Source organism: Ziziphus jujuba, chromosome 9 (assembly GCF_031755915.1).
Source record: "Ziziphus jujuba cultivar Dongzao chromosome 9, ASM3175591v1".
NCBI lineage: Eukaryota > Viridiplantae > Streptophyta > Magnoliopsida > Rosales > Rhamnaceae > Ziziphus > Ziziphus jujuba.
The window spans coordinates 27,088,890-27,143,967 of record NC_083387.1 but is presented as its reverse complement, the minus strand read 5'-3'; the positions used below and the strand labels follow the sequence as shown (position 1 = coordinate 27,143,967).

General features: G+C 31.1%; 6 protein-coding genes and 1 long non-coding RNA gene across 10 annotated transcripts in view; 1 reads left to right on the top strand and 6 right to left on the bottom strand.

The window, feature by feature from the left end:
* Window positions 1–1,335: 1,335 nt before the first annotated feature.
* On the bottom strand, window positions 1,336–5,076 carry LOC107427811 (lysine-specific demethylase JMJ32). Of its 3 annotated transcripts, none has more exons than XM_016038205.4 (5): window positions 4,885–5,076; window positions 3,021–3,792; window positions 2,771–2,946; window positions 1,869–1,939; window positions 1,336–1,691 (listed from the first exon to the last, which is right to left on the bottom strand). In XM_016038205.4, the coding sequence occupies exons 1-5, from the start codon at window positions 4,941–4,943 to the stop codon at window positions 1,555–1,557; spliced, it is 1,215 nt and encodes a 404-aa protein (XP_015893691.2). In that variant the 5' UTR covers window positions 4,944–5,076; the 3' UTR covers window positions 1,336–1,554. The 3 variants fall into 3 exon arrangements, with proteins under 3 accessions (XP_015893691.2, XP_015893693.2, XP_015893692.2); XM_016038207.4 differs by having other exon boundaries at window positions 1,336–1,641; XM_016038206.4 differs by having other exon boundaries at window positions 3,021–3,787; window positions 4,885–5,030.
* Window positions 5,077–16,373: 11,297 nt separating this feature from the next.
* Window positions 16,374–21,875, bottom strand: LOC107427802 (U4/U6 small nuclear ribonucleoprotein PRP4-like protein). Of its 2 annotated transcripts, none has more exons than XM_048481346.2 (7): window positions 21,718–21,875; window positions 19,802–20,702; window positions 18,430–18,883; window positions 18,132–18,329; window positions 17,872–17,953; window positions 16,870–17,010; window positions 16,374–16,546 (listed from the first exon to the last, which is right to left on the bottom strand). In XM_048481346.2, exons 2-6 carry the CDS (start codon window positions 20,695–20,697, stop codon window positions 16,916–16,918), a joined length of 1,725 nt encoding a protein of 574 aa, XP_048337303.2. In that variant the 5' UTR covers window positions 20,698–20,702; window positions 21,718–21,875; the 3' UTR covers window positions 16,374–16,546; window positions 16,870–16,915. The 2 variants fall into 2 exon arrangements, with proteins under 2 accessions (XP_048337303.2, XP_048337304.2); XM_048481347.2 differs by having other exon boundaries at window positions 16,374–16,483.
* Window positions 21,876–23,342: 1,467 nt separating this feature from the next.
* On the bottom strand, window positions 23,343–27,006 carry LOC107427813 (cocosin 1-like). The gene is made up of 3 exons (XM_016038209.4): window positions 26,556–27,006; window positions 23,938–24,667; window positions 23,343–23,737 (listed from the first exon to the last, which is right to left on the bottom strand). The coding sequence occupies exons 1-3, from the start codon at window positions 26,752–26,754 to the stop codon at window positions 23,584–23,586; spliced, it is 1,083 nt and encodes a 360-aa protein (XP_015893695.1). The 5' UTR covers window positions 26,755–27,006; the 3' UTR covers window positions 23,343–23,583.
* A 6,370-nt stretch (window positions 27,007–33,376) lies between these two features.
* LOC125424305 (cocosin 1) lies at window positions 33,377–36,707 on the bottom strand. Its single transcript, XM_048481313.2, has 3 exons — window positions 36,306–36,707; window positions 33,960–34,689; window positions 33,377–33,772 (listed from the first exon to the last, which is right to left on the bottom strand). Exons 1-3 carry the CDS (start codon window positions 36,505–36,507, stop codon window positions 33,619–33,621), a joined length of 1,086 nt encoding a protein of 361 aa, XP_048337270.2. The 5' UTR covers window positions 36,508–36,707; the 3' UTR covers window positions 33,377–33,618.
* A 4,449-nt stretch (window positions 36,708–41,156) lies between these two features.
* On the top strand, window positions 41,157–42,580 carry LOC125424369 (uncharacterized). The gene is made up of 2 exons (XR_009634230.1): window positions 41,157–41,793; window positions 42,187–42,580. It is a non-coding gene; the product is annotated as an uncharacterized LOC125424369 (long non-coding RNA).
* Window positions 42,581–53,745: 11,165 nt separating this feature from the next.
* Window positions 53,746–54,753, bottom strand: LOC125424240 (uncharacterized). The gene has a single exon (XM_060811499.1). The coding sequence runs from the start codon at window positions 54,515–54,517 to the stop codon at window positions 53,927–53,929; it is 591 nt and encodes a 196-aa protein (XP_060667482.1). The 5' UTR covers window positions 54,518–54,753; the 3' UTR covers window positions 53,746–53,926.
* Window positions 54,754–55,057: 304 nt separating this feature from the next.
* LOC107427814 (glutelin type-D 1) overlaps window positions 55,058–55,078 on the bottom strand; it is a 2,885-nt gene continuing 2,864 nt past the window's right edge. The window contains exon 4 of the mRNA XM_016038210.4: window positions 55,058–55,078. This exon is cut by the window's right edge and continues 408 nt beyond it. The gene's annotated coding sequence lies outside the window, so the exon portion shown is untranslated.

The following is a 55,078-nucleotide window of genomic DNA, read 5'->3' as shown; positions in this document are numbered from 1 at the left end:
AGAATGAAGATTACTCCCACTATCTGAAGCAAATGCTATTTGATGAACATTTCTACATACATGTTCAACTTTCGAAATCATCTCAACATATAATGGAGGCCGCATCATTGTCATCCCTCCATTACTCACTTCTTAAAGAAAGCATTTCACATCCCTATCACATCGTATTTCTGTAGGAGTCAACTTTTCTGCACGTCGTCCATATATCCATTTTAGCTTTAGCAAATATTCATTTCGATCTATTTCAATAGAATTGAAAATCTCATCCTCTAAGTCTGATTTTGTGCATCTTTTGCCGACGGAAATCATTATATTTTTACCATTTCGATATTCCCAATTACCACCATCATTTTGTACCAATGTTCCATTGTATAAAACCGCAATTACAATATCATCATCTTCCATTTTACTACAAAATTAAATGAATAACATTAAACTAAATCAATAAATATATAAAATTTTTAATAATACTAAATAAACATATTAACTGTATTAAAAAAGTTAATTCTGTTTTTCTTTTTTTTCCGTCAAATATAATTTTTTCCTACTGGAGGAAAATTGGCGGAAAATTGGCGAAAATTTGACGAAAAATTGGCGAAAAATTAGCGGAGAACTTACGAAAACTGACAAACTGGAGGAAAATGGCGGAAGTTCATCTTTTTCGCCTAATTTCCTCTGTTTTTACTGTTTTTCGTAATTTTTCAGTTTTACACAAAATTTCTCCCATTTTCAAACCATGCGCCACCTAAGTATCTTTGAAATCACATATAACAGCTCATAAATTAATTTCTTGCATACCCATATTAAATAAAAAACTTAAAAATTCCAAAACTAACAAAAAATACAAGAAAAAAGAGAAAGAGAAAAAAAAAAAAAAACACATATTTCCTTAGTTTCATCTAATAAGAAAAAAGATAAAAATTTTACCTGAGTTTAGTTTCAGATGTGAGAAAATACAAAAAAATGAGAATGAGAGGCGATGAGATGCAAAAAATGGTCTTAAAAAATCCCTTACACGAACGGCTATGTAGAGGAAGAAGGAAAGGGTAAAAAAAACTTTTTGCGTAATTTTCAATTTTATCAAGGGTATTTTTGTCCCAATGTGGCTATTTTAAAAAAAAAATTGCTATTTTTCAAAAATGGAGTTGTAAGATGGCTATTTTTCGAAATAACCCATTAAAACAATAAGTCATGATGACATGAACAAAAAATGGGATCCACATTAATTTATTTGTTTTACAATATCACATAGAAATTTTAATATCTTTGTAATTCTTTTAACATGCCAAATTCTCCTATCACTGCTTCGTTGTTCCTTCAACAAGTCCCCAGAAATGAAGTTCCCATTTCAGAATACGTGTTATGTCATTTTCTTATATAAATTAACAGAAACGATCTCTTACATAGAATCGCTAAGCTTATATATGTAGGACAACCAAAAAAAAAAAAGAAATGGAAGAAATATTATTTAACAAATCATACCAGGCAATAGTTGCACAAAGCAAGTTTTCACTCTCAAAAAGTGCTAAAATTGTGAGCAGCCAAATAATTTCATCAACTACATGAAAAGTCATCAGATTCTGAATCCTCATTCTCTAACTTGGTCAGTTTGCCATTTTCAATTGATGGGTGATGAATAGACTGCAAGAAGTTGAAGTAAGCATACTTGATGTCAAACTGCATATCATACCCTGTACCATAATATTACCAACTGTTTAGCAGGGAAATATCACCAACACCCCCGAGGTTTGACAAAGATGCAATAAGAACCCTAAGGTTGAAAAATAATCACATAGACCCCAAAAAGTTAAAAAATCATAACTTAGATCATGATGAAACCTAAATTTAAGGCATAGCTTTATCCTTACAATAGTTTAAGGCAATGGTGCGGCCTTGGCAATCTGGACTTTGTCTAACATGATGAAACCACATGCTTGGCCTGCATGCATCAGCATCAACACAAACATACTAAGCCTTATCATTGTACGTTTACAATTACAGTACAAGGAGTGACTATAATAGCTGCTTCAAAATAAAACAAAAACAAATGACAATTAACCAATTTTTAATGAGACGTCAAAAGGAATTTATTGTGGTTGGTCCTCATTTTAATGCTTTTTAAGCTGTAAAATTTGTTAAACTCTCAGTATATTACAAAAAGACAAGATCCAAAATAAAATATCTAGTTTGTGAATAAACGAAAGCAGGAAACTGACTTGATTTTGCCCCAAAAAAAAAAAAAAGGGACAAAAAATTGGAAGTAACTAGTTCATCTCTCATCCAAAGGCAATGTCCAGTGAAAAGACAAACAGACAGAATGACATATGGATAAAAGAAAAACATATTGCAACATGTCTAAGAAAAGTGAAACAACCCAATTCTCAGAGACATCTCTCAACTGAACACTCTTGTCTCAGAAGTTTCTACATTTCAAAGTAAGAAAATTCCATGGAAATCAAACGACTACACTCCTATGTTTGAGATGAGTATCATGGTTACAAAGTGAGAGCAATCCACCAGCTCTGACAGATATCCAATTCTAATGTCCATGCTTAAGGCAGGCAGGCATTAATTAAAGTGTAACTTTGTTCTTGTCTTTAATTATTGCCACACTAACAGTTTATGAATGAAAAGTTCAACTTGATGTTCCAAATACTTAAGACAAAGGTTGTTATATGGATCAGAAGGTGCAGGTATGTGTTTTGTGTATTAAAACCTTTCAATTTACAAGTTCATAAATTCACACAGAAAATCAGCAAAACTGACTTACAAGTAAAGAATCTCTCCAGGATAGACAGTACATTCGAATGGCTTTGGGCCATTAAAATACAAAGGAAATTTGGACATCTGCCCATCTTTGGTTTCTAGAGAAGGGTAAGGATCCACACTGCACCAAGGCACATATCTCAGGGGTTTCTCCAATTCCAATCTGAATTGTTCAGTTTCCTGCAATTGCAAAGTAAGGAAAAAGATGAAAAATTAAAAATCAAGAGAAACACAAGATATGGAACCAAGTGCACCTGAAAATAGGAATATTGGGCTGCAGGATATTCACGGATGTACATACGATGGACATCAGTAGGAGGAAGAAGCAGGAAGTGCTTGCGGCCAGTGACAACAGCATAGAGATTCTCATAGTGGTCCTTGTGGAAAGAAGTCTCTGAAAGATGGTTGCCAATCCAGAGGTTGACAGCCTCAGGAAGGCAGCCAAGAGCTTCCGTGGCCCAGTGGATGTGGGGGTCACAGTCTGGGGCCAGGGCCGAGTACTCAGACCTAAAGCAATCATTCTGCTGCTGAGCATAAGCCACGACTTTGGAATGTATTTGTTTGCTGTTACCGCCAGAGCTGATGAGGCTGAGAGCTTCATGGATTGGCATGCGCTGAACATGAGCTGAGGCAAAGCAGAGGGAATCAGAGCATGTGGATGATGATGAGGCATCTTTGGATTTATCATTTTCTTTGAGGGGAACAAGGGCATCTGCTCGGCCATTAGGGGTGAGGTGGACGGAGATCAGTTGGTCAGAAGAAAAAGAGGACATAGCTTGAACAAGGTAGGAATCACAAGACCAGTTAGAGAGGGCAGGCCAGTGGTGGATGGCATTGGAAATGATGCAAGGCTTGTTTTGGGAAACAAAGTCCCTTAGGAATTGAAGGGGGCTCGGGGGTGATTCCAAGCGCTCTACTTTTCCCGAGTTCCCAAGGCTCAGCTCTCTCACTTCCTCCCACAATGCCTCTATCTCCATTTTTTGGCCTTCAACTCTGATGGGGAGGAATAAACTGAACCAACCTGCACTAAAACAAATTTTTAGCTTAACAACATTTCAAAAATGTCATTACAAAGGCTTTTCAACGACAACCTTCACAAGAATCACAAATACTAATGTAATTAAAAAGTATCAATTACATTTTAGATTGTCATTAAACTATGTCACTTAAACAGTATTCATGACACAAAATGTCTAGAAAATATATTAATGGCATTTGGAAGTGTTACCAGACTATGCTAGTAAGAGCATCCCCAAAGGAAACTTTAAGGTAAAAAAGTATATTCTCTATAATAAAGGACATCTTTTAAAATAACTAGTAAGATTTGAAAATGCTCTCCAATAAAACTCTCTATTTAAGTTCTTTATTTTTATTTTGTCTATAAACATTTATTGTTTTACTTGTAAAACCTTTATTTTATATAAGCTACATAACTCTTAAATATTATAATATTGATATAGAAAAATATACTACATTCAATTAAATTATATAATATTAAAATAAAAAGTGATTTTGAAACTTTTCATATTAAAAAGTCAAAATAAAAAATCCATTCTTTTTTAAATACTCTAAGTAAACCATATTTGCAATTTTAAGTGTTACAATTCCATGTTTCGAAGACAAAAATACACTTCACTATTTTATTTTGTAATGCCATTTAAAACACATATAATGATATTTCAAACTGTTAATAGTATATCACATTTTCATAAATTCGGGTTTTTGAAATTATAGCTTCGTGCGGCTAGACCCAAAAATAAAATGCATATTCCAGCTCTGAAGCAAAAACATTTACTCAGCTCACTCTATGCATTTAGAAATTCTTGCTTTATATCTGAAACTGGGATTACGATCAACGAAGCAGCACTAAGTTTAGACAAAACAGAAAAATAGAGAATTTCCTTATTTAGAAGAACTCAAAACAGAGGACTGAAATATTTTGAATCAAAATTTCCCAAATACTGGGTGGTTTGCAAGGCCAAAAAACAAAAAAAGGTAAATCAAATTCTCAAAACTTTGAGATTTTAAAAAAGAACCCATTAAGAATATACTGACAATTTTCCAACCACGACCAGGATTAATTAGATGGTGAACTAGTAGTGGGCATTTGAAACTCACCTGGTCAACGACGACAACAACCCACCACCGATTACGAGAGGCCGAGAGACGAAACCCATTTGATTATTGCTTGCTTCATTGGAATACCAGAAAGCAATAAAAGAAGAAGAAGAAGAAGAAGAAGAAGAAGGTGACTAGAAAGTTAGGGCACAAAATCAGGAATTGATATTGGCGCCTTTTACTTCAATTAAAATATATACATATACATATATATATATATATATATAGTTTTTTTTTTAAGAAAAAAATGTATATATACATTTTCAACTGATGTGCAACTTAAAACTTTTTTTTTTTTTTTTCACGACAGGAATTTTATAAGATTTGTGGAAAGAAAAATTACATTAACTTTTACTTATGAATTCAAGATACAAGGCCTTGGTTAAGAATTTACCAAAAAGGAGTTTTTTTTTTTCCACAAATAATTTCATAAGCTGACAAATTTTCCTAATTATTTGTATTACATTAATTGTTAACTAGAGTAAATTGGAAAAAAAAAAAGGGCTTTTTTTTTTTCATAAAAAAACACCTAATGATTGTCATAAATTTTTTTATTTAAAAAAAAAAACATATATATATATATATATATATATATATATATATATATATGTTTGGCTATAAGTTAATAAGTATCAATTGGTCAATAAACGTTTTTTTTAAACCAAAATTGAAAAGCTAAAATTTTAGATTTTTTCAAAAAATTTATACTTTAAGCTTACATGGAAATATTAAAAAAGCACCGAACGATATTTTCTAAATATCTATTAGCTTTTCAATAATAGAAAAAAATATACAGTCAAAAGCTATTTTTACATAAATTTTACCATTTGGATCTCAATCCTATTTAATAAGATTTTTAGGAAGCCAAAGCATCTTTTAGTATTTGAGTAATTTTTAAAAAATGATTTTAACTTTCAAAAGTATTTATAACCGAAATCAATAAATATTTCTAGAAAAACAAAAATAAAAATAAAAGCAAAAGCTTAAAAAAAAACCCAAATAGGATCAATGATAAAATAATAAATGCATTAAGTGAAAGAGTTATTGACCATCAAAGATAACTAAAGGCTTCTTTTACTTTTATTTTACACAACTTTGCTTGTTTACTTGGTTTTCAATTTAAAATTGATGGTGAGAAGAGAGTTAAAAAATAAAAGATGAAAAGACAAAATAACTTTTCAATTGTTTATGTAACACCCCGTCCCGAACCATGTCGGAATTTTTGCACGTTGACCGAGATTGACTGTTGACCGTTGACCGAAGGGGTCAAAAGTTGACTTTTTGACCCGATTGGAATTCTAGGTTGACTGAGGTACCGTTACGGAGTACACATTGGCACGAGTTTGTGGACTAGTAGCACGTCGAAAACGGAGCTACGGTTTGAAAGTTATGAGCAAAACAAGTTGAGGTCCAAACTGTCCAAGGGGTGCCGGAGTTGACTTTTTATTCATGCAAGGTTGAGCGTTGACTCATGCATGGTTGTGAAGTGCTCATCGATACGAGTCCGTAGACTAGCGGCACGTCCGATTTGGACATGTGGTTTGAAAGTTATGAACCTGTAGAATTTTTCAAATACTGTATTATTTTAATATTATTTTTGAACGTATAACGATGTGCCACGTGTGACTTACTGAAGGTGACCATGTGTCACCATGGTGAAATGCCACATGTCAACCATGTGTAAAATCAAATTATTTTTATTATTATTTTAAATAATAATATTTTTATTTATTATTTAATTATTAAATTATTTTTATTTTATTTCTTTTTCTTTTTCTTTTCCCCACGTGGGAAAACACCTCCCTTTTCTTTTCTTTTTCTTTTTTTTTCTTTTTTTTCCTTCTTCTTCCCCGAACCATCAAAAACCCAGCAAAGGCTTTTTCTCTCTCTTTCTCTCTCCTTTGACTCTCTCACCCTCTCTATTTGACCACCGTCTGGCCGGATTGCAGTCCCCGGAATGCCACATGCGCCGGCCACCGGTGTAGCCCGTCCCGCCGCGACCTCAGCCACCAAATCTCCAGGCCAGCCGCCGTCGGACGCACCCAGATCGGGCAGGCGAAGTCGCGGCGGCGAGGTGAAATTTTTCCGGCGATTCTCGCCGTTTCCGACCAACCCAGCCCGTCCCATACCTCTATCCCACCATTTTCGACCCCTCTGAGTCCATTTCCGGGGTTAGTTTGCCCAAAATCCCCACCGTTTGAAAGATCCCTCAAGATCAAAACCGGCCGAAGCTTCCCGACCAAATTCCGGCCACCTCCGGCAGAATTGGGGTCGATGGAGACCGGATTGGTGATCCTCGTCCCACGAGCTTCGATTCGGAGCACCGGTGAGTCGTAGAATTGATCCCGTGGTGGATCGTAGGTTAATTGCGTGCTTCAGGTGAGTGACCCACCTTTAAAAATATTTTTGGGGTAATTAATTGTATTTATGTGGTATTAATTTGATATCTGTAAATTGTGCTCATTAGTGTATTTTAAATACAATCGGGAAAAATATTATTTTATATATATATTTACCCATTGGTAATAAATGGAAATTTTGGGGTCATTAAGAAATTCCCGATTATTATTTTATTGTGATTAAATGGTATTTATTACACATGAGCAAGTATTTTCAGTAATTAATTGCGTCTGGATTTTATATCGTTTTTGGCAATTAATTATGTTTAAATTGATATTTAAATTATGCTCATGTGGTGTGGTTTATTTATGGTTTTATTTTGGTTTAATTCATTTATTATGCATGAGCAAAGTGTATTTTGGTAGTATTTGTACGTGGTTTTAAATTTAGTTTTTTCGGGCATAATTGGGTTAAATATTTTACGAAAATATTTGTTTAAATTTTATAAATTATGCCCGCAGTATTTTTATGGTTGCATCTCGTATTTCGAGAAAATTGTGGTTTGTTGTTATCGCTGTTTCGTACCAGGTTGTTAAATAAAATATGTGGGATGGTAAGTGTGATAAATTAATATATTTCCCACGGTAATTTTGAAAAACGGTACGGTTGGTTATTAATGTTTATTTTTAGACGCACTCATACAGTATTGGTGTTCTGGTGTATGGTGTATGGACACGTGGTAGCGCGCGGTTATTATGTGGTTTAGCGCGTGGTTATTACTTCACCCGTGAGTTGCCATTGGACCGTGGGCAGGCAAGTTTGTTGTGCACAGCCGCCCCCCTCCTTGGCCGGGTGATGGTTGTAGCAGCGGTACTGTCGGGACGCCGAAGTGCCCGTTGCAGGTTTCTCTCTTTAATCCCCCCGCCAGTCGGTGCTCGGGACGCTGGGTATTGGAGGGCATCACCGGTATATGGTGTGGTGCGTCGGTGTAAATTGCAAATAATGTTTTAAACCCCAAAGGTGTTCTAAAATTATTTATTATAATTTATTGCAGTTTATTTATATTTGGGATATTTATTTATTTATTTATTTATTTGTTGTTTATTAAATTATTTGGTCCCTTGGTTTTCGGGGAGTACGTACATCGGGTTTTGTGAAAATGTTTTAAAAGGGGAACATTTCCAACGGAGTGAATAGTGAGGATTTTGAGAGAAAGTATTACTTCAATTGTTTATTTATTTATTTAATTAATTGTTCGGTATTGATTTATTAAATTCTTTTATTTGGTATATTATTAATATTAAAGGTGTTCGGTAGTTAGGGTCACTCACGGAGATGATTAGCATCTCACACTCTTAAATTCCGTTTCCTTAGGTCCAGGTTGGAGACGTTGATTGTCCGGGACGAGCCCAACGTCTCAGTTTGTTGCCGAAGGTTCAAGAAGTTTTTCTTCCCTTTTTCCTCTTCATCTTGTATTATTTCTTTATCTGTCATTTTATAAATTCCACATGTAACTGTATAATACTCTGTATACTGTATTGGACGTGTAGTTGTTTTTAATGCACTAGGTTGCTGCTGTTGTTTTATTTTGAAGTGCTGCAATTTGTGGAATCAATTTGTAGTTTGCGGGAGGAATAAGGGAATGTTTTTAGAAGTGTGTTTTCAATGCAGGTAAATTTGTGGTTAGTCCATCCCTTAGGGGAGGCTCTGCCGGATTTTCCGCTGGAGGGTCCGGTAGGGTTTCCCTGAGATCAGGACTTATCTAGGATTCCAGGGAAGGAATTTTAGACGGATCCTGACAGTTTAATTTTTGTAGAATGGCAAAAAACGATTTAGAAAATGGTTAATTGAATTTTAATATTTTATATTTTTGTCAAATTTAAAATTAGACTTTTAAGTTTAAAACATTTTATATTATATTTTCAATTTACAATTTATTTTTTATTAGTTCAATTTCACAATTGATTAACAAAAAAATTTAAAAATTAACTAGTTTTTTTCAATTTACAAACGGTTTTTTTCTTTTTCTCTTTCCTAAAACATCTTTTCTTTTTCTTTATTTTTTAAAATTGAAAAAGTATAACTGATGGATTTTTTAACGTTAATTTTATTTATTTTTTCACTATAGTTTTAAAAATATTATTTATCTCCTTTCAATATTATTATTACTTTAATAATGTAACATTATCATAATCATAAATAATAATGGAAGCTTAATTTACTAAGTTATTGATAATTAATACTTTAGATAAGGTTAAACTTTTTATAACATTTTTAATATTATATAACTTTAAATAAGGTAACTATTATCATAAATAATAATCAAAGTTATATTATGGACCATGTAATTATTTGATATAATAATTATATGAACAATAATAAAAAAAAATCAGTTTAGTTTATTTTAAATAATATAATTATTTCTAAAAAAACTATATAAATAATAAAAAAATTAATTTTGTATTTATTGATTAAAATAAAAATATATATATAATAAAGTACAATCCAACCTCAAATATGCTATAATATTAATATAATACAGATTAACATAAGACGTATTTTATATATTAACAAAACATAGGCTAATATCCATATAATTGGCGTTTAGTAGTGCAAAAACCACCATAGTGCAAAATATTCCTAAACACTTAAAAAAAAAAAAAAGTCCTAAACTCTCTTTCTCTCTCAGCACGACGATATCCGATCTCCTTCTCTTTCGACGTGACATCGATCTCCGATTTGCTTCTCTCTTGACCCCGATCAATACCTTCTTCTCTCTCTCTGTGAAGCACCCAACCGAATCTGCGTTCTTCTCTCTCAACTCAACACGAATCACCAGCCTCCATCTCCGGTAGCGGCAAGGTGGAATTCTAAACTCCAGCCTATTTATGTTGAATAAATTAATATTTGTGGGCTTGGCATAATCAATTACTCACTTATAGGGTCTATTTATGCCATTAATGGGACTGACTTATTTTATTATTTTGTAGTAGGACCCTTGGTCACATACTCTCTATAAGACTCCAGTTGGCCCATTGGACTGGAGGACCAACTCTCTTTATAAGCCCATTGACTTATCCATATTTTTTCTAGTATAATTATATTATCAAATTATTATTATTTTATGTGTGTCAAAATAAATGGATAAGTCTAACTTACAGAGACTATTTAAAGGGTCTAGGGCAAATAGACAATAATATGTCATATGGTATTTTGATATTAGGGTTTTCAGAAATCTGAAAGTGGTTTAAGAATAGTGTGTCCATAGGCACTATTTTACGTTGTTTCTATTTTGCAGGATTAAAGATCTAATTTATCAATGGCTGCGTTTGGAGGTTAGTAATTTATGATTAATGGATTTTATTATGTATATTTAGATCCATAAAATTTCTAACAATTGGTATCAGAGCAGTGGTTAATATGCATAGTAAATCTCCTTGTAATCTATCGCAGTTCGCATGTGAATATTGATCTGTGTTTTGGCCATTCATGATTGATTATCAGTGTGTTCTAGATATATATATATATATATATATATACGTTGCTTTACATTAATTTTTCTTTTTTTTTTTCTTTTCTTGATTTGTATACATATGTAAATTTTGAGATTCAAGATTATGTATTCTATTAAACATATTTACGTATATATATATATACTCATGGTCGATTATTGTTTGTTCTAAAAAAAAAAATAAATAAATAAATAAAAATTAAAAATTAAAAAAAACCTGGGTTTTCGGCGACCGAATTTCACATGCTTGGGTGTTATAATTTTCTGGGTTTTGGACCAAATTGATTTGGGGAAAAAGTTTCCCAAGAAGACATGAAACAAACGGCACCAATTTTGCCCAAAATTTTCTGGAATTTCTTGTGTTTTCATGGGTGTTTGTTAGTGTTTTGGCCGGTTATAATCTTGAGTTTGGGTGTTAGTTTTTTTTTTTTGATTATTTTTGACCAAAATTGAGGTCGGATTATGGTTTCCTAAGAACAGAGGATTCAAATGCCGCCAGAATGGTTGAAAAAGAACGGTGGCCGGAAATCAATTTGCTGATGGGTTAAACAAGCGGGTCGAGTGACCCATTACCCATAAAAACGGGTCGAACCGCGACCCGGTTGTGTGGAGAAGAAGAAGCACATGACTTGTCGTGTGAGGTTGTGTTTGTGTTGTTGCTGACATCATCACGGTGATGTCATCTCTGTTGTGCTGACATCAGCATGATGACGTCAGTAGCCGAGATTTAAAAAAAAAAAAAAAAAAACCTGTTTTCTTACTTATATTTATTCTCATTTATTTAATTTATTATTGATTAATTATTTATTTATCTATTGTTTTTTATTTTATTATTATAAAGTAAAAAAAAATTTTATTTATTTGTTTATTGGTAATTAGTTCATTTGTTTATTTGTTTAATTATTTTATTTCAAATTTATTGAATTAAATTAAATATCTATATTTGTCGAATTGGATTGTGTTAGCTTTCCCTAAAAAGGGTTTGTGCCTAGTTAGCATAGTAGTGTGGAATTTTAAGTACTCAAAACTGTCGTGAGACTTATTTTGTCTGCATTATGTGTACCAATGTAATGTATGTTGGCATAATTAATGGGATATTTTATATTTACCTATTTCATAAAATTGCCAATATGTTGTTATCTCCTACTTATTAATCAGGATCTATACGGGATAACTAGACTATCCTGTCGGTGGTTTTAGTTACTTTGTATGACGCCTAAAATGGCAGTGGAAGTTAATTAAATGCCATGTATTACAGGTTCTGAGTTGCCCTGTCGGTGATTCAATTCAATGCATTTGATTGTGGTTATTTGGTTGACTGTCCCTGGCCCGCGTAAGGGTATCTTTAGTGCTACAAAGACCCTAAGCGATATTTATTTTTATGTTTTTGTGTTAAGGCGCTGGAAAATAGTTATTGTTTTATATATATTAAATGTTTTATTGTGCTTGTTATTTTCACAGTTAATAGCACCCCGAATGTTCTGCCTATGACTGCCATGATGAAATTGGATGGGATAAACTATCAGAAGTGGAAGAAGACTTTAGTTATGAATTTGACATTTATGAAATTGGATTTGGCTTTAGATATAGATCCACCAGAGATACCGACTGATGAAAGTACTGCAGCAGCTAAGAAACTTTATGAGGATTGGAAACACTCTAATAAGTGTTGTATGATAATGATGGAGAATTACATGGATGAGGCCATATATGCTAGTATTCCCAAAGTGGATAGTACAAAGGAACTTCTTGAGGAGATAGGAAAGAAGTTTATCAAGTTTGATATGAATGAAAAGCATCATTATTTGGACCTATTGAATAATACCAAATATGATGGTATTAAAGGAGTAAGGGACCATATTATGCTACTTTCCTCCTATTATAATAAGCTGAAAGACCTTAAAATGGATATTGGAGAGGAGTTCTTGACATATTCGATAATGAAGAGTCTTCCATCTCAGTTTGATAATATAAGGTCTAGTTTGTATACTAAGAAAGAATGATGTAGTTTGGAGGAATTAACTACTATTCTTGTAAAATAGGAAGATAATATTAAACTCAGTAGGTCAAGATTTATTGCTATAGTTTCACATCAGGTAGATAAGTCCCAGAGGGTTTTCCAAAAGAAAGGACAAGGATTTAAGCCTGGACAAGTATTTACGTCTAGACAAGGATTTAAGCCCAACAAGAAGAAGTTTTCTGGTATGAAGCCAAAAGTGCCTAGGGATGGAGCTCATCACATAGAGGAAAGGAAAGCCTACTTCAATGGAAAGTGTGGCTACTGCAATAAAGTTGGACACAAGAAGATAGATTGTTGGCATTTAAAGGGAAAGCAAGAAAAGAAAGGTAATATTTTAATGATTGAGACCAATATTATTGATGTGCCTATGAATTCTTGGTGGTTAGATACTGGAACAACAATTCATGTTACTAATTCGTTGTAGGGGATATTAAGCCGAAGGGGCCCAACCAATCTTGAGCAGCATGTTTATATGAGAGATAGCTCAAGAGTGAAGGTGGACACTGTGGGAACAATTAAGTTGAAGCTTGCCATTGGATATGCTTTGGAGTTGCAAGAAGTTTCTTATGTACCCTCAAATAGGAGGAATTTGTTATCTATTTCACTTTTGGATAGTTATGGTTATAGTTTTTTGTTTGGAAATAACAAAGTTGAATTATTTAAAGATGGTAAAGTTGTTGGTTTTGGAACTTTATGTGGCAATTTATATAAGCTTGATTTATTTAATAATGGTCTCAATTTCTCTATTAATTCTATTGTTGCTCCTATTGTTGCTTCCAAACGCCCAAGAGTTAATGACAATTCCTCAATGTTATGGCATAAACGTTTAGGACATATTTCTAGGCACAGAATGGAAAGGTTAGTGAAGGATGGGATACTTCCTAATCTTGATTTCTTTGATCTGTTGACTTGTGTTGAATGTGTGAAAGGGAAATTAACTGCCAATGTAAGAAAGGATAAGTTAGCTAGGTGTGGAGATGTTTTGGAGTTAATCCACACTGACATATGTGGACCTTTTACACCAACTGCTTTGGATGGTTATAGATATTTTATTACCTTCATTGATGATTACTCTCGTTATGGACATGTTGAGCTTATTTGTGAGAAGTCAGATTCTTTAGTTGTCTTTAAAGAGTTTAAGGTAAAGATAAAGCTTCAAAAGAATAAGAAAATAAAAGCTGTAAGGTCTAATAGAGGTGGTGAGGTTTATTGTAAATATGATGAGAATGGAAAGAACTCAGGACCTTTTGCTATTTATTTGTGTGAGTGTGGCATTGATGCGCAATATACGATGCCTAGTACACCTCAGCAAAATGGCATAGCTGAGAGAAGGAATAGGACTTTGTTGAATATGGTAAGATCTATGTTGGCAAATTCTAGTTTGCCAGACTATTTTTGGGGAGAGGCTTTAAGGACGGCGGCTTATATTTTGAATCAAGTTCCAAGTAAGTCTGTTTCTAAGACACCTTTTGAGTTGTGGTCAGGAAAAAAGCCTAATTTGCACCATTTTCGAATATGGGATTGCAAAGCTGAAGTAAAGATTTATAATCCCCAAATTAAGACGTTGGATCCTAAAACCATTAGTGGATATTTTGTTGGCTATTGTATATGATCTAGGGGTTCAAGATTCTTTTGTCCTTCTCACACCACCAGGATCGTGGAATCAGACAGGGCCATTTATTTTGAAGATGATTTGGGTTTGATGATAGTAATGGTCCAAGGGAATCTCAATTTAGAGAAGAAAGTGTTTTCATTCCCAGTATAGTTGTTCCTGATAGAGATATTGTTGATCTAGTAGTTGATGAACCAGTAGTTGGTCAGAATGAACTCATTATTGAAGTGCAAGATATTCCAGCTATTGCATATGCTGATGTACCTTTGAGGAGGTCACAAAGAACTAGGAGATCAGTTATTCTTAATGACTATGAGGTTTACTTGCAGAAGCATGAGTTTGACATAAGTGATGATTCAGATCTAATCACTTATGAGGAATACATAAGCAGTTCGCACTTAAACTTTTAGTTGGATGCAATAGAAGATGAAATGAAATCCATGGCATCAAATGGCGTTTGGGATTTGGTTGAGTTACCATTGGGTAGCAAGTCTATAGGGTGCAAATGGATATTTAAGACTAAAAGAGACTCTAATGGTCAATAGAGAGGTATAAGGCTAGGCTTGTGACCAAAGAATTTAGCCAGAAGGAAGGAATTGATTACACAGAGACATTCTCTCCTGTATCCACAAAGTTATGGCAATTGTGGCACATTATGACCTAGAGTTGCATCCGATGGATGTCAGAACTGCTTTTCTGAATGATGATTTATTTGAAGATGTGTATATGGTTCAACCAGTTGGCTTCCAGCAAACAGGGAATGGTAATTTGGTTTGTAAGCTTAAAAAGTCAATTTATGGTCTTAAGCAGGCTTCGAGGCAATGGTATCTTAAGTTTGATGAGGTTATCATCCAAAATGACTTTAAAGAGAATGTTGTTGATAGATGCATATATATAAAGGCCAGTGGGAGCAGTTTTATATTTCTGATGTTGTATGTTGATGACATATTTTTGGCTACTAATGACACTGACCTATTAGCTGAAACAAAGCAGATGTTATGCAACCATTTTGATATGAAAGATCTTGGTGAGGCTTTTTTTGTTTTGGGCATCAAGATTGTTCGAGATAGGACTAATTATGTGTTGCAATTGTCTCAGAAAACTTATATTGATAGAATCCTTAAGAGATTTAATATGCATAATTGTTCTCCTGAAAGTGTACCGGTTACGAAAGATAAAAAGTTTTCTAAGGATCAGTGTCCCAAGAATGATAGAAAAAAGGATGGCAATGAAGAATGTTCGCTATTCTTCAGCAGTAGGTAGTTTGATGTATGCTCAAGTATGTACACGACCTGATATAGCTTTTGCTGTGGATGTACTTGGTAGATTTATGAGTAATCCTGGTCCTATCCATTACCAAGCAGTTAAAAAGATCTTTAGGGATCTTCAGGGTACTAAAGATCATATATTGACATACGTCGCACCAACTTTCTTGAAGTAGTGGATTATAGTGATGCAGACTATAAAGGTTGTGTAGATAACAAAAAATCTACCACTGGTTATATAAGCTTAGCTTAATAACTTCCCACATATCTTCATTTATCAATTCCACAATTTAGTGATAGGATCAGATCATTCTGATTTCATTTCAATATCATATGTATAATATATACATACATACATTCTTGGGTTTACGTTTTGGTTTTTCTTTTTTTTTTGACCCTAAATCTTATTTTGCTCTTATATAAACAGTAGCCAACAGTGACAAGGCATGCAGTATCGTGAAAAGAAGCAAGACTTATTCTGGAATACGTTGGACAACAAACACTTACGACATTCCCTGCAGGGATTTAGAGAAAGCAGACCATGGACATTGTTGGCTTAGGTGTGTTTGCTTCTTCTGCTGAATTTATATCAGACTATCAGTAAAATTGTTTTTACTGCTTCTGGTTGATTTCCAGCTTACCAATAAGCTTTTTGGTATATTATATCTACATATGGATCATCTTCCATCCTCTCTTACAGAGTTTGAATCAAATGTAGACAAAATTAAAACAAATAACATGGAAATATAAAGTGCTCAATGATAATAAATAATCCTTCACTTTTGTCTTTTAAATTTTTTTCAGGGTCCAGTATTTTTTACCATGGATCCAACCTGCAAATTATGTTGTACCTGAAGGGACAACCCTTAGAATTTCTTATTCTCTCGCTGTACAAATTGATACATACATTACAACTGCAACAATGCCACAAACAAAATAAGATAGCTTCAATTGTAAGTGGTTCTCAAATACCAAACAAGCAAAATGTAGACATCAAAAAGACTGGAAAGTTGTTGGAATTGACCTTTATGTATAAGTTTGAACTAAAATCATTGTATGCTTAGTTAGATTGACATTTTTTTTTTTTTTCTATTCAAATTTCCAGAAGAATAATAAAGCAAAAAATTTTTTTAACACACATGAATCCTCAAACATATAGAACATCATTCTAGCAGTTAATATTCTGGAGCCAAAATTTAGGCATCAAGCAATCTTTCTTTGGAATGTGCCTACTTACAATTTTTTGGAAATGTCAATGCAGACCTTGCAGACTTTAAGAGCTCCTATTCTATGTCCATCGCTTGCTTCTCCTCGTCACTGTTGGTGACCCATAATTTGATAGTCCTATCATGCGATACAGTAGTTACGCAATGCCCATCTGCAATTAGCAACAATGTCAGTAGATTAGAAGCATGAACTAATCTCCAAAATAGACCAGTTACAGAAGAACGAGTTTTAATCCAAGACAAATCCAAAAGCAAGTTTTAGACTGTCTACCCTTTGCATTCTTGGGCTAATGCACACATCACATGCTGTCAAAAATCAAATATATGTATTTGATGGTGGCTATTGCTATCAAAGAGTATAAATATTATCACTGATGAAATAAAAAGACTCCATCCTAAAAGCATATATATGATGCAGGATCTGATGCCATCTATTTTGAGACAGCTAGATATCATATATAATGGAGCCTGAAATATTTATTCTTTAAATTAAGATTTTCAAACGTATTTTCATAATGAAGTTAGGAGCTGAGATGGCAGAAACCTGATTTTTAACATACTTCACTCTTATATTATTGATCTTTTAGCACAAAATTTTAACTCAGAAATAGTATTTATTTATAGATTCTCATATACACGTAAAAGAGGTTTATAAATTAATAAGTTCAAATTGACTGTTACAGGTGTACTTGCAGAAACAATCAAACAGAAACCAAAATTTAAATTTTCCCTTGATGCTGACATGAGACTATTTTATCAAGCCTGACCAATAACCAATTATGCTCAAGTGAGATATAGTTTATCAAAATATAGTAACAAGAATTTCAAGCATAAAGTGGATTAAGTTTAAACATCCAAAGACATTTCTAGGTATAAAGAACAACTATCTTTCAAAGACAACAAGAAAGAAAGGAAGTCCCCGAGCAGGTTAACCTATATTAACAATGAATATATTAACACCAAAGTGGAATGGAAAAAAACAATCAGTATAAAGGCACAACCAGGTAACTTACCTCCAGCAACATCCAAAGAAGTCACTTTTGCTTCATGTCCAGAGAGTGTCTTAACAGGTTTAAAATCACGAGCTGACCAAATCTGGCAAATGCACACACGATGAAAAACATAAATAAACAAGATATCAACCAAAAATAAAAACCAACTATAGTGTAGAGAGAGAGAGAGAAAAAGGAGAGGGGGGGGGGGGGGGGGGGGAAGAGAAAAAAAAAAGGAGAAGCCATATTTCAACCTCTATGCTGGACGGAAAACAAAATACCTTTGCCGTCATATCATATGAAGCAGTTACCAAGAAATATCCCTCTTGGGGCTCAAATTTGACCTGAGAAATGAGATTGGAGTGTGCTGGAATGGTGTACACTGATTTCTTCTTTCTTAAATCCCATATCCGACATGTGTTGTCTTCTCCCCCAGAGGCTAAATAGTAACCATTTGCTGAAAAGCTTAATCCAAGAATCTGAATAATTATAAGAGACGAATGAGAGTGTGAGAAAAGTGTCAAATATTCAGAAAATCAATTCATCCATACAGAAAACATTGAAGATATGGTATCTCACTGGCTTGACATGGCCCTCCAATGCGAGAATGCTTCTGCCAGTTCGGAGGTCCCAAACACGAGCAAGAGAATCCAGTCCACAAGATGCTGCTAATGATCCATCATTGTGGAATGCTATCCCATAGACACTCCTGCTGTGACCTTCTTGAAGAAGCAATTCCGCACCAGTATCAACATCCCACAGTCTCCATGTCTTGTCAAAGCTAGCTGTACCCAAGTACTTTCCTGATGGATGGAAAGCAATACGTGCAAGACGATCAAGATGGCCTTCAAAGGTTTTTAAGAGAGACCCTTCAGTGTTCCACAACTTTGCAGTCCGGTCAGCAGAGGCAGTTGCTAAAAGGTTGTTAACAGGAGAAAATGAGATATCAGTAAGCCGTTCTTTATGTCCTTTTAAGGTGGAAACCTTCTGTATTTGAGGCATGCTCCACAACTTAGCAACTCCACTTAAAGCACTGAAATGGCAAAGCAAGCAAGAAACAATTCAACATTGTATTCTGAAACAGACTTTTCCAATACCATCAAAATAGCCAAGCCACTTTCACAGAAATCCAATCAAGATTTAGTTATCACTTTCACTAGGAAAAAGAAATGTCCAATACTTCTCATTTTATAGCTAATACCTAACTGGAAAAACAGGGTGCCAAAGAGATGGTGTAAAACAAGTTGAGAATCCATCATTACCAATTAATATAAGATTTTTGAACAGCACCCATAGCTACCCAACCATTTAGTGCACATTTGGACTAGGAGAAACGTGACTCCTAGTACTATTCATTTTCCAGAACATCTATTTTCAACTGAGAATACAAAGCCAGTAAGGCAACCAATTTAAAGGAATGGATAACATTTATAACCATTAGAAACAAGTTGGAGATCATCATCATCAATCACGTAAAGTTTTACAAAGGACACACATAACCCAACCAACATTTACTTAGCAATTGGACTAAATAAGAACATAATTCCCAATTATCTTCATTTTAAGCACTATTCTTTAATAAGGAAAGGCATCCAGTCGGGCAACTATTTAAAAGATTGCATACTATTTATATACTACAGTCAAGCTGGAAATCCACCGTCATCAGTTTATGTAATGTTTCATAAACAGCAAACATGTTCTTAGAGTTAACTAATAAAAATCAGACACCAGTGGAGTATAGAATTCTGCTTATTCTAGAGAAGAATATGATCTGACATTAGTTTCAAGAATCCTTAAAATTTAGTTTGTCAAAAAGTAATCACAATACAGAATGGCCATAAGATATGAAAGGAAGCATGGCAATTTAAGAGCAATGTAAAGTAAGCATGGTAATTTAAGATATAAAACTGACTGAGTATTAGTGTCCATGCATGAGGAAAGAGATGTATACCAAGTAGCAAGCAGAGTTCCATCTGGTGAGAAGGAGCAACCAGAAAGTGGCCGGTCATCCCCAATTTCACTGCAATCGAGGGCCAAAGTCTCTGCCTGCCTCAGAGCCCAGTCCATCTCTGCATCCATATCTTCATCTGGGTCATCCCTTCTCCTTTGTGCACGTTGAAGCCGCAATGCTCCCCTCACAAGTGAGTACTTAGCAATATCAATTCTAGCATCCAGAAGGGCTTTCGGCCCTTCAGTAAAAAAAGGGTACTGAAGCATCTCTTCGTCAGCTTCCTCTGCTGCAACAGAAGCTGCGGCCTCCTCCTCCTCATTAGCTTTCATCAGCTTCTCCAACTGCCCTTCAGTATCTAACCTTACCATAATCATTCGCAACCTGTCTCTTCTTTCCATCTCCCTTTCTCCAAAAAGTGTTATGGGTTCGCCAAGCCGACGAAGACGAGCCCGGACAGCCATGTCATTAGTAGGAACTGCAAGAGCAGCAGCACGGCGCTTCATCAGTAGTTCTTGCATTGCTTTTTCTTGACGCTCCCTCACTTGTTTGCTTTCCTCAGATATCTCATACTCCACACTTGAAGCAGTAGCACGGGCAGGTCCTAAATCATCAGCGTCAGAATCTGAGTCACTAGTTCCCACCTCACCATTTTGTGGGACTGGAGGCTTAATGACAGGAGGGGGAAGAGGTGCCAATGGGCGGATAGCAGGGGAAGGAACTGCAGGAAGTGGTGCAATAGAAGGAGCGACTGGAGGTGAGACTAGTGGTGGAGTAATAGGTAGCATTGGTTGAAGTGTAGTATTGACACTGACAGTGGATGCCGTTGGTTCAGCATCAGGAATTGGGTCAGATGATTCCATGGGACTTGATGAAGGGTTTTCCTCTTCGGCTTCCATGATACCTAACGAAGAGAAACTCACAAAAGTTAGTAAAGCTTACACAAAGAACTTAAACATGGAATGAGCATAACGAAGCAAGAAGAGTTTGTGAGAATTAAAAACAAATTAACTTTTTATGCATTAAGCTTCTAGGACAGATCTTGTTATCAAAGAAGAGCATCATATGGAAGCAAAAATTGTACTTTAAATCAATAGGCCAAAGCTAAAAATACTACTTAAAAACGTCTTTAACCTGCTTTACTTAAAATCACAACCCAAAATATTGATGCTAGTTAGGAAACAACCATGCACCTCGTAGTTAATACATGAAACAGAGGATATAAACTAAAATAACATTCAACTAAATTTCACAAGAACAGAACATCACTGTACATATGTTCGGCCAAATTTCCAAAGCCTGTAGAGTTTCATATAGGTTCCCTCCTACTGTAATTAGACAAGATTAGAACTAAGTATAGATATCCCTAGTGTTTTTCATTACAAATAAACTCAACCTTTACAAATACCTTCAAAAATTCAATAATAAAAAAATATATATATATATATCAATAGCCATTAGCAATCTACATAACCATCCAAAATCTTTAGAAAAGATAAAACAAAACAAAAACAAATAAAAAGGAACACTTCGATTCTGAAGAAAAAATGCATGAAAGAACAAAATATAATGAACAATCATAGAACCTAATCATTCAAATCCAATACCCATTAAACTGTACTTGAATTCATATACCCATTGCAGACCATCGGAAGTTGAGAAGGAAGAAGAATGAAGGGAGGAAAAAAAAACACTCAAATAGTACACCGAAATATGAGCTCCGAGATAAATTCATCCTCTAATTTCCTTTTATCCGTACACTTGTGTAAATTAACAATAGCATTTCCAAATTAATAATGAAAAAATAAAGTAAAGCAACGAACAGCACACAGGGAATGAATGTTAACTAAAATTTTCCTTCAAAATTTTCAATCCAAACAAACAGAAAGATAAAAAGGGGAAGATGAGTAGGTCTTCACCTCTAATGGAAAGACGAACTCAAGCCCTCTCAGGTTTCAGCGTCAGCCCACTCCACTCTACTCCTAGCCTTCCTCGCCGATTAGCACCGCGTTCAGATTTTGAGGGTTTAGGACATTGGGGCCAGCTAAACGGTGCGTTTCAATAGTAAAAATGAAAGGACGGTGCGGTTTATATTCACAAAAACTTCCTCTCACTATTCACCAAAAAAAAAAAATTCCTCTTACTTATATTCAACAGTAAAATAAAAAACTCCCTTTTTATTTTATTGGAACAAATGTCGCAACATTTTAAAATTGAATCATGTAGTAAAATTTACCAAGTATGTATATATATATTATAATTGTTAAGTAAATATTTTTAGGAAAAAAAGAGAAGGGTACTTTATGTTTTTCAAAATAATAATTATAATGTACATTATGTGGAAAAGAATAAATAAATTTAATTTGAAGTAAAACAATGATACAAGAAAAAAAATATTAAATTATTTTTGTAATTAGATCGATCTGGTATGATATTGGCTACAAGCTTGTGTTTTTAAAAAATATTAGTTTTTCATAATGTAATTATTGAATCGTTAGCTTTAATTGTTATTTTGTTTTTTGGTTTTGGTTTTTGATTTTCGGAAGGAGTTTTAAATATTGCAAAAAGGTTACCCCCTTTATTTCATTTTTTTAACATAATAATAATATATAAAAAAAAAAAAAGGTATATTACAACATGTTATCAAGATTAAGTTTTTTGCTGAAAGTTATCAAGATTAAGTTAAGATCATTTATTTATCATATATATAATTTGGTCATTTTAATATAATTTAATTTAGTAGTACATATATATGGGTCATGAACTAAATTTATATATGTAGTATTTCTTATTTTGTTACTAGTAATAATTGGTAAATTTATAATTTTTTAATTGAATTTATTTTTCTATTTCTCTCTTGTATGCGCTCCACGCTTCAGCCTTTTTTTTTTTTTTTTTTCCAATTCCTTACCAAATATCAAACAATAGTTTTTTTCAATAATATTTTCCCCCTTTCGAGTTAAATACCATATTATTCATTAATTTGTTTTCCTTGTGTGGGTAGTTTCATCCCTTAAAATGAGCCTTCGGTCTAAGGCCACAAGTAAACCCCAAGCAGATGAGCCCATTAAGATAAAGGTCCAAAAGAGCAACTATAAAAATCAACCTTGCCAACCTCTTAACCCCTGGTACATAGGGGTTTTGCCATTGTAGCTTCGAAATATAGATTATTGATTCCAAAACCTTTTGCCAAAAATTCATCATTCACTCAATCTAAGGATGTCTTTTTCTCAAACATTGTTATTAGCTATTAACCCTACTGAAGTCGTGAACCATTTTTTTACCTAGTGTCCTAGAGCTTGTTATGCCACTTACAAAGAAATTTTTCATTTTGATTTTAGGTAACAATTTGCATATATATATATATATGGCTATTTAAAAACGTTATGATATATGTTCTTTTGCAAACAATTTAGTGGCTTTTATCACTGTTTTCTATAATAATGATTCCAACTTCAATCATTTCTATTCTAGTGATTAAAAAAAAAAATCGAACATTATAACTTAATCCCCATATATTATTATAAATTTCCATAGAAAAAACTTGAAAGCATAAGAACCATTAAGTTCATAGAGATTATATATTGATACAGCATAGAAGCATAAAACACATGATGAAATTTGAAATACATAAGGTATAAATTATTGGGATATCATGAGAACGAATTATATTCCGCTCTTCACCACAATTGTTGTTATGAAAACTTATGGCGTAGGAATTAAACAAAACATTTCCAACAAAATAAATAAATATATATATATATATATATTAAGTAGATAATCACTTAATTGCTTGAAGGCAGGATAATTGAATTCTTCCTAATCTTGGAGACCAAATGTTTTTCACGCACTGCACTGATATTAAGCGAAGCTTGTAACACTTCAGGTGACAAAGCAGCCAACACTGATTCCTCACTAGCTAAATCTTCCAAAACAGGCCTGAAAAAAATTAAAATTAAAATAACAGATTAATTATCATATAGTTAAATACATGCTCTAAAACATGCATATATTTGTACATTGTTCTACTCATTTAAAATCATATTCTATTTTTATTTTTATTTTTCCATAATTTTTTAAACAAGTTAACAATGAAAAAGCTACGGTTAATTTTTAAAAGTATTAATGAATGTTCTTACTCTGTATTGGTTATGATTGAGATGCACTCCATCCCTTCATCACCAGCAAGTTTTGCAACGGCGAAAAACGCCGGAACGACAACCAGCTGACCAGCCTTCACCTCGCTGTCCAAAACCCGTTTTCCGTTAAGTCCCACAATTTGGATCCTTCCACCACCATTCAGAACATATATCAATCTAACACTGGAATCAGTAGTATATGTAGGAGAGCTCATGGCATTGGCATGGAGTTTCACATGATTGGCAGCCAATCCAACTTCACCAATAAAAGGAAACTTGGTTTTGTTCAATGTAGTCACTATTCCACCTTTCTTCACACAATCATCAGCCTCAGCAGAATCAATGTTGTAAACAAGTTCTTTGTTTTTATTTTCTTGAGGTTTAGGCATATTGGCTTTTGAACCTTCTAGCTTAATAATAAAAACCCCAGATTGGCTTTTCACCAATTCATTTGCTTCATCTTTGTCCAAATCAAAAGCTTTGCTGGTGAATTCTGTTGAAAAACCTCCTAGTATTCCAAGACCACCAGCTAAAACGAAATAGGTGAATTCTCCAGGAATGTATGCTTTGGTTGTTTGTCCAAGAAATACAACTACAAGTTCAGAATCTCCATTGTTGAACCACCATGAGAGTGATCCTAGAGGTACTGGTACTACATCTCCTTTTTTAAGCTTCAATGCTACTTCCTTGGAAGTATTGGGAAATACCATTCCAACTACTCCATCACAACCTGTGTTATATATTCATAATACATTGTAGAAGAAAAAGTTAAGAGTAATTTCCACATTAATCAAACAATTAAATAAAATATAATGAGAAGTTCATGATGATATATGTAATTATAAAGTTATGATATGATGTGAATATTTTTTAACCTTACAATATGAACTAATAATTTTAAATTTTATATTAGAGATATGAGCTAGATTCGAATTCTAAAATTTGTCAGAAAAAGTTGTCCCCCGTGAAGACTAATTATATAATCCTATATTTTGAAATTCATTTGCCAAGGTGTAAAATTAGCTGTTAATTTTTAACATATATAACTTATAGACTTGCATTAATATATACAAAAGAGATAGTTATTATAAATTATTATTGTTGTTGTTGTTGTTTTATTTTTTGGATGAAATAATTCAATGAGTTAGCTTCGCAGAGACGTGTGATATTTTGTGGTTGGCAGGGGAAACTGAACCATCCACATCGAGAACTCATGGTTTTGGTAGGATGTAGATTTGAGAATTTTAAAAAAAGAAGACAAATTTAACATCTCTATCAATCTTTAAAGGTGTGTGGCCGTCAGTGAGAGGTTAGCTCTCAATTTGTTTTTTTTTTTTTTTTGGTGGGGGGGGGGGGGGGGGGGGGGGTAACTTTTGTCAATGTTGTACCAAAAAAAAAATATTGTTCAGTCCATTAAAAAAGGGCTGGGGGGGAACCACTTTAAATGCCAAAAAAAGGACAATCTGAATATCTTATGATGATAAAATTTTAAAGAAAAAAATTTGCAATTAGTAACATCCTAGTTATAACTCTAATTTTTCTTTTTTGACATTTTTAATATGTATCTTTTTAGATTTTAAAATTATAATATTCAGTAGATGTATATTAATGAGTGAAGTTTTTGTTTTTTTCCGATAATATATGCATAGTTAACTAACTAGTTAAGATCTGATTCATGGAGAAATGTCAAGTAAGAGGTATTAAAATTTTTAATATGATAAATACATAATTTTATAAATATAAAGAAATTTATGAAACCATGAAAAAAAATGGAAATTATTATAATTTTTGCATATATACTAAAAGCTAATTACATTTTTTTTACTTTATTTTTTCAATTAACAACTTGATGTATAATATATTTAAATTTGAGTGTGTAATTAATAGATCCAAAAACTAGTTCTGTATCTATATTAAATATTTACATTATATATATAGGATAAATTAGTTAGAATAAACTGATCATTTATATTTTATGATGACTTATGTACATTTTATTTTGATTTTATAAGACAAATAAATTGAAAATTTACATTTCATCCTGATTTATTTATGTAATATCTTATGTTAAATTATGATATCTTGATGTAATTATTATTACAAATTAATATATCTCAATGTAATAGTTATTACAAATTAATATGTATATATATATATATATGTGTGTGTGTGTGTTTGTATGTGTGTGTCTTTCTGACATAATATGTTTTTAGCATTTAAAATCATATATATATATATATATGTGGCATTGCTATGATACGGTCCGTCTGCATACGGATTCGTATCAAAATCGATATTTTTAAAAAAAAGTGTTAAATTTACTGTTTTATAGACACATAAAATCCGATATTTTTTTAAAAAAATATTGATTTTGATACGAATCCACATACAACAAACCACATACAACAAACCGTACCGTAGACGCACCTTATATATATATATATACACACACATACACACATATTTATATATAAAATTTTGTTAAAAACCGCATTGGTCTCATACAATAAACGATTGGTGTGCACCCTAACAAAACTTTGTCTATATAAATATTATATGGACTGCACATGATGAAAATGAATTTTGAAAAAAGGAAAATAGAAATCTGTTTGGATTACCTTGAAGAACATAACCAACTTTGGAGCTATCACTATAGTGGGGAAGAGCAAAGCCATTGGGTTGAAGAACAAGTCTACCAGCTCCAAGCTTTGCCTGAGCAAGCAATGGAAACTCTTTGCTCGACCATCCATGGTATGATCCACCATCTCCTTCGAATATCGTCTGACTAGCGAACCTCGGATTCAAATCCATCTCCATTATTAATATTAGCTCTTGAGCTTGAAACTAATTAGTATATAATAATTTCCTTCAACAAATACTGAACAGCAAAAGGTAGAAGAAGATATGAGATCGAAATCCTCGACGAAGAAGAAAATGGGGTAAAAAAATGAATATTTCAGCTAAAATCAAAGTATAAAAATGGCGGATCTTGTTTTTTGGCAGAGAATTAAGATTTAAGTGGGAAAATATTTGTAAGGAATTATTGCAGGAGAGGAAGGGTAGAAACGAGGAAGGTATATATATATACATATAAAGGAAGAAAAACAAGGAGGTGTTTGGTTGAGTAGGGAATCTGGTTATCTTAGTACGACCTTGGAGTAGGAAAACATTATGAGTTTGTAGACTTCATGGCAAACACGGCCTTTTTTTTCCCCTCCTCTCGTTGTCTAAAACAAACACGTGTTGCCACGCTGTAATCATAATCATGAAATTTAACGTGTTCGAATTTTATTTTTTCTCCCCACAGTGGAAATTTCTTTTCTCAACCATTTACATTTTTCTTTCTTTTTGAGATAAACCACTGACATTATTCAGTTAATATTATAATTCACATGTTTTTTACTTTCTTATTTATTAGATAGAGATCAAAATTAAATCCGGAAGTTGACTTTTGGAATACCCATATTACGTTTCTTAATAAAAAAATGGTCTTTGAGAAACATGTGAATTATAATATTAACTGAATAAAAAATCAATTTATATATTCTCTTTTTTTCTTAATAAAAAAATGATCTTTGAGAAACAAATCAATTTATATATTATCTTTTTCTTATATCATATGTGTCATGTTGTGCAATTATCTGATGAGAACCTAAATGTAGCAAAGTCCATTTTAAAATTTAAATCATCAAGTGACGTGTAACTTTTTCTATGTGTAATTTTTGTAACACATCATGAATTTTTTTATTTTTTTTTTATAATTAAAGTCATTAATATTCCAAACAGATTTTCCAATTTGATAGCTTCTCTTTAAATATTATCTTGAGAGAATCTACAGAGAGTCTCAAAATTATTTCTTATAGGACCACTGCTTCATATATTTATATATGTATACATAAGGTGTATATATATTTTAGGTTAGAAAGACGGCTAATATGTTTGTCAAATCTCGAAAAGCGGACAGCTACTACGTATGTCGGTAATCTAATGAGTGGACACCATTATTTGAATTCGCAACGGTCTGAACCGTAGAAGATTCCTCGTCCAATTCTAGTGAACCATTTTAGAATTTTGAAATTTTGTCCTACTTTTGGGTCTTCAGCTTTATAAACTGAAATAAATAAATTAGAGGTCCCCAAATGACCCAAATCAACCAGAAAATACCTTCTTTTTTTTTTTCTTTTCTTTTTTTTTTTTTTTTTTTGGTTGCTTGAACAACCAGACAATACCTTTGTATATTTTTTGTTGCCTGAACAACCAGACAATACCTTTTTGTGTATATATATATAACTTTATTATAGAGAGGAGATGAATTTAATGTTAAATATCATTTTGAAAATGTTAGTTTTATATTAGTATAGATAGATTCACCTTATAAGCATATTTTATGAAAGAATACTTGTGCCGATGCAAAACTAATATTTCAAAATTATGTTTAAGATTAAATTACAACTTTATAAAGAGAATATGCTCCTCTCTGTAGTAAAGTTATATATATATATAATCGGTTTTAAGTAAATTTTATTTTATTTTATTAAATTAAATTTTATTTTTGATAATTATTATATTATATTAAAAACTTAGAATTTAAAATTTAAATATTAATCAAATATAAATTTAATAAGATGCTAAAATTTTATTTAAAAAATTTATTTTATATAATCCAAATGCTAAAAAAAAAGTTTAATTCAAATTTTATTTAAACTTGATTATATATATATATATATATATATATATATATCAATCAGGTTGGATTTTCAATAGGGCTAAGTGGGAATCCAGTTATAGATGTTGAATTTTATTTAAAAAACAAGTACAAACCTATTTCAAAGATAATTATTTTTTATAGAAAAATAAATGTATTAGAATATAATTTAATATATTCTGGGTAATTTCGCATCAAGCAGTAGTAGTACTAACTACTACGCACTGCTTATTGAATATTCTGGGTAATTATAATTCGATATTTGATGGAACTATGAATCCAATAGCTTGCAAAAATTGAACAAAAAGAAGATACATGACGAACAATCTAACAGATCAAAATACATCTTTTCACCGAAAAAAAAAAAAAGAAAGAAAGAAAAAGAAAAAGAGAGATAAAAATATACGACTATGGAAATTAAACAATATTGGCTCTAAAATTAATTATATCATATTTATTATAAATTTAATAAAATAGGGATAAAATAAATATATTTAATTGAGAGGATTCAGATTTTTATCAACAAGAAAAAAGAAAAAAGAAAAACGAGGAGATTGGATGAAATAAATTAATCAAAGATTACAAACTTAACATTTAAAAAAAAAAAAAGAAAAAAAAGCTTACAAACTTAATCAAGGAAGTAAAAAAAAAAAAATCAAAATTGGTAAATATAAAATTAAGGATTCGCTTTTTTTTCTTTTGTCTTTTTTGTTTTTTCTTTTTTCTTTTTTAATCTTTGAAGTTGAACTAAACCAACGGATAGATGCCATATACATAATTAAAATTTCTTAATTTAATTAAAAAGGTAATTGTAAAAAAGAATCAAAATCAACAAAAGCCAAGGAATTTAACCACGACGATGTAGATTCCTTACCAACATTATATTCTTGCAAGAAAACTATATGCTCTTTTTTTTTTTGAAAAAAAAAAAAAACTATGATATGTTTAATCACCTGTTTTAACAGTTATTTTTTTAAATAGAAATTTGTTCTCAAAATAAAAATATATTGTTTGGCCATTAGTTTTCAAAAACTATTTTCATAGAACAAATAGAAAAGAAAATAAAAAATAGAAAACAATAAAAGGATATTTTTTTTATAGTTTTAAAAAAAAATTAATAAAAAAAAATTAAAAGTATGTTGATTTACTGCATCTGGTATTTGAGGGTAAATAAAAAAAAAATAAAAGTGACAATTTGCCCCGCATAACGCGAAACAGCATGCAGTGCCCCTAAAATTATGTTTTTGATTTTTAAAAATTATTTTTAAATACAATTGACCAAACACTCATTATTTTTATAAAATAATAAAAAATTATTTTTATTATATATTTTAAAAATAATATTTTGAAAGCAAAAAACTTAAAAATATGACCAAACAAAACTTTATTAATGTTCCTTATTAATGTTCCTTAAGTTAATTTTCATTTGTTGGCTGTAAAACTAAAAACATTTATGGCAGGAAATGCTGAATAATCAACATGCTGCTCCAGCGATTAATCGAATGTTGACTATTCAGCATTCTTGCTGCAGTTGTTCATAGCTTAGTCCCACGACTGCTCAATATTAGTATACCACCAAAAAATTAAAATAAATATATACGTATATAACCCATAAAGATCGAATTATTTTTTTTTCAAAAACTTTCTAACTTTAGTTTTTATCAGTTGCGGCTAAAACTAGTTGAAGTTTGCGGCTAAAATTAGTCAACGGCGAAAAAGATATTGATTTTTTATAATACCCTGAAGGATGTTTCTTTCTATCGGTTGCGGCTAAAATTAGTTGAAGTTTGCAGCTAAAATTTGTCAACGATGAAAAAGATATTAATTTTTTATAATCCCATGAAGGATGTTTCATTCCCCCCAAAAAAAAAATAATAAAATAAAATAAAAATAAAAAAAACTTCGATTTGATAGAATTTGTCTTTGGGTATTTTTGTTTTTGCTTTTAATTAATAATCCTTAAATTTTATGTTTATTTTTTTTTATTTTGATTCAAATATTTTTTTATTCTCTCTCTATATATATATATATTTTTTATGTTTAACCAAAATATATTTTCTTAAAGTTCATAAAAGAAAGCGTGCATATATGTAATTTTGATCTGCAAGAATTCTTGGTTTGGAATATCGGAATTGGTTAACGAAATCTACATTATCTATCCACATTATATACATAGTTTTCAGATTTAAAAAGCCAAACAAAAATTTAAACAAATTCAAAAAGGAAATTCAGATATTTGGGCAACGATTAGAATGTAAAACACTCTATTCCTATTCCGTAACTAAATCAAGAAAATTATATTTGTCTTTTGGGTTTCTCTTTATATAATAAATAATTAAACAATTCAGGAAAACAAAAAGCAGAAATTGTCGCGCTCTCAAAACGTTTTGATTATGGCCTTCGTTCTTAGTAGAAAAGAATTTGTCTCTTTATAATTTGGTTTTGGGTCATTATTAATGCTGATCATTTGACACATTTTTATTTGTTTTTAATCAGCTAATTTTTGTTTTATTCAAATACTTATTTTGCAATTCTTAATTTTAATTTTTTATTTTTTCAAAAAAATTCAATTTTATGTTTTGGGCTTTCAATCCATTGTGGATGGATGGGGCCCAAGGTCAAAGCCCAACTACAGAGACTTGACCCAATCGCTAACACGACCAACCAAATTTCACTTTTACTGTTTATATATTTCCTTAAGTTTTAAATGTTCGTTATTTTAGTTGGTTTTATCATTTGTGGTCCACTTTAATGTTAATGGTTAGGCCGTAACTTGGAGATTTTGTATCGGAAAAGTATTAATTTCAAGCTAAAAATTATAGATTTGACCAAAATTGTTGGGTTTCTAAATTCCAAGAATTTTATTAAAAACGAAAACACCAAACCAAAATAAACTTTAAATTGCTAATAAAATTGGAAGGATGGTTTAGTTTAAAGTAGCAGACTGTGTCGAATTTTTATTGAAAATGGACTTTCTAATTTTAATCTAATTAAATATTATTCCTCTTGAAATTTTAATGTGCTAGGTGGGTCCAATTAACACACTTCATGTTCATAAAAAAGTACTTTTGATTTGATATATGAAGAGAAAGAGTCTCTAAATTCCAAATGAATTTTGTCCAGACATTCGTAAAATGAATTATGTCCGTAACACTATAAAATTGATTATATTTAAAAAAACTGTGTCTGTACAGGTGTTCAGAAATTTCCACATATGAGAAAAATTATATGTACATATAAAGTTAAGAAGTTGGAAAATAAATTCATAATCCTATATATTATTTACAATAGATAATTATAAAAAAATAAATTATTTATTAATAAGGAAATTCAGAAACTTGGGCACGAAAGGAAATTAATTTTCAGCCATAGCAATTAATCTAAGGAAATTTAACTCTCTTGCTCTCCAAAGAAATAGTCCCTCTCTCAAAGTTGTAGATCAAATGGCCAAGAATTTGGCGGCTTGGCATTAGAAAGGAGGAGTTTTTGGAGATTTTCAGAGTCAATCAGACCGTAATCTTGTTGGTGACATTCACAATGGCAAAAAAACTCAGCTTCCACAATTTGTTTTAGAGAAGGCTTTTGATTTTGATGATGATGGCAAAGGGGTAATAAAGAACAAGTTGAGAAGTGGGGTATTCTGCACCACTTCTCACCTTGTTGCCGAAGACATGGAAGTAATTAATAAAAAAGAGAAATTGAGAATCTGGGGAAGAGCTGAGAGGAAGTTGGTCCTGTTAATGTACTCCTCTGTAATCATCTCTGTTTTCAACTCCACCAAAAGAAGAAATTTTCATCGGCATAAAGAAGGAAAATTGTGGTATCAACAAATGCTGGAGCAGAGAATTCACTGGGTATTATTGATGGAATATCATTTGGGAGCACTGGTTGATCAATGTCCATGGAATCGACGAAGGTAGGGGAGTCTATGAGCGAGTCTACATCCATTACCAATTGGCTTCATTTACCAGCATTAGATCCGTCACTAATAGCTATACCTCTATAGGCCAAATTTCAAATGAATTTATTTTTCTATTTTTTATAATTTATTAATTGAATTTATTTTTCTATTTTTCTTTTGTATGCGCTCCATATTCCGGCCTTTTTTTTTTTCCTCCCTTTTTTTTAAAAAAATTCCGTACCAAATATCAGACAGCATTTGGAAGAGGATTAGAATAATAGTTTTTTTTCAATAATATTTTCTCCCTTTTAATCGAATGAGATAATCCCATTTTATTTATAAATTTGTTTTTCATGTGTGGGTTGTTTCGTCTGTAAAAATAGCCTTTGGTCCATGGCCATAAGTAAACCCAAAGCAGATGAGCCCATTAAGATAAAGGTCCAAAAAAAGCAACCATAAATATCAACCTTGCCAACCTATAACCAGTAGTGCATAGGGGTTTTGCCAGTATAGCTTCTAAATATAGATTATTGATTCCAAAACCTTTAGCCAAAAATTCATTATTCACTCAACCAAAGGATGTCTTTTTCTCAAACTTTGCTATTAGCTACCAGCCAGTCGTGAACATTTTCTTACCTAGAGTCCTAGAGCTTGATATGCCTCTTACATCAAAAAATTTTCATTTTGATTTTAGGTAACAATTTGCATAGGCTATTAAAAAACGCTATGATATATGTTCTTTTGGGAACAATTTAGTGGCTTTTGTTGTTGTTTTCTATAACAATTATACCAATTTCAATCGTTTCTATCCTAATGATTACAAAAAGAAAATATATTGTGACGTAATCTCCACATATTATTATAAATTTCCATCGAAAAAACTTGAAAGCATAAGAACCCATTTTCATACAGATGATATATTGATACAGCGGAGAAGCATAAAACACATGAGAACCAATTGTATTCGGCTCTTCACCATATTTATTGTTATGAAGACTTATGGCGTAGGAATTCAACAAACGTTTCCAACCAAAGAAAAAAAAAGAACGAACATAATTATTAAATAGATAATTCATTAATTGCTTGACGGTGGGATAATTGAGTTCTTCCTAATCTTGGAGATCAAATGTTTTTCACGCACTGCACTGATATTAAGCGAAGCCTGTAACACTTCAGGTGACAAAGCAGCCAACACTGATTCCTCGCCAGCTAAATCTTCCAAAACAGGCCTGAAAAAATTAAAATAAAAATAACAGATTAATTATCATATACTTAATACATGCTCTAAAACACGCAAATGTACATTTTTCTACTCATTTAAAATCATATTATACTTTTTTTTTTCATAATTTTTTAAACAAATTAACAATGAAAAAGCTAGGGTTAATTTTTAAAAATATTAATTAATGTTCTTACTCTGCATTGGTTATGATAGAGATGCACTCCATTCCTTCATCACCAGCAAGTTTTGCAACGGTGAAAAACGCCGGAACGACAACCAGCTGACCGGCCTTCACCTCGGCGTCCAAAACCCGTTTCCCCATAAGTCCCACAATTTGGATCCTTCCACCACCATTCACAACATATATCACTCTAACACTGGAATCAGTAGTATATGTAGGAGAGCTCATGGCATTGGCATGGAGTTTCACATGATTGGCAGCCAATCCAACTTCACCAATAAAAGGAAACTTGGTTTTGTTCAGCGTAGTCACTATTCCACCTTTCTTCACACAATCATCAGCCTCAGCAGAATCGATGTTGTAAACAAGTTCTTTGGTTTTATTTTCTTGAGGCTTGGGCATATTTGCTTTTGATCGTTTCAGCTTAATGATCAAAACCCCAGATTGGCTTTTTACCAATTCATTTGCTTCATCTTTGTCCAAATCAAAAGCTTTGCTGGTGAATTCTGTTGAGAAACCTCCTAATATTCCGAGACCACCAGTTAAAAGGAAATATGTGAATTCTCCAGGAATGTATGCTTTGGTTGTTTGTCCAAGAAATACAACTACAAGTTCAGAATCTCCATTGTTGAACCACCATGAGAGTGATCCTAGAGGTACTGGTATTACATCTCCTTTTTTAAGCTTCAGTACTACTTCCTTGGAAGTATTGGGGAATACCATTCCAACTACTCCACCACAACCTGTGTTATATATTCATAATACATGGTAGAAGAAAAAGTTAGAGTAATTTCAACATTAATCAAACAATTAAATATAATATAATAAGAAGCTCATGATGATATATGTAATTATTGAGTTATGATATGATGTGAATATTTTTTAACCTTACAATATGAACTAATAATTTTAAATTTTATATTAGAGATAAGAGCTAGATTCGAATTCTAAAATTTGCCAGAAAAAGTGTGTTCCCCGTGAGGACTAATTATATAATCCTATATTTAGAAATTCATTTGCCAAAGTGTAAAATTAGCTGTTAATTTGTAACAGATATAACATATAGACTTGCATTAATATATACAAAAGACATAGTTATTATATATTATTGTTGTTGTTTTATTTTTTTTATTTTTTTTTATATTTTTTGGATGAAATAATTTAATGAGTTTGCTTCGCAGAGACGTGTGATATTTTGTGTATGGCAGGGGAACTGAACCATCCACATCGAGAACATATATAAGGTTTTGGTAGGATATAGATTTGAGAATTTGAAAAAAAGAATACAAATTTAACATCTCTATCAATTTTTAAAGATGTGTGGCCGTCAATGAGAGGTTAGCTCTCAATTTTTTTTTTGGTAACTATTGTCAATGCTGTACCAAAAAAAAACAAAAAAAACTATTGTTCAGTCAATCGATTAAAAAAAAGAAAAAAAAAGCATTTTAAATGCGAAAAAAGAACAATCTGAATATCTTATGGTGATAAAATTTTAAAAGAAAAGAATTGCAATTAGTAACGTCCTAGTTAGAACTTTGATTTTGTTTTTCTTTAATTTTTAATATGTATATTTTTAGATCTTAAAATTTTTATATTCAGAAGATGTATATTAATGAGTGAAGTTTTTTTCTTCTTTCCGATAATGTATGCAAAGTTAACTAACTAGTTAAGATCTGATTCATGGAGAAATGTAAAGTAACAGGTATTAAAATCTTTAATAAGACCAATACATAAGTTTATAAATATAAAGTAATTTATGAAACTATGAAAAAAAAATGGAAATTATTATAATTTTTGCATATATAGTAAAAGTTAATTACACCTTTTTTTACTTTATTTTTTCAATTAACAACTTGATATCTAATATATTTAAATTTGAGTGCATAATTAATGGATCCAAAAACTAGTTCTATATCTATATTAAATATATACATTATTTAAATAGTATAAATTAATTAGACTAACTTGATCATTTATATTTTATTATGACTTATTTGTATTTTATTCTGATTTTGTAATGCAAATAAATTTGAACAAGTTGATAATTTACATTCAATCCTAACTTATTTATGCAATATCTCATGTAAAATCATTTTGATGTAATAATTATTACAGATTAATATATATATATATATATATGTCTTTCTGACATAATATGTTTTTAGCATTTAAAATTATATATACATACAAATATACACATATATTTATATATAAGATTTTGTTAAAAACCGCATTGGTCTCGCACAATAAACGATTTGGTGTGCACCCTAATAAAACTTTGTGTATATAAATATTATATGGACTGTACATGATGAAAATGAATTTTGACAAAAAGAAAATAGAAATCTGTTTGGATTACCTTGAAGAACATAACCAACTTTGGAGCTATCAGAATAGTGAGGAAGAGCAAAGCCATTGGGTTGAAGAACAAGTCTACCAGCTCCAAGCTTTGCCTGAGCAAGCAATGGAAACTCTTTACTCGACCATCCATGGTATGATCCACCATCTCCTTCGAATATCATCTGACTAGCGACCCTCGGATTCAAATCCATCTCCATCATTAATATTAGCTCCGGAGCTTGAAACTAATTAGTATATAATAATTTCCTTCAACAAATGCTGAACAGAAAAATGTAGAAGAATATCTGAGATCGAAATCCTCAATGAAGAAGAAAATGTGGGAAAAAAAAAATGAAAAATTCAGCGAAAATCAAAGTATAAAAAAGAAAATGAAGATTTAAGTGAGAGATTATTTTTGAGGAATTTTTTGGATGAGAGGGAAGGATAGAAATGAGGAAGGTATTTATAGAGGAAGAAAAATAAGGAGGTGTTTGGTTGAGTAGGGGAACTGTTTAACTTAGTACGAGTTTGGATTAGGAAAACATTATGGGTTTGTAGACTTTATGGCAAAAACCGCCCTTTTGACGATGTTTTTTTTCCACCTCTTGCTGTCAAAAACAAACACGACGCTGCCACGCTGTAATCATAATCATCAAAATTATATCTACAAGTTGACTTTAGGAATACCCATACTACGTTTATTTTCAAAAGAAAAAAAAAAAAAGAGGCTTATTTTTTTTTTGTTCATGTTAAAAATGGTCTTTGAGAAACAAATCAATTTGAATATTTATTTATTTGAATACAAGATTATATATTATCTTTTTCTTATATCATATATGTCATGTTACCTAAATGTAGCAAAGTCCATTTTAAAATTTAAATCATCAAGTGACGTGTAACTTTTTTATGTGTAATTTTTGTAACACATCATGAATTTTTTTTTTAATTAAAATCATTAATATTCCAAACAGGTTTTCGAATTTGATAGCTTCACTCTAAATATTATATTGAGAGAATCTCCTCGGAGTCACAAAATTATTTTTTGCATGATCACTGCTCTCTATATATAAATAGGACGGCTACTGTATTTGTCTTTGTTTAAAAGAAAACTGTCAGAACTGTACAATTTCCAAACAATGTCAGAACTGTACAATTTCCAAAAAACTGTTAGAACCGTACAGATTTCTCGTCCAATTCTAGTCTACCATTTCAGAATTTTCAAATTTTGTCCAACTTTGCGGTCTTCAGCCTTATAAACTGGAATGAATGAATAAATAAATTACAGGGCATCAAATGACCCAAATCAACCAGATGGTAGACAAAGCCTCCCTACACATTTTGGAGAATATATATATGGAATCAGTTTGAAGTAAATTTCATTTTATTTTATTAAACTAAAATTTATTATCATAATCATTAGATTATATAAAAAAATAAAATTCAAATTTCAAATGATTCAATATCAATTTATTAAATTTTAAAATTTTATTTTAAAAAAAAGGAACTATTTTATATTATTTGAATCTAATTATATATAATCCTATATCAATCTGATTGAATTTTTCAATAGGACTAAGTGGAAATCCGGTAATAAATGTTGAACCTTATTTATAAACAAGAATAAACCTATTTGCATCACTCGGTAATAGTACCAGGCACTGCTTATTGAATATTCTGGGTAATTGTAATTCAATATTTGATGGAACTACGAATAGCTTGCAAAAATTGAACAAAAAGACGATACGTGACAAACAATCTAATATATCAAAATCTACCTTTACCCAACCAAAAAAAAAAAAAAAAAAAGAAAAGAAAAAAAAAGAGAAACATATACGGCTATGGAAATTAAACAATATTGGCTCTAAAGTTAATTATATCAATATTTATTATAAATTTAATAAAATTGGGATAAAATAAATATGCTTTAATTAAGAGGATTCAGATTTTTATCAAAAAGAAAACAGAAAAAAAAAAAAAGCAAAAAGGAGGAGATCCTACGAAATGAATTAATCAAAGATTACAAACTTTATTACTCAAAAAAAAAAAAGAAAAAAAAAAGAAAAGAAAAAAAAGAAGATTACAAACTTAAAGAAGTAGTCAAAAAAACTCAAAATCGGTAAACATTAAATTAACGATATATATATATATATATATATATATATATTTTTTAACCTTGGAAGTTGAACAAAACCAAAGGATAGGTGCCGTATACATAATTAAAATTTCTTAATTTAATTAAAAGGTTATTGTTAAAAAGAATCAAAATCAACAAAAGCAGAGGAATTTAACCAGGACGATATAGATTCCTTACCAACATAATATTCTTGCAAGAAAACTATATGTTCCTTTTCCTTTTGGACGAAGAAAACTAAATGTTCCTGAAGTTAATTTTCTTTTGTTGGCTATAAAATTAAAAACTATTACGGCAAGAAATGCTGAATAATCAACATGCTGCTCCTGCGATCAATCGCATGCAGACTATTCAGCATTCTTGCTGCCGTTGTTCATAATTAAGTCCCACGACTGCTCAACATTAGTAGACCACCGCAAATTAAAATTAATATATATGTATATAACCCATAAAGATCGAATTATTATTTTTTTAACTTTTTAATTTTAATTTTCATAAGTTGTATTCAAGTATACCTCTTATACACTTTTTTTTTTTCGGTTTTTTATTTGATAAAAAAGTCTTGTTTACTTGAAAAAGATATTAATCTTTTGTAATACCCTGAAGGATGTCTATTTCAAACATATATATATATATATATATATATATATATATATGGGATCACTTCGATTTTGATAGAATTTGTCTTTGGATATTTTTATTTTGGCTTTTAATTAATAGTCCTTAAATTTTATATTTATTTATTTTTATTTTGATTCAAATATTTTTTATTCTCTATTTTTTATATTTTAGTTATTATTATTATTTTTTTAAAGTTTACCAAAATATATTTTCTTAAAGTTCATAAGAGAAAGCGAGCATATATGCAATTTTGGTGTGCAAGAATTCTTGGTTTGGAATATCGGAATAGGTTAATGAAATCGACATCATCTCTCCACATTATATATATAGTTTTCAGATTTAAAAAGCCAAACAAAAATTTAAAAAAATCCAAAATGAAATTCAGATATTTGGGCAACAATTAGAATGTAAAACAGTCTATTCCTATTCCGTAACTAAATCAACAAAGTTATATTTGTGTTTTGTTTTCCTCTTTATATAATAAAACAATTAAACAATTCGGAAAATAGAAAGCAGAAATTATCGCTCTTTCAAAACGTTTTGGTTAAAATATGAAAATAAAAAAAAAATATAGAAACTAAAATATGAAAACTAATTCTAATATTGAAAGTTTTTATTTTTTTTATTTTAAATACAATAACTAAAACTATAATTAATTTTGTTAATTTTGCATATGACCTTCCTTCTTAGTCAGAAAGAATTTGTCTCTTTATAATTTTTTTTGTTGGGTCATTATTAATGCTGATCATTTGACATATTTTATTTGTTTTTATTCAACTTGTTTTTATTTTATTCAAAGAGAAATTTTTTTTACAATACAAAAATAATTATATACAGTCTCATAAACATTTAAATTATCAAAATATCTCATCACAATTTTTCAATTTTTCTTAAAAAATTGATTTTTAATATTATCTTCTTCTCTTAAGCTAGCATCTACTTGTCCAAAAAAAATAAAATCAAGCAATCACCCAATCGATCCGGAGAAACACCGACAATCTGCTGGTGATGGCCATGGGATCTCTAGCAAAATTCAAATGATTCTCCAATGCCAATATTTTTTTTTTCTTTTTTTTTTTTATAAGTTTTGTTGTTGTTTTATTTATTTATTTATTTTTTTATTAACGTGTGCTCTCCTCTTTCGCTAGCTTAACTTTGTTCCCATTTAGAAAAACAACTTTTTCTCTGTAAATATAAACAAATCAAAATAATTTTTTGATCATTTTGTGAGATGGGTTGGGTTTTGCTCTTTCATAGAGATATGAATGGATGTTTGATTGTCATTTAAGAAAGAGAGATGGAGAGAAAAGAGAGAGAGAAAGAGAGAGAGAGGTGGGTGGTGGTGAATGTGAAAATGTGAATTAGAGCAATACTCCGGTCAATCGAGAACAATCGGCCTTCATTGATGACATGTATATTGGTAGGCACAGCCACTCTAGCCAGAGTTCATTTAAAAAAAAAAAATTAAAACTTTAAGTTTCATTAAAAAACTATATATATATATATATATATATATATTTATTTATAAGAGAAAAATTTGGTATCAATGGCATTGAAAGACTGCTAGTATCTAATTGGAGGTCAGGTAGCAACCTCTACGAGATTGGCATTCCTCTGGTGCATCATTGGGTTTGGAGAAGAAGACATTAAAAATAAATTATTAAAAATAAATTGAAAGTTGGACCTTTTTGTAAGCTAAAAATACCAAAAATAAAAATAAAAATAAAATAATAGGGGTGTTGTTGTAATATAAATTTTTAGAAACTGATTGTATTGTAATTACAATTTCTCTTATTCAAATACTTATTTTGCAATTCTTAATTTTAATTTTTTATTTTTTAAAAAAATTCAATTTTTTGTTTTGGGCTTTCAATCCATTTTGGAGGGGTGGGGCCCATGGACCTAGGGCTACAGAGGTGCTTAATCGAGAGGGCTTCTTTGAAAAATAGCTACAAATGTAAATTTGAAAAATAGCAAATTTTTAAAAAAAAAAAAAAAAAAAAAACTCACTTTTAACTAATTTGGACCAGAATACCCTTCATAAAGATTTTTTTTGTTTTCTTTCTTTTCTCTATCAAAACGCATGTGTTTTTTTTTTTTACTTTTTTTTTTGTTTGTTTTTGGTTTTCTTTCTAATTTCCTTTTCGATAGCTAGGGATTCTTTCTACTTTCCCTTTCAAACACCTCCTCTACGCTCTCAACACCACTGATATCGCCTTCTCTATTTCCACAGATTTCCTCCATTTTCGAACACCGCATCTGCAAAACAAACTATGAAAGAAGCAGCGAAATACAAGGTCACGAAACCATCTGTTTTCACCTTCACACCCGATTCAAGTCTCGAATCGCATTTCTTTGACAGATCTCAGCTCTTTGAGTCAGGTTTGCTTCTCTTATCTTCCTCCTTTTCTCTCCATTTACACCCCTGCTCTCTCTCTCTCTCTCTCTCTATCTCTCTCTCTCTCTCTCTCTCTCTCTCTCTCTCTCTCTCTCTCTCTCTCTCTCTCTCTCTCTCTCTCTTTTATCTTCTTCAACCTCTGGAAAACCTAGCTTATAGTTTCTTCTCAAATAGCAAGGGTTTGAATTATCTACATGAGAATTATAAACTGAAGATGGCACATAGGGGTATTAAAACTGCTAATATCCTTGTTGATGATGCTTTAAACGCTAAGATATCAGACTTTGGGAATCCTATCCTTTATGCAGAGGATGGACAGGACAATGAATTTAAGGTCATCAAAGTAGAAGCAACACGGTGAGTAAACAAAGAACCAGTACCCCCTTTGAACTTAATTTGTACTAATTTGTAAATGAAATGGCTATTTAATTTTATACATATAATCAAATTATAAGGGAAAGAACAAGTACTATAATAACCAGTATTTCTAGATTGATACAGTGGATACATCATAAATGGCTCTTGAGTACCCAATGTACGGAAAGATATTGCAAACATACTATGTCTATGGTTATGGGGTTGTTGTACTTGAAATTGTTAGTGCAAAGAAAAATGCAGAAAATAAATTCAACCAGAAGCAGTGTGAGTTTTTGGTAGAGGAGGTTAGCAAGCAGAGAAGCATGGCTGCAAACTTATTAAACTTCAATATTATGTGTTAATTAACTTAATTTGTTTAAATATATATTGCAGGTTTGTCTTGCAGAATCAAAACACAAGCTACTGAAATTAGTGGATAATTAACCATCTTAACGTTAGCAGTGAAGTGCACCAATATATCCACCACTGTCAGACCCAGCTTTCCTCCATGGATAAGACTTCCTAGGGTCTTTGCAAAAATTATTTCAAATCTCTTCTTCATGACGATGAACAACCACCACCTTTGCTTCTCTGATGATCTCTATATGCTAGCTCTTTTCTCAAATTAAGAAATTGTTTTTGAGTTAAATTTTATGTGAAGAATTAAGAGAGACCAGATCATAAGTTATTAGAGAGAGCACTTTTCTTGCATAAATTCTTTTCTTTTAAGGTACATTGTGTATTTTTATGTTTTTGACACAAAACTCAATCTCTATCTATTCTTTTACTTTTTTATTTTTTAAAATTTTTTTATTCCTCTATCTGTACGCAAATTAAATCAATACCACTTTATTACTATTTCTATTCAATGTATGTTGTTTAATTTATAAACCTGAAAGAAACTCTTATAAGAGAAAACAAATCCTATCCTTTTTTTGGAAAGGAAAAAAAAACATCTATTTTTATGTTTAAAATCTATGCTTACATCGCATGGTTATTTTATAACTTATTTTTTATTTGATAATTTACAACAGAATATCTTATACAAGTTTTCTAACTTGCAATCAAATATATATATATATATATATATTTTAATTTTGTATGGCCTCATGTGGACTTGAGCAATGGACCTTACCTACACAGCTCACTCCTGAGCTTAAACACTCCCTAGATCCCAGTCATTGCCTTCCCTTCTAAAATATCAATAGAATCCTTTTCGTTACAAATTTACTTATTTGTATTTAAAATTTTTAAAGTGGATAAAGAAATATTCTTATTATACGATAAGAAGGATTTAACAAATATAGAAAAAACTGGGTATGATCTCACTGTTATCTGTGCTACAAATTAAAATTTGACTGTTTAATATGCTTTTAATTTTTTTGTTTCTTTTTTTCTTGAAAAATTCCAAGAGAGGTTTTGCATGGTGGTTTTTTTTTTTTTTTCCTTTGGTGACGTCTTTAAGAATTTGAGGACTTGCATATGGCATTAAACAATATGATCTATATATAATTAAACAATATGATCAATATATAAATAATTAAGTTTTGTTACGAATATTGATTTTCTATTTCTTTTTGCATTGGAAGAGCAAGTGATGGATTGAGTAGAAAATTGAAACACAAAATTTGCAATCGTAGAGTTACAAGTGCATGCTGAGAAAATTACACACACATTCACAGAGATAGAGAAAGAGAGAGTGAGAGAGAGAGAGAGAGATAAATAGAGTTCTTCAGGAGGAAGTATGCTCATGAGGCTTACAACAAAGAACTAAGCATATGAGCTGGATGATAATGCATTTTTCTTTACTTTTATCATGTTTATAAATGCATCTTTTTTTATTATATTAGCATTTTAATTGTAAAGATAATGGTGGCTTATAATGTTCATTTAATGAAGATAACGATGTGTTATTGATATAAGGATAACTAATTGTGTCAGGACCCGTCCAAAATCTTGATCCCAGGGAGATCCTACCGGATCATCCTATGGAAAATCCGACAGCATTTCCCCTAAGGGTAAAACATGCCCAAAATTTACATGCACGAAAATACACTCCTATATGGTACCACCTTATTCCTCCCACCTTACTACAATAATTTTCATAGTAGCTGCACTCCGATAACAATTTATATAAAACACATACGTATATATATGCAATAGGAATAATCAACTAAATAAACAGCCAAATATATCTTTAATCATTCATGTCTGCCCACACCACCCACTAATTGCCGTAAATTTCAAATATATTTCAAATATTGTGTTACAAAATATACCGATGGTAATATAAGAAGAAAAGTAAAACAATTATCACATCAACAACAATAATAATAATAGCAATCGTTATCATGATGAAAATAGTACTAATATCATCTGTCATATTTACTCGGAGGTAATCACTTGTCCAAGAACTATCACATAATCACAGCTGTCCCAAGGACTATCTCATCTGTCCAAAGGCTACCACTTGTCCAAGGACTATTATACTTGCCCAATAGCTATATTTCTTGCCTGTAGGCTGTGATACTTGTCCAGATATATCATATGCTAATAATAATAATAAAAATAATAATAAATAATGGCAATAATAATAAAAATAATAATAATAATCATAATGATGATGATAATATTAGTAATAATGAAAATAATTGTAAACATAATTCTGATAAATAATAATTGTAATTTTAATAACGAGAATAATATTAATAATAGTAATGACAATAAAAGCAATTAAGTATAATGCTAGAAAATCAGGTTATGAATAGATAGAATAATACGAGATCAAATAATAATTTAAAATTCAAAAAAAATATTATCAAATATACACTCGTATCAGGGGTACAAACGATACCCTCCAACATATTACGCAATCCATGATTCCAGCTGTCGCCAGCACCCTGCTATCAGTATAGTCCGGGTGGTTGCTTAGATTGGTCGTCCAATCTTCTGGATTCGTAGGCAACATAGTGAGGAAGCTAGCTCTTCATGGACCACATCAGATCTCTGTCCCCGTACGGTATGATACATACAAATATAACATATATATATACACAAAAAATACTTGATGCACATACTATATACCAGTGGTGTCTTACAGTGCCCAGCCTCCCAAAGCACCGTCTGACGGGGAGATTAAAGAGAGAAACCGGCATACGGTCGCGTGACGTCCCACCGCACTGCTACTTAAACTGTCATCCCGGCCATGGAAGGGGGCGGCTATGGCCAATATCAAACTTGCCTGCCCTCGGTCCGATGGAAACTCATGGGAGACATTACAACCTGCATACTAATCACATCCATGTCCACCTACGAGCTAATCACATCCATAAGTACAGAACACCGGTACGTGTATGGTGCATCGAAAACCGATAAAATTTTTTTTAACATTATATATTTTTTAAATATAGTATAATATTATAAAATTTGAATTTTATATGATACACTTAAATTTATGCACTTTTATCAAATTCACAAAATTTCATGCATAAATAAATAATTAAACACATAAGTATAGTTTTAATCACAATAATTCAATATAATCAATTTTGCAAACCTTCAAGTTAATTCATACTAAATGTCAATAGAACCACATACAATTCCACAAATAATTAAGCATATAAAGATACATTCTATTAGCTGTCATAATTTCACAGTATAGTTAACAATAATTTAACAGTAGTTTAAAATCTACAGCTTTCCAAATTTAAGAAACATTAATTCAACCCATATTTATGCAATTCAACATAATTGGACATCATCAATATAAATAGCAATTATTTAAACATCAAACATACATTTTTCAAATTACCACATTAAAATAATATTATTTTATCCAAAAATGGCATCTTTCAAAATACTCCATCATAATTCACAATCGAAGTACCTATAGAAAGCTAAATAGACGAGAAATACGTTACCGACTTCCATTGGGCTCAATTCGACCGACGGTGACCGGAAAATGGATGGAAAGATTCGGTCAAAGTTCAACTTCTCATATCTCTCAAACAGCAAGGAATTGAGCTGAATGAATCTCAAAATTAAGCTTAGAAGGTCCAAAAATAGTAGAAAGGAGTATCAATTTGGCCTAGTGATGGCCGGATCACCGGAAAATCAACTTGTCGTCGCCGACAATGGAGGCCTGATCCTGGTGTGTCCAGCGACATTCGACCTTGTCCTTCCGATTATCGGCCGGGTTTTCCATCGGCTTTCTACCTGTCCGGCTCATGTGGCCGTCCGGTGGCCGGAAGAGATGCAGCAAGGAAAGACCGACGGGAGGAAGAAGAAGGAAGAAGAAAGAAGAAGAAGAAAAGAAGAAGAAGAAGAAGAGGGGGCCCGTGGTGTTTTCCCACATGGGGGAGAAGGAAAGAAAAAGAAAATAAATAAATAAATATATAAAATAATATTAAAATAATAATATAATATAATATAATATAATAATAATAATAATAAAATAATATAATATTTAATTGTCTGAAATGTGGCAATTCTTTATCGTGACACGTGGCACCCTTATAATGCTACACGTGGCATCACTGTTCACGCACATTCACAGATCGATGAATAGTAATAGCTATCTCGGAAAAACTTCACAGGTCCGTAACTTTCCAATCACATGTCCAAATCGGATGTGCCGCTAGTCTACGAGCTCGTATCGACGAGTATTTCACAACCATACATAAGTCAAAGCTCAATTTTACAAGAATAAAAAGTCAACTCTGACACCCTCGGACAGTTCGAACCTTAACTTGTTTTACTCATAACTTTCAAATCGTAGCTCCGTTTTTGACATGCTACCAGTATACGGACTAGGATCGATGCATACTTCGCAATGGTGCCTCGGTCAACCTAGAATTCTTACCGAGTCAAAAAGTCAAAATTTGATCATTCTCGGTCAACGACGTTCAATTTGAGAAATTTCCGGTGTACTTCGGGACGGGGTGTTACAAATTGACCTTATAGAAAATGTGCCATGTTTATTTATTAGAATTCCATTATGCACAAACATCTTACATCTAGCTCAATTGCAGCTTCTGTAAATTTTTCTGCTTGTCAGAACACTTTTCCTCCAGGCAAAAAAAATTTCCTCCTATCGGAAATCCCTTATATGGAGGTCCATTGAAGCTTCTGGATAATTTTCCGCCTGTCAGAAAATTTTTCCTCCAAGCGGAAATCGTTTCCTCCTATTGGAAATTTTTTCCTCCAAGCGGAAATTGTCAAAAAATATTTACTCCTATCGAAAATTAATTTTCTCCACTTGGAAAATCAATTTCTAATAGATTATTTACTTAATAATAATCTAATAGATTATTTAAATCAGCTCTAGAAAGCCTCTTTTCATTTGGGATTAAATTCTTAAAAAATAAAATTGCTAATAAATCATTACCGTCAAGTAGTAAATATAATATCCAAGATATGAAATAATTATCAAAAAATATTAAACCACAACACTAAATTAAAACTTGCTAATTCGAAGCATAAGATAATGAATTCGTACATCTCTACCTATAATGTCCAACACCACCGCATTATTTATATCTATGTCCAATAACATCTACACCTTGGAATGCTATACATTGCATCCTCGGCCTACCGGATCGCCTATGTGTACATTTCGGTGGAAGAACAATATGACTTAACACGTCATCTGGAGCATGCCACTGTTTTTCATCTAACAAAGGGTAAATGGACTTAGCATAAGCTGCACGATATGCATCCGCGATGTAGTAATGAGGACACATGCCATAAGGAGCAATTTTGCGTTCTTTGCAAGCGGCAATACAATGATCACAAGGATATTGATCAAGATAGAAGACTTTGCATGAGCATGCATGCATATTAACGGCCTTCACACATAGTCCGATAAACTTCAAATTTTAGAGTTTGAGTTGCTTTTCCATATGGTCAGTCACAGGCTTTGTCAATTTTGCACCTACAGTATGTCGCTCATAAAACCACCCTTACAGTAAATCCCATATGTGCTCAATTAATGCTACTATTGGCATCTCTTTAGCATCTAGTAAAATACTATTCAAGCTTTCTGCAATATTGGTGGTCATGATAGTGTACCTTCTACATGGAAAAAGAGATTGTGCCCACCTTGCAGGGTCACATGATCGAATGTACTGGGTAGCCCTACTATTTTTTGCCTCAATTTGCCCCATATAAAACTCAAAATCTTCAACCAAATATGTACTAGCTGGGAGCATGAAACATTGTATTATTGTTTCATCTTTCGCATGTCCATTTGCTTTAATATTTTTGCTTATGTGGTACGTGCATAGTGCATGGTATGCATTAGGAAAAACTTTGCGTAATGCCTTTTTAATAGCGGGATGTCTATCACTCACAAACACCAAATCCGGGAAATCTCCAATGGCATCCTTAAGCTTTTGGAAAAACCATGTATATTATTGCTCGTTCTCTCCATCTTCAATGCCGAAAGCCAAAAGATATATTTGTTTATTACCATCCATACCCGATGCAATATACATGTACCTTTTGTATTTCCCTTTCAATGTAGTTGCATCAACAACCAACACGGGTCTCATATGGGATATAAATCCCCTAATGCATGCTTGAATCGCCATAAAGAAATATACATAATTGTTATTATCGACTGTTTTGATACATATAAGAGTCCCAGGGTTCTTCAACACTAACTCATAACAGTAGGCAGGCAACTTAGCAAAATTCTCCTCTAGAAATCCCCTAACACTATTAAGTGCATACTTTTTACCACTCCATGCTTTGTTGTAGCTTATATTCACCCCATATTTCTGCAAAAAATCATGTTGAATTTTTTTGGGTTTGTAAACACGTGCAATCCCTTCATATTTAAATATGATATATTGTCCGATAATCCGGCTACTAACCTGCTTGTGTTCTCGATGCATGATATCTAACGAGCAACTGTGTACATTATCAAAAATTCTCACAACAAATATTTCTCCATTTTTAAATGTGGTTGCACGTAGTCGCCATTTACAAGTATTTTCCAAGCATACAACCTCATACTGTTGTGTAGTTGACCGTGTCACCTTGAACTCTTTATTTTCACGCATGCAATAGATACTCAGTTTATTCTGTAAGTCACGTTTGTTGCGAAATAATTGTCCAAGTACTATGCTCTCATAGCCAGTGAACTTTGACGAAAATATGGCCATAGAGCCAGTTCTGTTGCTCGATGATGTGTGGTCACTTGTAGCACGATGAACCCTAACATCATCAACTCCTTTATTGTTCATTTCAGGATGCATATCATTATCATTTTCCGGCAACTCATGATCAAAATCTACATCATTATGATCAATATCATCCCCTGCTGCATTGTAATTCTCATAATGATCAATATTATGCAACTGCTCATACTCCTCATCTTTAGGAAACCGTTCAGCATAGTCACCTCCAACATCAACTCCTTCGTGGATGTTAAATGATGTCCAAGCCCCACAAACATTAACTTGATCTCTAAACTGAGTTTCATGAACCATAATTTCCTGAGATGTAGCTTGAATAGGTTCAGTACTGAAAACTTGTGGTAGACGAATGCCAATTGGAGGACAAGCAAAAGAATGAAGATTACTCCCACTATCCGAAGTAAAGGCTGTTTGATAAACATTTCTAAATACATGTTCAACTTTCGAAAGCACCTCAACATACAATGAAGGACGCATCATTGTCATCCCTCAATTTCTCACTTTTTGAAGAAAGCATTTCACATCCTTATCACAGTGTATTTCTGTAGGATCCAACTTTTCTGCACATCGTCCATATATCCATTTTAGCTTTAGCAAATATTTATTTTGATCTATCTCAATAAAATTGAAAATCTCATCCTCTAACTCTGATTTTGTGCATCTCTTGTCGACGAACACCCATTATATTTTTACCATTTCGATATTCCCAATTACCACCATCATTTTGTACCAATGTTCCATTGTATAAAACTGCAATTACAATATCAATATCTTCCATTTTACTACAAAATTAAATAAATAACGTTAAACTAAATCAATAAATATATAAAAATTTAAATAATACTAAACAAACATATTAACTGTATTAAAAAAATCGATTCTGTTTTTTTTGGGCCAATATAGCGTTTTCCTACTGGCGGAAAATTAGCGGAAAACTAGCGGAAAACTTGCAAAAACTGACAAACTGGAGGAAATGGAGGAAGATCATCTTTTTCGTCAAATTTCCTCCGTTTTTACTGTTTTTCATGATTTTTCAGTTTTACACAATTTTTTCCCCATTTTCAAATCATATGTCACCTAAGTATTTTTAAACTCACATATAACAGCTTATAAACTAATTTCTTACATACCCATATTAAATAAAAATCTTAAAAAATACAAAACTAACAAAAAATACAAGAAAAAAGAGAAAAAAAAAATACATACCCATATTTCCTCAGTTTCATCTATTAAAAAAAGAAAAAAATTTTACCTGAGTTTAGTTTCAGAAATGAAAAAATACAAGAAAAAGAGAGTGAGAACAGATGAAATGCAAGGAGTGTTTGCAACCTGTTAGAGAATGTCTTGTATAAAACATGAATGGGTGTTTAGAGGAAGAAGGAAAGGGTAAGAAAAAACATATTGCATAATTTTCAATTTGGTCAAGGATATTTTTATCCCAAGATGGCTAGTTTTTTTAAAAAACAAATTTTTTGCTATTCTTCGAAAAACCATTTACGAGGTGGCTATTTTTCGAAAAAACCGTAATCGAGACCCTGCATTTGTTTGCCGATGAACCAAAGGCCAACTACACGGACTTGACCCAATCGCTATCACAACCAAGCAAATTTTACTTTTTACTGTTTATATATTTCCTTAAGTTTTAAATGTTTGTTATTTTAGTTGGTTTTATCAGCTGTGGTCTACTTTAATGTTATTTGTAGGCCGTAACTTGGAGATTTTGTATTGGAAAAGATCAATTTCAAGCTAAAAATTACAGATTTGACCAAAATTATTGGGTTTCTAAATTCCAAGAATTTATTAAAAATGAAAACACGAAACCAAAATCAACTTTAAAATGCTCATGGGAAAAAAAAGAAAAAACCAACTTTTAAATTGAAGCGCATTATTGAAAGGATGGCTTAGTTTAAAGTAGCAGAGACTCTGTCGAATTTTTATTGAAAATGGATTTTCTAATTTTAATCTAATTAAATATTATTCCTCTTTAAATTTTAATGTGCTAGGTGAGTCCAATTAACACACTTCATATTCATTAAAAAATACTTTTGATTTGAAAAGATATTTATGCTATATATATATATATATGAAGAGAAAGACTCGGCAAATCCCAAATGAATTTTGTCCGGATACTAGTAAGACGAATTTTATTCGGAACATTTATAAGAATTGATTAATTTTCGACAAATCGTGTCTCTAATTGGCAACTCCTTTTCACTTTATATGACCGTTAGTGGGTTATTACCATCGCCAGTTCCATAATGGGAAGACATGAGTTCTATAACAACTTATTTTTATTTCCCCAAAAAAAAAAAAAACTTTTTAGTTCAAAATTGTATATATAATACAACATACTTTGCCCTATATATATATATATATATATCAATAATGCTAGCTAGATATTAATAATAATAATAATAATTAATTTAGAAACTTATAAGCATATATTATAATGCCCATATACAAGTTCTTCTATCAAACCCAAAAGTTTATATAATTATTTATGTAACTTCAACAAAGCAAAAAGTAAATCCATAAATATTACATTGTTCCAAAAGAATAATTTTAGTTTTAATTATAAGTTTAGTTTCTTATTAATTAGTAATTAAAGAAGCATTTTTATTTTGTGAAAAAAGTATTTAAATAAGCATGCTACAACTGAGAGATTGTTGATAAGTATTAGCGTTACAATTGTAAGTATGAGATAAAATAGAAACGTAGATACATGAGGAGATAATATATATATATATATATATATATATATATATATATATATACACATATTGAAAGAATGTAGATAAAAAAAAAAACAGGTTACGAAAACACAAAACAAATGAGAAAAAAAAAATCATAAGCATTTCCAAGAATAAATGTAGGAAAATTACATGAAAAAGCCCTAGGTGTAAGTGTTGAGCAAGATTTAAAATTTCGGTATCAATGGAAATATAAATATTTAAAATATTGAAATTTCCATGAATATTTCAAAAATTATTAAATATCAATAAAAACTTACAAAAAATAATGGAAATTTATTTAAAAAATAAAAATTTTTGTTGAAACTTTATAAATTAAATTAGCTTATATAGTTAATCGATTATCAAATTAATTATAAAAGTTATAAAAATATCGAATAGATATTATATTTCTATTAATTAATTTAATTTATTGTGAGCGACAATGATCATAAATAAATTATTATTGATAAAAATATGTAAAAATATATATATATATATATATATATATATATATATATATATATATATTTGATAAAAATTATTTATTAATTAAGATAAAATAATTATTATAATTACATTAAATTTCATAAATATCATCTCAATACTTATAAAATTCTTAGAATTCTTAGATGGTTAAAAATTATTGGTTTTTTTCTCATTTTTATTTTAAGATGCCAAATGCAAAAAATAATTATTAAAAGATATATCTTTTTGATAATTTTTAATCTAATTATTAATATGTAGACTATAAAAATCTTGTATTAAATGTAATTGTTCATGATGTTTAGTATAATATATTTTTATTTGCTTAAAGTTATTATTTTAAATACTATTAATACCAGTTCTACATAATATTATATTTTCATATTATTATTTTATGAAATTATTTTTCATTCTTATCTAATCAACTATTAATCTATAATTATGGGATTCTAATGAATTCTTTATACAAAATTTATAGCAAGAATATATATACGTTATCAATAAATAAAATCTATCAAGGTTATTAAATTTAATTCACTCCATTTTATTCATATCATTAACTATTTAAAAAATAATTAAAAGGTTAAAAAATAATTAAAAGATGAAAAAAAAACTACCACTAAAATTAATTTGGTAAATTATTTACTAACCATCAATAATATTTATGAATTTTTTTATAAATTTTTAAAAAAAAAATTTCAAAGATATTTTTTAAATTTTCATAGAAATTTTAAAAATTTACATGGAAATTTTTGAAAATTTTAATGGACATTATGGATTTTTTAACTAAATTGTTAAGGATTTAATGTGAATATTTTGACAGAAATTCTCACGAAAATTTTGATGATATTCTGAAAATTTTGATGGATATTATAGAAATTTTATCCGTTTCATTTGAAATTAAATTTTTTTTTCGATCTCTTAAACAAATAGAAATTTTTTAAAAAAAAATTGTTGAAAATTTCATATATTTAAAAGCTTGGTGTTGAAAGGGGGGCACAGCCATGCTGAATAAGTTAATTTTTTTGAGTTCAATAAATAGGGTAAATTGTTAAATAAGTTAAAGAATAAAAAAATAAAAAGATTAAATGGAAAAAAAAAAATTTGAGGGGACGGATGCCCCTGGGCCGTATGTGGGTCCATCAGTGTTTATAATTCAAAAATAGATATTTTTATTTTAGAAATCAATCCATAAATTTATTTTTTTTAATTTTAGAAATTTCTTCTAATTTCTCTTTTTTTTAAAGGAAAACAAAAATATTGCATGGATTATGTATATATTATCTGAATACAGTTTTCTCTAATTCATTTATTGAATGAGAAACAGATTTGAAAATTGAAAAAAAAAAGTGTAAAATCACTAAATCACCCTTTCTTCTATATTTTTGAAACAAAACCTAATAAAATAGAGGAAAAGGGGGACATATAAAATCACAAGAACTTACTTTGTTTTGGCAGATTAGCCTCTGTTAAATAGTTAAAATATTTATACTTGGTTGTTCTAATAAATACAATTAAGCAAATTTTGTAAATTTAAAGTATTTTTTAATAATCTGCAATCAAAACTTCAAGTTTACAATTATTATTAGGGTTAATTACACTGCACTTCCTTAATGTTTTTCTTAATTATAATCAGAATCCTGATGTATGTGATAATTACAAATCAATCGCTATGGTTACCAAATTGAATTTAAAGTTGACGAAGGAGGAGCATAATAGTCATTTGACACATCCTTTCCTAAACTTGAACCGAGCCATCTCACACCCAGTCAAGCCCCTGACCAGCCTCTTGTTCACTTCGCCTAGCGGAATCTCCGGTGGCCAAACCCCATCCATGGAGACCTTCATGCTTTCGGTTTCGAACACGAAGAGAAGGACTTTGGATTTATTGGCTCCTAGCCCGAGAGTGAGTGTGCGCCAAACATGGTGAGCCAAGATTGTGAAGTTTGTGGGCAAGAAAGCTGTGGTTGAAGGGAACAGAAGCTTGTGGTTGTTTGCGTTCTTGGTGTTTGATTTATTGCCACTGTAATTGTTGGTTGTGGTGTTGGTGGGTGTGAGTGTGGGTGTGGGTGTGGGTATGGTGGTACTTGTTGTGGGTGGGAAAGAAAGGAGTTGAAAAAGTTCTAATGGCCTAGCACGACGGATCGTGAAGGATTTAACAATGAATTGCCCACCGAAACGAATACCTTTTACATCAGAGCTGGGTTTGAAAGAGAAATCTGAAGTTTTTGTGGTTTGGTCATTTGGGTGCTGGTGTTTTTGCTTCTTGTTTTGGTTGTTGATCTTCTTCTTCTTCTCTTTTTCTTCCATGGATTTTTGTGGGAAAAAAGAAAAACTGGATTTTGGTTGTGGCGGTGGGTTTTGTTTGTGTACGTAACAAACCAATCTTGAGCTTTTGATGGTATAATAGTATTTAAGTGTTTTTTTTTTTTTTTTTTTTTTTGGTTATAAAGATTTTAGAGTAAAAAAAGAGAGTGAGTAGTACTGGGCATAAATATGATTAGTCTTTATTCTATTCCGACCAGTAATAGAAGGGTTATATTTATTATGTGTTTGCCTTTATTAATGTTGGTTATATATATAGTTATATTATTACTATTATTTATTTATTTATTTATTTATTTTAGTTGTGTTAAATAACTATTATGCCCTTCTTTTGTCAATTTTAACACCAATGTGGTAACGACAGTAATTGATTTATAATTATTACATATATCAGGATATTTGGTTGTAATTAAAAAAAAATTTCACATATGTACAATGTAATTAATCCTTATTATTATTATTATTTTGATTTACCACGGGTATCCCGACGCCCTTCTTGGATGGGACCATCAAGATGTAATATCAAAGAAAAAAGTATCATAAATT

What these genes read in the sequence shown, in the direction of transcription:
- LOC125424240 (XM_060811499.1), bottom strand. Translation starts at nt 54,517, where the DNA reads ATGGAAGAAAAAGAGAAGAAGAAGAAGATCAACAACCAAAACAAGAAG.
- LOC107427802 (XM_048481346.2), bottom strand. Translation starts at nt 20,697, where the DNA reads ATGGAAGCCGAAGAGGAAAACCCTTCATCAAGTCCCATGGAATCATCT. An exon ending in TGGAGGGCCATGTCAAGCCA is followed by an intron (nt 18,330 to 18,429) that starts GTGAGATACCAT and finishes ATAATTATTCAG; the next exon opens with ATTCTTGGATTAAGCTTTTC. An exon ending in CATATGATATGACGGCAAAG is followed by an intron (nt 17,954 to 18,131) that starts GTATTTTGTTTT and finishes TGCATTTGCCAG; the next exon opens with ATTTGGTCAGCTCGTGATTT.
- LOC125424305 (XM_048481313.2), bottom strand. Translation starts at nt 36,507, where the DNA reads ATGATGGAGATGGATTTGAATCCGAGGGTCGCTAGTCAGATGATATTC. An exon ending in AGTTGGTTATGTTCTTCAAG is followed by an intron (nt 34,690 to 36,305) that starts GTAATCCAAACA and finishes TATATAACACAG; the next exon opens with GTTGTGGTGGAGTAGTTGGA. An exon ending in TCTATCATAACCAATGCAGA is followed by an intron (nt 33,773 to 33,959) that starts GTAAGAACATTA and finishes TAATTTTTTCAG; the next exon opens with GCCTGTTTTGGAAGATTTAG.
- LOC107427811 (XM_016038205.4), bottom strand. Translation starts at nt 4,943, where the DNA reads ATGGGTTTCGTCTCTCGGCCTCTCGTAATCGGTGGTGGGTTGTTGTCG. An exon ending in CCCAATATTCCTATTTTCAG is followed by an intron (nt 2,947 to 3,020) that starts GTGCACTTGGTT and finishes TTGCAATTGCAG; the next exon opens with GAAACTGAACAATTCAGATT. An exon ending in CCTGGAGAGATTCTTTACTT is followed by an intron (nt 1,940 to 2,770) that starts GTAAGTCAGTTT and finishes TGATGCATGCAG; the next exon opens with GCCAAGCATGTGGTTTCATC.
- LOC107427813 (XM_016038209.4), bottom strand. Translation starts at nt 26,754, where the DNA reads ATGGAGATGGATTTGAATCCGAGGTTCGCTAGTCAGACGATATTCGAA. An exon ending in AGTTGGTTATGTTCTTCAAG is followed by an intron (nt 24,668 to 26,555) that starts GTAATCCAAACA and finishes TATATAACACAG; the next exon opens with GTTGTGATGGAGTAGTTGGA. An exon ending in TCAATCATAACCAATACAGA is followed by an intron (nt 23,738 to 23,937) that starts GTAAGAACATTC and finishes AATTTTTTTCAG; the next exon opens with GCCTGTTTTGGAAGATTTAG.